We start from the raw sequence: 72,089 nt of genomic DNA, 5'->3' as shown, positions 1-72,089 counted from the left end.
GCCTATAAAACAAAACTAATAGCAGAATTCAAAGCTTTAGAGCATTTTTAGGTGGCTTGATGGGAAAGCATTGAAATAAATACAAACATTTAGGTAAAACAACCATTTTAATAGTATTAACTCTGCCAATTAATGATAATGGAAGAGCCATCCAGTTAGCTAAATCACTAATAGTTTTATTAAGCAGAGGTTGGTAATTTAAAGCAAACAAGTTCTTTCTAATTTTATTCACTTGCACACCAAGATATTTAAAGGATAACAGGGGATCCAATAAAGAGTATTGCTCAAGAAGAGCTATATTTAAATCTCCTAATGGCTATAGCATAGAGTTACCCCAATTAGTCAGAAAACCCAAGCAGTCAGTAAATTCTTTCAAGGCTCCGTAATTTGGGGTAAAAAGAAATGAGATACAACAAAGTTGCTGCTTGTAATCATTAGCATTATTATTGTGGCATATTTGGAAGATAGAGAGGCGCTGAGACAGTCAGGGGTGTAAATTTAACTCATCGAATCCTGCAATTATGAGTGTTCTGTACCCATACTCTGCTTCACGCTGCAACATTCTTGAGGGGCTTTTCATGGAGGTCACTGCTAACACCTGCTTTCAGGGCAGCAGGTCAGGGGGAAGTTCCTGTACTCGATGACACGCCAAAGCTAGGATCCCTATCAAACCTCCATGGAGAATTCAGGCACGTAATTGGATAATTCAGGAAAATCCTCTCAGCACCAGAATGATGTTAGCATTTCTTACAACACCATTTTATTTTTCTCAAGAGAATAGTCTTTGAAAAACATCTGCATCGTCTGGATATGTGAACTTCATTAGTAGAGACTGGTCAGTTAAGGACAAATAGCAGATGATCAACTGAAAAGGGCCTTTGTAGTCTACCTTCTGCTTGAGTACAAGATTGCCCTTAAAAATTTCAGGATTAATGATGCTGTTTATCCCACATTCAGGTGCTGCCAACCAAGAATTGTGCTCAGATGGACACACTTTAAAGGAAAAAGAACAAAATGAAGAGCATCTCCAAAGCAGGCAGGAAATATTGTTTGTTTACAGTAACAACTACTGTTTATTGAGCCACTTATTATGAGCCAAGAACTGTGTTAATATCTTTATATTCATTATTTCATCAAGCTGCCCGTCAATAAAGGGGGTGCTATCTCTTTTGTATAGATGAGTTTACCGAGGCTTACAAGTTGAAGTAGATTGCACACAGCTATTAGTTTTAGAGCCAGGATTCAGACTTCGGGCTCTCTAACTGCAAAGACCTTGCTCTTTACTGGATCGTTTATCGCCATCCCCGTCTGGAGGCTGGCACGTTGTCAGTGCTTAGTGTATATTGCAGGAGGATGATGGTCTCCATGTGCTCCAGTGGTATGACAAACAAATACCCTGCAGATAGCCCTGTGGGGTAAATACAGAATGAACCAGACCCAGCTGGCCATTTGCATCAAAGTACCTCACCGGAGTTCCCAGCCGCTCTGGCAGAGTGCCCAGGTGCTACCCCGGAGTCCAAACGGAATGCTCTTTGAGATGCCTCTGGTTTTCATTTTCCAAGCCTTGCCACACGCAACAAGTGGGCCTGGGGCTGGCCGCAGAGTCCCAAACCTGCCTCCCGTCTAGTGAGGAGTGGGAGGTTGTGGAAACAAAAGAAACTGGTGATAGCAGTATCTTGGTATCAAGAACTAACTTTTCTCTAAACTCTAAAAAGGCTCATCAAATCCATCCGTAGAACAAAGTCTCGACCAGTTATCATTAGATAAAAGGTTGTCTGTGATATGAGCTCCCTGGAACTTGTGTTTACCAAGAAGTAAGAGCAAAGACTAGCTGAAAGATCTAAAGGTAGCTCAGTTTTAGGGCTGAGGGCAGGATGGGCTGAAAGAACACTTACTAACCCAGCAGGTAGGCCAGCCTGAACCGTGTTTGATCAGTATTAGGGAGCAGTCTTAATTTCTCTCCTTTTACATTCTCTACTGTTCCTTTTAGGTCACATTAAATATGTCCCTCTCTTAGGGGGGCAACTTTGGAGATGGAGCTTTATCTGACCATCGGTTCAGATATTGGCTCTGCCACTTGGTAGCTCTGAGAGCACGGACTGGTCACGAACCACTCTCAAGCCCAGATCTTGTGGTAAAAAAGGGATCTTGCAGATTGCAGATACTCAATGAGCAGTTTTTTCCTTTCTAATTCTACTATTCTTTTTAAAAAAAAAAAAAACATTTTATTATAGAAAACAATAAAAACAATAAAATATAAACAAAAATAGCAGTATAATGAACTCTTCTGTATCCATCATCCAGGTTCAACTCATAATTCTACGATTCTTTACTACTTGCAGAACAGTATAAGTGATAAGTGGAACTGGTCCTCAGCAGAACTGGTATTTTAGTTTGAGAAAGAATAGAAAAGAAGCAACTGAAAAATATTGATACTAGGAGCAATCTAGGTGTGGCCTGTGGTCCCAGAGATTTTCACGGGAAATTGTACCTGGCGTCAGCCGCGTATGGGGCTGAAACCCTGGGCCAGTAGTCGGGATCCTTGGGCTTTTTCCCACTTTGGCCACTATTTTATGTCAGGTTTCCTGAGAAACAGACTCCAATATGGAGATTGCTGCACAGGAGGTTTACCGGGGCATGTTTTCGGCAACACCTGTGAGGGGTTGAGGGATGCAGGATTAGCCAAGAGAAGATGAAGTGTGATCTAGCTGTGACAAAGGCCTCAGTAGATCCCACAGGGAGCTCTGAGGTTGGGGTGGGTCTTTCAGAACTGCCCTGAATTGAGGCGAAGGGACTTTAAACTGTTGCATCCACCAGTCAGTGCGTATAGGCTGCCCGCAGAGGGGAGGTCATGTTCCCAGGCGAGGGCAGTGCCTGCAGAGGGACTGCTGGGAAGCATCAGCAGGCAGCGTTTCTCACGTCTGGGAAAAGGAGTGCCTTCAGGAGAAGGGAGGAGGATCTGCACAGGGCATCGCAGCATCCACTAGAGCTACTATGCGGGTGAGGCACTGTACTGCTTTGGTCCTCGCTATCCAACACTTGCAACCAGTATTTATGAACGCCTGCTTTGTGTATTGTTTCCTTTGCATGGAATGTCTTCCGCTCACTTAGAGATACCTGATGAATTAACACATCAAGATTCTGATAAAATGTCAATTCCTCTAAGGAACAACTTTTAAAGATCATGCACAATTATATACTATCTTTTCTCTTTCTGTGCCATCAAAGCGTTTCATATATACCTTTCCCAGGGCACATTTCACTGTATTAAGATTACTGTGGGGCTTCCCTGGTGGCTCAGTGGTTGAGAATCTGCCTGCCAATGCAGGGGGCACGGGTTCGAGCCCTGGTCTGGGAAGATCCCACATGCCGCGGAGCAACTAAGCCCGTGAGCCACAACTACTGAGCCTGCGTGTCTGGAGCTTGTGCTCCTCAACGAGAGAGGCCGCGATAGTGAGAGGCCCGCGCACCGCGATGAAGAATGGCCCCCGCTCGCCGCAACTAGGGAAAGCCCTCGCACAGAAACGAAGACCCAACACAGCTAAAAATAGATAAATAAATAAATTTATTAAAAAAAAGATTACTGTGGTCGGGGAATCTTATTTATATTTGTATCTTTTTCTTTTTTTTTCCCCAATACAAAACTTAAGTGAGTAAGTCATTTTTTAAAGTTTATTTGTCTAATATTAGCATAGTTATACCTTCTTTATTTTGGTGAGTATTTGCATGGTTTATTCTTTTAATTCTTTCACTTTAAATTTTTCTGTATTATTATATTTTAGATACATCTCCTGTAAATGACATTTAATTCAGATTAATTTTGTTTTTATCCAGCATGACAATCTTTGTACTTTAACCGAAACATTTAGGACATTTATGCCTATGTAATCACTAATGTATTTAGGTTAAAATCAACCATCTTATTTTGTGCTTTTTAATTGATCCACCATATCTATGTCTTTTTTTCTCACCTTTCTTGACTTCTTCTGGATTGAATTTTTTCTTTACTATCCATTTTTTTCCTCTCTGTGGATTTGGGAATCATTTACTTTTTTCTATTCTTTTAGTGGTTACCTTAGAATTTACAACATTCACCCTTCACTTATCAAAGTCTAATGTTAATCAACATGTTTACTCTCTTCTGGAATATATACGAGGACTTCAGAATAATTTAACTCAAGTTTCCCTTTGTCCCCAACTTATAGTTGACAACATATGGTTATCATGAATTTCAATATTTTAAAACCCTGTAAGACATTAATATTACAGCTTTAAAGTCAATGTTTATGTTTACTCACATGTTTATCACTTTTTTAGTTCTTTAATCCTTTCTACATCACTGATCCTTTAGCTCAGTTTACTGGTTGTGAATTCTTTCAGATTTTGTTCATCTGAAAATTTCTGTATTTCACTTACATGCTTGAAGGATATTTTGCTGGGTATAAAATTCTATTGTTGTTTTTATTTTCTATAAGAACATTGAAAATATATTCCCATTTTCCTTTGGTTTTCATTTTTGCCCTTGAGATATTTAACTATAGCTCCTTGGAAGGTAACTGTCTTTTTTCTCTAGCTGCTGTAAACATTTTTCATTTTTTCTTTAGTTTTCTGTAGTTTCACAATGATACATCTTGATATATATTTCTTTTGTCTTTATTCTGCTTAGGGTTCTTAGATTTTGTTAATCTGTTCTGGAAAATTCTGCCATTTCAGCCATAGTGTTTTAAATATTGTTTTTGCCCCATTTCTCTCTCTTGATTTTATTTCTAAACCTACAGTTATATATGTTAGATCTTTTCACTATATCCTCTGTCTCTTATCCTCTCTTCTATATTTTCTATTTTTTGTCTCTTTGTGCTATATTGTAGAAAGTCTATTCTGACCTGTTTTCCTGTTCAATAATTCTCTCTTCAGATATGTTGAATCTGCCATTAAACTCATTCAACCAGTTCTTAATTTGCTATTATATCTTTCCTTTTCAAAACTATGTCACTTTTTCCCAGTTTCTCCCTGAAATTTTCAGGCTTGGCTTTTCTTTTTTTCTTTGACTTGGTAGGTATAATTGTTTTTATAGTTTTTATCAGATATTTCCAATATCCAGCATCTTTGTTAGTTTGTTTCTATTGTCTTGTTATTTTGACTGGTTCTCATTCATGGTGTCTTGTTTTCTGTGTACCTTATTTCCTTTCATTGTATGCTGTGCCATGTATTTGATAAATTACTTTTATGAATACTTTGAGACATAAGATTGGTATGTAGTTTATATGAGTCCTAAACTTTGGTAGACCCTGAGCTTTAACTCTTGTTCCCTCTCCTACAAAGACCTTCAAAGGAAATACAGTGTTCCAGTTATTTCTTTCAGATAGTCAAGTGTCTTTCGGGAAAAAAATATTTGAATATAGGACTTTTATTTTCTTCTGGATTTTGACTGGGCAATTTCTCATTCTTTGGTTAACTGTTTGGTGCTGTCGGAAGGTGTGGGTTTTTAAAAAATATTTTCTCCAACTTTATTTTACTTTTTTTCAGAAGAAGGGTTAATCTGAGAAAGACTAGTCTACTATTGTAGGAAGTAGAATTCTACTTTTGGATTTTAGTTTTTAGCACAGGTCTGGTCACTCAATATTTGCTGAATAATGACTATGTGAATGGTGTGAATGGTCATGGGCATTGGAATCAAGTTGTACTAGCTATAGTTTACTATCTTCAAGGAATTTATCAGTTATTAGGCATGGAAATAAAACACACACAAAAAACTTTAAATAATGACCACTCTATGATATACAGTTAATGTTAGGCTTTCATACTTTCTTAGTGGAATTGTAAATTAATATACTTCTTTGGAGGTAAATTTAATAATACTCATCAAAATTAAATACGTACATAGTCTTTGGCTAAATAATTCCACATCTAAGAATTTATCTGATATATACTCTGTATATACTTGCCTAAGTGCTCAAAGATATAGATATATATAGATATAGTATAGATATATATAGATATAGATATATATACTCATATATATATGAGAATATTCATTGGTAACAGCATGTTTATAATAAAAAGACTGGAAACATCTAAATATCAATCGGAGATTGGTTAAATAAATTATGATATATCATACAATGGAATACTATGCAGCCATTAAAAAGAATGTGAGGTTTATACGTTTTGATGTGGAATAATATCTGTGACATGGTTAAGTGAAAACAAAGAAATAAACAAGAAGCTTGAGAGTATATATAATATGCCACACACACACACATACTTAGAAATTTATAGCTTGTCTCTGAAAGGCTCTACATGGGACTGCTAATAGTGGTTATATCTGAGGAGAAGAACAGGGGCTTGGAGTCAGGGATAAGAAGGAAAGTTTTTACTGGGTACTTTTGTGTTCATTCTATTCTATTCTGTTATTTATTTTTACCATGTGCATGTTTTTAACCACTACATTAAAAAAAAACCAAAAAGTGCTAAGAAAGTAGTGCATTAGAAGGTACACCATACTGGTGATCAGTTGCCCCCCACTGTATTTTGGTTTTGTTCTGACCAAGTCTCATGACCTTTTCAGAAACTCAGTGTCTTCTGTGAAATGAGGACATTGACCTAGATAATCTCTAAGGCCTCTTTCAACTTTGACACTCCCCAATTTTATCTACTAACTTGGAGATACTTTTATTGCAGAAGTACTTCAGTCAGGCAGTATCTCTGAAGATAATTTGGCAGATGAAAGTATTAGTATTAGATGATAGTACTGGTTGCTGAGAGTGCTAACCTTTTTCTTGGTTCTCCTTCAAGTATGACACTGTGCTTTCCTTAAGATGATACACTAAAATAATTGATTTGTTTGGATTCACAGTTTGAAACTGTGATTTTTAATATAACTTTACATTTGAAATGTTTTAGGCCCGTTTTTCTTTAAGATTGAGTAGACTTAAGTCTCTCACAGACTGACCAAATCTTATTACTCTCTATTTACTGTACAATGGAAGCTTATTTTGTGTTTCCACATTTTATGCTCACATAGATCTAAGTGGCCAAAACATTTAATTAAATGGACTATTCATAAAATCTCATTTCCTGGCTGGTCATCTGTATCAATGATAACAGTAGCATCCACCCCATGGCTATAACTCTGATTCTTAAAAAAAAGAGAACAATTATTTAAATCAAAAGTATGCTCAGACTAATAATTTAAAATCTATTTAAATTATAAAAGTAATTCAAGTTTATTTTCAAAAGTTCAAACAATAGAGAAATAAGAATTGAAAGTTTCCTCTCCTCTGCTTCAGTCCCACTCCTCAGAGGTAAAAACACTGTTAGTATGGCATGTATCTTTGCACACACACCCACCCCACAGAGTTTGTTTTTACAATAATGGGATTATACTGAAAATATTGTTTTTGTACACAGCGAAATATTGTACTTGGGGTACATGTAGCTCTATTTCATCCTTTAAAGAGCTGTACCTTATTCAATCACACACATGTAACATGATTTATTTACATATTGTCTTAGTAATGGGTATCTAGAGTTAGTTTACATTTATATGCTGTGAGAAGCAGTGTTGCATGTTAGATGTTTGGCTAGAATTTTTATAGAATATTTTTCTAGAATTGAGGTGTTAGATTACAAAGAGCTTCCTACATGCCAGGCACCACTGTAAGCCCTTTAAAATATCAAATTTTTTCATTCCCATAATAGCATAGATACTATTATTATCTCCGTTTTGCAGAAGATAAACTTAGGCTCGGAGAGGTTAAGTAACTTGCTTGAAGTCTCACAGCTCTAAGTGGTAGAGCCAGGATTGGAATGTAGGCTCTCTGAATCCAGAGTCTATGCTTAACTCCTACACTCTGCTCTTTCATGGGATAGGTGTATCTGGAATTTTGATAGACACTGCCAACTTGTCCTCCAGAAAGATTGTTTCACTTTATACTTCCACCAACTGAATGTGAGAGTTCACCCATTTCCTCATTTCCTTACAAAATACTACGTTCTTTAAAAATTTTTTGCCAATTTATGGTTGAAAAAATAGTTCATATTATTGTTTTAATTTACAATTAATGCAATATTAACATTCATAAATCTTAACTTTTATGAGACTTTTACTACAATAAATTACATAAAAGAATTATTCATCATTTCCAGATTATTATCCAAGAGCAGTGAAGCCCACATACATCTTCTTCAGAAAATGCTGACAGCATGGTGTGCACATGGCTTCCACGTTTGCAGTGGTTCAAAGTTTGCTTTTGAGGTTACTTCCTTTTTTCTTTTGGATAAACTTCTCCCAAAGGAGCTGGGTGAGCAGAAGCCTTTTTGAAAGTATAGCTCGAACTATTTCTTGAGCAATCCAAGAACTCATTTACAATGTGATCCTTATATTCACAACACATAGTTTGTGAGAGGGTGTGCCCAGAGCAGTTAGGAAAAACAAAACAGCATTTTAACAGTGAGGGACTTAGCAGGAAGATCTGACCCAACAAGTAGAAAGTCTTTTAAAGGTTCAATCAAGTTTATTCCCATCACATTCCTCTGGAATGCCCAAGAGGCACATGCTTTGTCAATGAAAATTATTTTCGATCTCATTGATGTTTCATTTGGCAAGAATCATTTCTTTGAACAATTTCTTACTAATCATCTATGATATTTCATTTCTGACAATGTTATCATCAGCTGCATATTTATAAAAGAGCCAAACTTCAACCTGTATTCAATCTGTTTGTTTACTGAGAACGTAATTTGAAAAAAAATGCCCATCTATTTACAACCAAATTTCAGATCTTCAACATTACAAAGGGTAAGAAATGTGAACACAGCGGAATTCTTCTATCATCCTTGTTTTGTGAGAGCAAACATCATATACCCACCTTACCAGTCATGTCTTTTAGCTTTCTCCCCCTCTTTGTGGTGTGTAGTTTTCTGTTTCTGGGCACATGGTCTGCCTGTGGTAATCCAAATATGAATGACAACACCAAGTGTCTTAATGGGGTCCTGCCTCCCAGACAAACAACTCACTGTGGTTCTAAGATTGTGTCTTCCCATAGGTGCTAACTGAAATTGTTTTGGTCAAACCACCTTCTATACATGCGTATTAAAAATTCATTCAGGAGTAGGTGAAGGAGTTTGGCATGTATTATTTTTACATGCTGGGGGCAATGTTGGGCAATGCAGCCGCTGGCTGTGAGCAGCCTGTGGGTCCCCAGGGAACATTTCACCAGGCTTCAGCTTAAATGTTGTTTATACGCGGCCATTGATTTCCTTTACCAAGAGCTGCCAATCCAATGGAATCAGCTCCGCCCTTCAAGCAACTCCACCCTCTCCTCCACCAGGTGGCCAGCACAGAAGCTGGGCTAGCAGTGGGAGGAATGGCCATACTGGCAATCTAGTGCAGCGTCAGCGTTACCTGGAAACTTGTTAGAAATGCAAATCCTTTGCCCCACCCTATGTCTCCTGGGGATTTGGGTGCAGGCCGAAAAGTTTGAGAATCACTGCTCTTGCTTAATATGTCAGAATCTTCCACTTTATTTCTTGTTTTTAACCCCATATTTTTATATCCCTTTCTACCCCTGTAATATTTTCTCAATCATGGATTCACTTTCTAAATGTCTTTGAACTGTCCTGTGGCCGGGGCTCACCCTGATGAGTGGTGTGCTGGCCAAGGCTTAAAAATGGGCTCAAAGGAGGGGGGCTTGACGTGTAGCCTTTCACAATTTCCATGGTGTAAATACTCCTACCATGGCTGATTGCAAACTACTCACATGATCTTACTGAACACGGAGTTAAGAAGAGATGTGCATAATTGCTCTCCAGAGTGGGTGTGAGCGGCTTTAACACCCTACAGGGCGGTACCAATAATCCTGTAGGTGTTGGCTTGAATTTATCTCAATGGGGATTTAGAATTGGGATTACACATGAAACTGGAGTCATTATTTGCAGGCCATTTGTTGAATCATTGAATACTTGTGATCATTAAGGTGACTGAAATATTCAGTTGATATCCTTTAAAATCACTGGAAATATTCAAAATCAGCTTACAACTGGCATCTTGGAGATGGCACACACGTAATAGATTCAAAACCATGCCTATATTTGATGCCTTCCTTGCATGCCCTGTCAAATAACTTATTTGGTAGACTGTAAGCCCTAAAAAAAACATGGACTTTGTTTTGTTCACCATTCTGTCATTATTACTTACACTCAGAACTGCCCAAAAAATGTTTGTTGAATTAATAAATTAGTAACTATAGTAGTTTACTAAGGCTGTGATAACAAAATACCACAGAGTGGGCAGCTTAAACAACAGATATTGTTTTCTCACAGTTCTGCAGGCTGGAAGTCCAAGATCAAGGTGTTGGCAGGTTTTGTTTCTTCCGAGGCCTCTCTCCTTAGCTGGCAGATGGCCACCTTCTTGCTGTGTCCTCTAGTGATTGTTCCTCTGGTGTCTCTCTGTGTGTCCAAATCTCCTCTTCTATAAGGACACCTGTCTTATTGGATTAAGGCCTATTGTAACAACTTCATTTAACTTTACTTCTTTGAAGACCTTATCCCCAAATACAGTTACATTCTGAGGTACTAGGGGTTAGGTCTTCAACATGTGAATTTGGGGGGATACAATTTAGTCCATAACAATAACTATCATAGCTTCTGTATCTCAAGGCTCTACCAGCACAATTAAAAGAAAAACTCAAAACCAAAAAAAAAAACACACAGAAAACCCACATCAGTTGTGCAGATTTGGAGTCTATCAGATATATGCCTCTATACTTGCCTTGATATGAAACTTGTATTGATTATGAAGTGGATACAATCTCACCTAAGAAATGACAAACTAATCTTACAAGTTGCAAAAATATCCCTCCCACCCCTACCTGTGTCTCATACTTATTCTTGGCACATGAGGTTTTGTTTCTGCTGAATGAGTTAGAAGAACAGTAGAGATGGAAATGTAATTAGCTTGCATATATAGACAAATAAGATATCGGAACTTTATAATGCATACATGTATATGTTTATGTGTGTGTGTAGATTGATAGATAGATAGATGCACTATAAAAATAAGGCGTGAGAATTTTATCCTACCACATACTTTCACCTGAGGGAAGACACCACTGGGGAGGTTCGACTGCAAAAAAAAGTCTCAGCTCTCACATTTCTGAGATTATTTTTTGATTCGGTGACTATCAGAACTGCAGGAAAGGAGTTCAGAGTGTGGCCAGTCTAAAAAGCCTTTGGCATGTCTCTTTGCTGGGGAAGGGCAGGCTCTAAAGAGCTGAAACTCTCTTGGTTGAGAAATAGCTCCACTTTGGTCAGAACTCTGGCCAACTATGAGAGTAACATGTCACTCTGAAGTCCAGCTTCTGTTTTTTTTCCTTATTGGCATTCGGTCATCTTAAGTCCTGTGGTGATGGGAGTGAATCATAACACTGTGTTTTAATTTTATACTATAGGTTTTGATAGGTTAGGTCTAACTTTTCTGTTACTTTTTGGGATCGTGATCAGACTCTTAAAATGTATTTATTTTGTTGTTTTGTTTATTAAGTTGAGGTTCTCTTTTGATCAGTAAACTTTATTTTTTTTTAGAAATCCTCAAAATAATTTCAACATGCCTTGAGGCCGTATGTTCTTGTAATAAAATGGCATGACTAGGTGGTTCTTGGCGACCAGCCTAGCACGGTAAGGCACGCTGTTATTACACGGTTACACGCATCCTGGTGTATGTCTTATTATGTAATTGTTCTTCTCATTCAGAGATGCTGCTGAAAGCAATTACGTAAGTCCTGTTCATTTCATGGGGAACCTAAAGTGTGGAAGTAAAGAAGAGCCAAACTCATAGGCACTGAGGGCAACTGTTCCTTAGACCACATGTCACATCTCTTGATAGGATATTGAGCTACACTCTCAGGAGATTGAATCGGCACATTTTGGCCTTCTTATCCGATTGCCTCTTTTTCCCCCAGCCAGCAAGTAACAATAGCAGCATCTGTAATTTGTGTATTTAGTTTTATTTTTAAAGTTTTTCTTACAGTAAAATTGAGTGATATAGTGGTGACATTCTCTGCCTCATGACTTCAAAACCCTATTCTGTGTGTCCAGGAGTGTGATACATCTTAAGTAAAGAAAATAAAGGCCACTGACCCCAAAAAGAGACATAGGGGAGAGGGCAAGGTGAATTGCTTCTGTTATGTAAGGCAGCTCTCAAAGTCAGAGCTAACAAGGAGAGCTGGTTATACAAATGGGTTTGCCTAGGGTCAGACTGTCCTGAAGATTGTCTTCTGACGAAGGGTTTTGGGTCTGGTATGTAATGCTGTGGAGGGAGAATCCTGAAAGCTCTGCTAAGCAAAGTGGGAATTTTCAACCTGCCCCGAGGAGACTCTCCAGGTGAGGATGTGGGGCTTCTCCTGAGATGTGTCAGGCAGCTGTATAATAGGAGTCACGATGCATTTTTTTTGGATGGATGACTTTTTAATGAGAAGGCAACCTGCTTCCTCTTTCCTCTTATTCCAATAGCTCCTCAAAACCCAAGGGAGCTTCGAATATCACTGAGTTACTTGGCAGCTTCGTATCAGGTCAAAATGACTAGAATTTGGTTTGGAAAGAGCAAGCTGTCTTCCTGGATGATAAGGAGTCCCTAGACACCAGTGCCTTCTCTTGAGAATGCATCTGACATCACGCCCACCGATATGCTTCTACCAGAGTGTGTCCTGAGTCATTGAAAAGAGAAAGCAAAGCATGGAACCAGATGTTGATTCTGTTGGGTCCTGTAATTTTGTTGTGAAATCTTGGTAGCAGTGAGATGGTGGACCATAAGATCCCTAGGACAAGGATTGTGTCACTAATTTTGCATTGCCAGGGTCAAACCCAGGACTTGATATATAGGAGATGCTTAAGATATGATGTTGTTCATGCCTGTTATGGTTAATTTTAGGGGCAACTTGGTTAGGCCACCGTACCCAGATACTTGGTCAGATATGTCTGGATGTTGCTGTGAAGGCATTTTTAAAATGAGATGAACATTTATGACAGTAAACTTTGAGTAAAGCAGATTACTCCCTGTGATGGTTAATTTTATGTGCCATAGTGTGAGTGGGTCTCATCCAATCAGTTGAAGGCCTTCAGAGAAAGACTGACCTCCCTTGAGAAAGAGAGAATTCTGCCAGGAGATGGCCTTCAGACTTGAACTGCAATACCAACTCCTCCCTGGGTCTCCAGCCTGCTGGCTGATCCTGCAGAATTTGAACTTGCCAGTCTCCATGATGGCATGAGCCAATTCTGAATGAATGAATGGATGTCTCCAGCAACTTTGCTTGACTCTGGGGCTCTGTTGTCCCTCCAGTTCCAGTGAAATGGGGGCAGACTACTTTGCCATGTTAAAATGTTGAATTTTTGCCCTAAAATCACAGTCTCCCCTCTAAATAGAGAGTGAGAGCCCTGATGCAGACAAGGATACCAAGACAAGGAAAAGATGATTTGGGGATATGAGGTGGTGGGACAAGAGAAGAATTGAACAACCCTTCTCAGAATCCTTGATTTTGTATTTACTGCCAATGCCCAATGTAAAAATCGTTGGCTTGATTTAAGTGCCTTTGCTGGGCTCCAAGCCCCATCACCACCACCAGGAGCACTCACCCCGCTGTGGCCTGGAGATGCTGAAGACCACTTCTCAGCCTGATGTGACTTCTAACAGCTGAGATATTAAAACCCTGAAAAACGGGGTTTATAATGGAAATGCTGACAGACTATTAACTATAGCAGCACTGCTCTAATACGTGGAATGGCCTGTCATAATCTCTAGTTCATAAATATGCAAATACAAGACTGGGGATTTGCTCCAAAGGATGTCTCTATAAGTTTAACTGACCTTTACTGATACCAGCTGAGCCTCTTGCTTCTGTTTCCGTACATTGGACATAAAGTACAGGAAATCCAGCCGCCTGTCGGCCTAAAGTATATAAAGTTGAAACTGCCAGCTACTAAACTCTGGGCTCTGATTCCGTTTCTCTTCACATTCACGCTCTTTATTGACATTTTCATTTTTTTTTCCCCAGGGGGTGGAAGCGGAGCGGGGGCAAAATCAAACATTGTTCCTCCCCCATTCCCCCTGCCCCACATTATTTCCACATGTCACAATGCCTGCACGGCCAAAATTCATGGATTGCCTCAAGGACAAACAGGCCATCTACGCTGAATTATAAATTTGAGTTTTATCCAGTTTTCCGCTTTTTGGACCAAATGGGCAGCAGATCCAGTGACTTCATATTTAATAACCTAGATGTCATTTGTCCTGTGTCTTTCAGCACAGAGTAAAGAGTTGGATGGCTGGCAGTTTTGCAGATTTTTTTCCCCCAATTATTTTAAGCTCTTCAGCCTAGTATCCGAACTATTGATGCCGAGCCAAATTGCCAGCAGGGGAGAGATCTGTCCAATCCAGGAGCTAAATGAGTCACTGAGAGTCAATCTGTTTTTCCCTTGCTGCTGGGGTTTCCTCAGGCCCTGGCCTCTGCTGCAGTCTCACACAGAGCAGCAGTCCCAGCCTCCTAGGCCTCCTCGATTCCGGCTCCCACCCCGCTTGCAGCAGCTGGGGATGCTTCTGACCGGTTGGCCTCGGAAATCCAGGGTCTCCATCACACCGTAGTTGAGGCCTTGCTTTGGCAGAAAATGAAGACATCTTGGCCTTGTTGTGTTCGCCACTCCAGTAGCATGTCAGGTGTCCAGAAAGGAAAGGAAGACCCAGGAACAGAAGGTGTTAGGGGGATGACCCGCTGGGTCACTGCTTCCCGTGGCCCAGTTCCCCCAGAGCACTATTCTCCTTCCTAAATGTCCAAATGGAGTCCTGTGACACAGAATGCTTCAATAGGTGCCAGAAAAAAAAAAAAGGTGGGATGGAAGGGGCGTGTGGTTCTTCTGTGGGTCGTGGTGGGGTGGAAAGGCACTAGACTAAGCCAAAGGCTGCAGGAGAGGTAGAACTTTAAGTGTTGGGGAGAAAACTCAGCGCCTTCATAACGTTACTGTTTTGTTTTCAATTGAGACATTTCATTTCTAACAATATTAACTAAAAAGCAAAATCCTTGAATTCTTCGTGGTAGGGTCAGTGTTCAATTACACAAAAATATGCAGCCGACTTAAGACTGCACATAAGATTAAGATAACTGGTATTTCATGGTCAATGATTAAATTAGTTGACAAAGTTCTATCCTGAACTTTGCCATCAGGACCGACCTTTTTGTGCAGTGTGTGTTGAGGACTGTGGGTTATCTAAACTGGGATGAGCCTTTTCTCTTGGAAACTCGACGCCATCAAGGAGCCATGTTCTCTGCAAATGTAGAGAGGAGTTCATGTGGAATTCAGAAAACAACCACGGAACCTTCTATCGTAGTAAGCTGAACTGCCCTAGGAGTGTTCAGGAATTAGAGAACTCAGGAGTCCCTGAGAAATAAGGGAAGAGACGGGGAGTGAAGAAAAAGCTTGCTTAATTGATTTACTGTAATTTTCAGATAGAAATATCAGAGCTCAAAACCCCAGAATGGGCAAGTTGGTTTTTTTTGTTTTGTTTTGTTTCTATTTTTGTTTTCATCGTAAAGTCTCAGAGGAGGGACAGCTTTGTTCCTTATGGGGCATTCAGTTCTATTTCTGTAGTTCCAACAAAACTCACCTTTTTACATATTCATGTTGCTTTTTGGTCTCCCTTTTCTCAGCCAGCAAGGTGACAAGGGCAGTTAGAGAAAAGAGTCAGATTTCTGAAACACAGAATGATTTCTCATTGAAATCAGGCATGTATTAGTGAATCGCTTTTCTTTTTTTTTCCTGTGATGGGGTCAACGGCTTCATTTAGGTTTTGTAGTGGGTTTCTGGATTCCAGGGATCCAGGAAGTTCTGGGAAGCGCTCCCACCACCATCTTAGTCAGAACTAATTAACTAAAAAATAAAGGCCCCTCTTTCTCTTCACATTTTGAACCACCGATCGACTAATACCAAGCACGAAACACCAGTTTTCAGATCATTAGTACAAAGCATCTTCCGCAGGAGGCAATAAAATGTTGCTTTATATAACTCAGCTACAGTTACACTGCTTTCAGAAAGCAGGAGTCTCCCTGAAAAGAAATTTACATGAAAACAGTCCCATTGTTTGAGAACTTATGCAAATAATGTGCAAAGGGGTTTGACAGTGATTTAAAAAAATTAAATCTTTATCACTGCCTGAGAAACTTGGTTACCTATAAAGAACTCCATTGCACTTATTTTTTTAATGTGTACAATATAGAGTTGTTTTAAATTTTTTTTTTTTCTTTAAGCTCCGAACTTCCTCCTAAGCTTCAAAGTCTTCTATAATGAATGCCCTACAGAGAGTCCAGTGCTTTTCGGCTTAACATTTACGAGCATCCCTCATTACTAGTTAAGAAAATTGAAGATAACAACCACAAAAACTGACATAGCTCCAAGTATTTTGAACAACATAAATGTTTCCACCGTGGGTGTAGCTTTTGGGGACCACATAGGGATACACACCCCTCAGTGCTCAATCCGTAGAAGATGAAGCTCTAAGTGTCTCAGTTCCTGTTGATTGCCTCTCAGCTCCCTGGTGCTAGGAATCTGGATGTGTCCATTAATGCATGTTCAAACAATGGATCGCCCATGCCAGGAATCTGATTTCCGTAGAAGGACATGAAGAGGATGGGTGAGGAATAGGGTGTCGGACCAAATGTTGTGACATTTCCCTTTGATTTCTACTTCCTTTGAATTCTTTTGCATTTACTACCTAGCGTCTGTCTGGCTTTGGTTCCTTCAATTTCTTTTCGTCTTCTTTTCCTTCTGCTTCACTGTGGAAGATGATCAAAGTATGGAGTTTCTTCTATCCCAGAGGTTGGCATTTCTGCAGACACAAATGAGACTGGTTTGCAAGCACCAGTGTTTGAACACCAGGAATTCCTTTAATGATCATGCCAGACTACATAGACTTTGGAATCAGACACTGGTTCCAGCTCTGCCATTTACCATCTTTGACATTTTGGACAAGTCATTTTTATGTCTTTCAGCCTTGGTTTCCTCTTTTGTAAACAGAATCATCATTATCATCATCCTATCTTGTCAGTTAAAAACAAACAAAAAAACAAACAAAAAAACTGAGCAAATGGCCATTCATGTATTTTCAACATATATATGTGTGAGTATATATTTCTTTTTTATACAGGTACCATTGTACTATATATTATGTAAATTATAAAATACACAAAATTGGAAATTAAATAATGAAATTACAAAATAAACAGAAATAAATATTTTAATATTTTCTTCTTGTCCTGCACAACTTGTGGGGTACATGACCCCACTTTTTTGGAAAAGCATAATAAATGTAACATGCTTAGTGAAGCTGAGTCCCCCTAAAACCACGTTTCCCTGCCGGGATTATGATTATCCTCTCTATCCAAAACTTTATCCCCTTTCCTGTCCCTCCTCTGTTTCCCTCAGTGTTGAGGAGTATCAAAGAAAAGAGGGGACTGAACCAAGCAGGAAACTTCAGGGCCCTCCCAGATTCAAAAGCCCCTCCATAGCCCCCATTCTTTGTTTGTTGAAAAGGTTTAGTCTCCTAGGCTTTCCCTGAGTTCCAAAGAGAACACTCAAGCAGTTACTAATTAGGGAAGTGAGAGAATGCTGAAACAAAGGAAAAGCAGTTAAACAAGATGGGTTGAACAATAGTTCAGCAATAAAATAGAGCCCTATTTCCTCCTCAAGGGATATACACAACAATCTGATGCATATCTTTCCGCATCATAACGATCTGATTCATATCTTTCCTCATCATAACGATCTGATGCATACCTTTCCACAGAAGCGAAACCCCCACCCAGGTGGAAGATGGTGACTACATGCTGAGCACAAGCATGTAGACCCTAGACTGGTTGGAACCAGGAAGTTGATGATTAAGTTTCCCGAAACACCCAAAACACCCTGTCACCTCACTGCCAAATGATCAGAAGAAAGTCATGTACCTTGCAACCCTCACCCCCAAATTTGCCTTTAAAAATCCTTCCCTGAAAGCCACTGGGGAGTTTGGGTCTTTTGAGCATGAGCTGCCTGTTCTCCTTGCTTTGTGCCTTGCAAATAAATGCTGTACTTTCCTTCACCACAACGCAGTGTCAGTAGATTGGCTTAGCTGTGTGACAGGTGAGTGGACCCAAGTTTGGTTTGGTAACACTAGCACACTCTCTGACAGGAAGCAAAACTCACTGCATGCTATGTATTATTTATTTTTATGCCCAAAGAAAAGTCCAATTGAAATGAAGAACATGCAAACTCATACTGGCTTCTTTTGACATGACTTTGTTCTTATATAAGTAGCAGAAAATGGCTGAGTTATAAGTCAGGCTCTTCCAATAGAAAAGAATCTTGTTGCATAATCCTGGCCAGCATTGTCTTCTACTGAGAGAAGAATTACACAATTATTTTCCACAGCACCTTATTTCCAAGAAAGATTGGTGGCTTCTCCCCTTCAGGCGGACACTGAAGACAGCACAATTGCTTCCCCTGGTGTGAGGCTGGAGTGATATTGCCTCCTTGATAAATGAAAACTATATCTTAAGAATCTGTGCAAATGGGGAAGAGAATGGGGGAAGACAGATTCAAAATTGGAGGAAAACAGAAAAGTCTCTGTCCTTTTCCTAATTATCCTTTTACTGCAATCAGTACTGCCCTTGACATTACTTATCGTATACAATAGGTAAGACACACTGATTATGAATTTTATTGTTGTGACATTGAGTATAAGTCTAGAAATTTGTATAAATACTCTTGGTATAGAGGCTTCTAATTTCACACTTGTTCATTTGTTATTCCTAAGCATTGTTACATATACTAAGCAACCACTGTATGTCGGGCACTGTGCCAGGCACTATTTTGGGTATGAATTTGTCTTTTGAACAAAGAGAAGCAAGCCATAGGAACTGATGGAAATAAATAAAGAGCCCAAACTCCCACTCAGGAACTTGGGATTTGCTAGGGAATTTGATATGAACCAAGTGGTAATTGACCTCACACTTTTAAACTAGTGAGCATCAATCTTTCTCCTTGGAAATTGTTTTATTACCTACAATGTAAAACTTTAACAAAAAAAAAAAATCTTACAACAAAGTATTGAAAAAAATCAAGGAACTAAAAGCAGAACAGGAATTTGGATTCATCTTGATCAAAGCACACAGTAAGTATTTTAATTCTGTTTTGGTTATTCTGGATTCACTGGGTGTCCAGGCTTAGAGATTTCTTTGTGTTCAGCCTGTTTTGTTGGCTTCACTCTTCTTGAGGCATAAACTCTCAGTGTAGACAGTGGTGATGTGTGTGTGTGTGTGTGTGTGTTCTTGTGTTAGACATTTCTGGTTTCACCAATATCTGGTTCTCCTCTTATTTTTGCACACAGAGAAGACCACATTTCCTGGAACTTAGGGGAACCTGTGACAAGTTCTAGCTAATGGATTGTAAACTGAAGTGGGATGATGTCAGTTCTGAGTCAAGGCAAAGAAGGGTGCCGATGAGATACCCCTTGTCTCTTCTTCCTTCTGCTGTGGAGACGTGACCAGCTGGTTTAATATCCTTCAATCTGGTCCCTGAGTAACTGTATGAGCAGAGCTTCTCACTAACTTGTGATGAATATGAACTGGAACAAAAAAAATAAATAAACCTTTGTCTTGATAACTCACTGGGATTTCAGGGCTAATTTGCTATCTCCACATAACCCATTCTATCCTGACAGTTACAGGGTTTTTATATTTTTGTTTTTGTCCTGGAAGAAGAGTGGATATCTAGATCTTTCTCCAAAGATGTTCTACTCTGAGAAATTGTAAGCAAAGTACCAAGATTTGAAGACAACAGGGGACTGGAGTGAGAGCAACTTATGAAAACATCAAGGAAAAGGACTCAAATATCTAGAATAAAAATAAATGTCTTGCTGGCCAAGTTTGCATCATCAGAACCAGATGGTGGTTCTTCAAGGGATTCATCTATGGAATCTGAACTGTGACAAAACTTTTCCTTTATTAAAGAATGGGGAAGGTGTCTATTCAAGCTTTTAAATGTGAGGAATAAAGGGTGATTTTTCCATATGAGGCTTTTAAGATCTTACAAAATGAAGAGTTTGTACCATGAAAATCTCTGGAAATGATGACCACTTAGGTCTCTGAGAAAGATGTCCAGAAGAGGGAACCATAAATGGAAGCAAACAGAACGTGTCACAAGGAAGTCCTAAGGGAAAAATAACATTTGGGGCAAAAGTCCTCATTAAGAGTACATTGAAAACCTCCTAGTATAACATTTTTCTTCATAGAGCTAATATGCCATTACACAAGATGAAATAATCATCTTCAACTGCTAACTAAGAGACCTCATGCGATAAAACCCCTATGAGTAGAGGCTGTAATAAATATTCTGAGTTTGAAAGATAGTGACATTTCTGAGTCCCCTAAAGGCCTGGGAGCAGCAGTAGTGTGGCAGAATCTAAGGCTGACTTGTTGATCTGTGAGGCTCTTTCAAATGTACTTTTAAGGCTGCTTTCTTCCTAATCTTAAACACTTGACCTTTCAGTCTGATATTCTTCAGTATTATTAGATTAGATGATTAGTTATTAAATATACTGTCTCCAGTAAATAGGTAATTGTATAATGCAATGGCCTTCAGCTTTTCCAGGCCATGTTCCCATGACATTTACAGTTAGAACACTAAGTCCTTTTGTAGTGGGAATGTTTAACCCTTTCTGTGGGCAGAAGAATGTACAGGGATTTCCCTGGATCTCACATTCCAGTGGACCAAATGAAGGGCATTCAAAGATGTAGAGCATCACATGTTTTTGAGAGCTGTAGGACCCAAAGATCACAGAATTCTTGTTACATTTATGTCCACATAACAACAGTAAAAAAAAAATACATAAACCAACATTTTCCCTGTGACAAGCTGGGTGTGATGAACACAATGTAGGTACTCACCAGGGGTTAGGTGGATGCTTGAGAAAAGTTTATAGCTCTGTTCTGCAACCAAAAGCACACAGGAGGAGAAGTTTTAAACGTCTCTGTTGGTTTTTGCCAAATTTTGCCTGGTGTGAAAGAGTGGGGATGGAGAGAGGAGGAAGAATAGTGGGAAGGACAGGATCTAACATGTTTTGGTTGCTTACTATGTGCCAAGCACTGTGCCAGGCATTTTACTTACACAGACTCATTTAATCATCCCTGAAACAGAAACAAAGTATGTATTATTAGTCCTCATTTTGCAATTTAGGAACCTGAGGCTCAGAAAGTTTAAGCTAGCTCAAGATCAAACAGAGTAGTTGAATTGGGATTTGAACTTGGATCTGTTTGACTTCAAAGCCTTTGTTCTTTACTATATCTCACACTGTCTTCCTTTTATTAAGTGCCTACTATGTGTAGATGTGATGTTACTCCTGTTATGAAAGCAGGGGGGGGGGGAATGGTTAGGAAAATCTAAGTATCAATAATCCATCAGATGTCTTTTTAATTGAGTGTTTACTGTGTTCCTGGCAGCACACTGTGAAGAAGACAAGAGATGTGTGGAGACACAATTATAGACCCTCCAATTAGAGGTCAAACTTGAGTTGAGAAGGCAAAGCAACACAAATAAAACAATTCCTAAATTGGGTCCTATGAATGGCAAGTCTAAAAGTTCACCAAGGTGGAGGTAAGTATGGTCTGGTAATGGTTACTGGAATCCGAGGGACTATAATCTTGTAATGCAGCCAAGATTTGGATAGAAAGGGCACTTCAGGTACGAGGTGTGGGTGATGTGAGCCAAGGCCTGGTGTTAGTGTTGCAGAGGGGACACGAGCCTGGAGGGGGAGGAGGAGATGACCATCTGATTGCCTTCCCCTCCCTCTCTGGACCTCCAGAGTATCCTGGGCTCCTCTTTATTGCTTGTACCACACTGAGGCAATTAACCGCATGCACTGCATACATGTCCACCTTTCCAAGTGAGCTCCTTGAGAATAGAGACTGATCCTATTCATCTTCTTGTTCCCAATGCTTCAAGCAGTGCAGGGTCCCCACAGGTGTTCAATAAATACTTGTGAAATGGATGGATGGAACAATGGTTGCTGGTGAAAGGTTGAATAATAGGGGGTAAAGACTAAAGCCAGACTGACACAGAGGCAAGAAAAAGTTTGGACCAGAAATGACAGTAAGGAAGGTCTTGCTTGAGTAGGTTAACAAGATAAGCACAGTACTTACAAATGGATTAGAATGGTGAGAAACAAGGAAAACTGAGGTAATCAGAGCCTGGAGCAGTAAAATTGAGAATGTGGAAAAGGAAGAATGAGAAGTCAGAGAGCAGTGATCAACAACGGGCTTTGGTCAGAAGGCTGACGTAAGAGAGAAGGGAAGGCAGGAATCCTACAGGGAGGAATGTTGGATGCAGGGAAAGGATCTTGTTTTAGGGAATTATGGGCTACTTTTAGACAAGTTGCAGATTTTAAAAATAAACACATAACTCCGTTTTTTTTAGGGTGATTTTAGGTATTTGGAAATATCTATGAAGAGAGGCTGGGAGTATGGATGAGGATAGCTGCATAGATTCAAGCTTCTACCTGTTGGAGGCACAGTCCAGATATGTCTGGGGGGGGAATGATTGCCTCATAAACTCCCAGAGATGATGGTTTCTGCCTGGGAGCCTCAGGCAGGATTTGAGGAATGAAACGATCCACTTGATTTAGTTCACCATGAGATCTCCTAAGGCCTTGATGTGTGATTTCAATCTCTGATTAATCGAATTAAATTCATTTTTGAAGCCTCTTGAACTGATGGTTAGTGATACGCAGACATTCTGACTGGCTCTCAGTGCATCAGATTCCTACCCCGGTTGACTGCACCCTGCACCTGCTTCCCCTGCAACAGTGGGGTTGGGGCAGAGGAAGGTACACACACACACACACACACACACACGATGTTCGTACATCACCAGAGGATTCTGTGCATTCAACACGCAGCCAAAACAATGGTTCGGGTTGGTATCACACCACACCACACCTGCTTACAGGCAAGGAACACAAACCACATGACACTTCACTCTACTGACATCAGGAGCTAAGCACAAACCATGACTCAGAACTTGAGACATCAGTTTTTTCTCCTAGCCATGAAGGCATTCCTTTCTCTCTTTTTTGAGGGATAATTGACATATAATATTATATTAGTTTCAGGTATACAACATAATGATTTGACATTTGTATATACTGTGAAATGATCACCACAATAAGTGTAGTTAATGTCTGTCACCATACTTGGTTATAAACATTTTTTTTTCTTCTGATAAGTTTTAAGATCTACTCTATTTGAAAGCAACTTTCAAATATTCAATAGAGTATTATGACCTATAGTCAGCATGCTGTACTTTACATCCCCCAGGGCAGCCCTTCTTTGAACTTGAAACAAACCCATAAATAAAGAACTCCATCCCCACCAGCACTCCCAAACAACTTGGTGGACAGAGAACTCTGTATTTCATAAGAGATGCCTGCAGAGATTGCAGTAAGTTTCCAAAAATAAAAGTACAAACAGTTCCCCTCACACTTTTTTGTTACGATAGCTACAGGACCAAGAAGAAATGCGTACCATCCTGGGGGCACAGAATGCACAAGGACTAGATTTTGCCCATTTTCATAACCATCATGGAGTATAGTTGGCTCCAAATCCTACAGAGTCGTCCTGGCATGTTTACAGGGCTCAGACCCACACCCAAACCATCAGGATGGTTTAAGATTCGGGGAACAGGTTTCCATACTGCCAAATAGCATAATTAGGCATAACGTCTTAAGTGAACGTATTAGCTCGGGCTTTTAACAGTGTGCAAGCCTTGGCTTCCACAATAACCGCTTAATCTTGTGTGGAAGCCATCCCAGGCTTCACTAGAACACAGGCACTGTGCGTCCACCCGCAGATAAAGCAGATAAAGCTCGGAATGGGTTTATTTACATGGTCCTTGTTAGTCATGCAGCCTGTGTGCAAACAAAACAACATTATTCTTATCTCCTTGGAAAGTTTAATTCATTAGCCATTAAAAGCTAGTGCAGAAAGAGGGCCAGGCACAGGGAGAAGTTCATCCTAGCACAGTAGCCCTGGCCAAAGAGATTTGCGGGGGCAACTCTCACTGATAACAGCACCATGATGGCTGCCTAATTGTTTTTCATGAAGAGTTTCTCCAAGTAAGGTTGATCTCTCTGTAATTTAATAAGATAATGTTGCCAACGGTCTCTTCAAAATACTCTGTTGAAACTTGCTGTCCTCAGGCTCTTCCCAGAGCCCATTCCTGCCTCCTGCTTCCTGTCTGGCTTGTTTTTAGGGGCAGCAGCCTCTGGGCCAGGTTCATGTTGTTGAAGAGCTCAGCTCAGGATGGGATGGTTGGTCCCAGCAGCTGATGGAAGCCACCGGAGTGAGTGAGTTCTTTTGGGAACAGGGATGGGTCTGACCACATTCTTCGCCACCTTAAGGTCGGGGAACTTCAGAACCGCAAACCTGGACCACTCTACTGAAAAGTCATGCTCAAGGCCAGGTGTCATATGGGGGAAACTGTGGAGATGGGGGTGGGGTAGGGGAGGGGTAGATGGGAACTGTCTGTACTTTCTGCTCAGTTTTTCCGTAAACCTAAAATAGCTCTAAGAAATAAAGCCTACTATTAAAAACAAAGAGTCACGCTCACCCACGGTTCTGGGTTTTGAGAGGCCAAGATTGATTTGAAAAGGCTTTTTCTTCCTCTCCATAGGAGACAGAACAGGGGGAAGCCCAGAGATTTGGAGGGCTACACCCAGGACAGAGAATTATTAGAAATAAAAATGCTCCCTCCTCTGAGCTTTGGCGGCCTCAGTTGGTAGGGTGGAAAGTGAAACTTTACCCCGCTGAGAGGTGCCACTGGGCTTAGCACCCCTTGAGCTCTTCCTGACCTTGTAGCAAACAATACATACGTTTGTCTGTTTGGTATTGCACGGGTGGATTTGTTACTTGATTAAATGTTTTACTTTTCAACTGCTTAGCTTTATGTTGGTCAGCCTTCGTGCTGGAGAAAGAATTTGTACTAAAAACAATAAACAGCTTTGGAAATAGGTTGGATCTAAAATAAATAAGGTTAATATTGCAATAATATGTCTTAGGCTAAAGGGAACTTTAGTCATCATCTGGTGCAAACCTTGTCCACTCCTAAGTGGGCACGAAAGAGTTAAATAATAAAGCCCCAGTCCGGAGGGTAGTGGAAGTTTTAATCCCAGCTGCTGCCCCTGGGGGTGAGAGGAAGAGATATTTGATAGTCCAAAGCAGAAAGTAAATATGGAGTAAATTACTTCCATGTAATTGGGGAGATTATTTCAAGTAGATTGCAACTTGGAAATGGACTGCTTCTTTTTGAAACCTGGGGTGACCTGTACATCTCCCACGGTGGCTTCAAGGTGGCACCGAGGGAAGGCACAATTCCTGGCTTTCAAGGGCAGCTATAGCTAGCATATTTTATAAAGTCAAAACTACACATCTTTGATCCTCGCATTGCTCAGATCTGTGCAGTAGTTAATAGGAACAGAAATATAGATAGACTTAGAAATGTGACCAACAGTAACCTACCACCTTAAAAATCTGAACTGTGAGTTCTTATAGACAGAAAACAGAAAACTGTTTGCAATTAATATAATTGCCCTCATTCAAGGAAATGGTCAATTTGATCTGAAATGGTGTGGAAAAGCATGGGAGGGGATCTGGGTGAGACACCTAGAAGAACTATTATAAATTTTTTCATATAATGAGCCAGTTTTTCCAGTAGCTTCCATTCTTTTGTTCCAGTGCTCTTTCTTGAAGCCAGTATGAATAGGCTCCAATTCTGTGTCCACATCATAGTCTTTCCAATATTTGTCTCCTTTTCTTAAGTGTGTAGACTCTAGAATCAGAGAAGCCTTGTTGAGGTTCAAAGCTGCCTTTGCCTATCACCTCTCTGACTTTGGGCAAATTGCCTGGCCTCTCTCAGCCTTTATTTTCTTATTTGTTAAATGGGATAATAATAGTACTTGCTTCGCAGGCAAAATGTTGCGAGGACCTAATGAGAAAATGCATGTAAAGCACTTGTCACTTAGTTCTTTTTATGACTATGATGATAATCCCACATAATATAATAAATTATTTCTCATATGACATGATATTTAGCCTACTCACCATTCAATTTTTCCTTAAGTTATTTCAGTGTGTAGCATTCATAATTGAACAAAATGCTCCGTATGGGCTGGTAGTACAAAGTAGACTATCACCTCCTTCATTCTAGGTTCTATACTTCTATTGATACAACCAATTAGAGTATTAAATGTTTTTGTTTATGTTTTATCTTTTTTGTGGGGGGAGGAGATGGCTACTCCAATCAAACTGCTCAGAAAACTCTCTCCTTCTCTTGTACTTTGGTAGTTTTAGACCCTGGTGCAGGACCTAACATTTATCTCATTACATGTGATCTATTAAATGTTAGTTCCTCTTTCAAATCTATGCAATCCATTTGTTTATTCATTCATCCATTATAGAAACTTTCAAAAATATATTTTTCATGGACCAGGCTCAGTGCCAGTTTTTTGCCATATTCTGAGATTTTAAAATTCACTGGAGTTTCAGTAGAGCATACTTTTTACATCTTTGTGCAAATTGTTGTGTAACATGTTGCTAAAACAGGGCTAAGGGCACAGGCCTAAGGAATGTCTTTAGAAACTCTCCGCAAGGCTGACCAGCACCATTTGGGCACTGTAGTTTAATCATTATGAATTCATCTTATTGTGGTATCATTTGGTACCAATTATTTTTCAACATGACCAGCAGGAACTCTTGAGACCCTCTCAGAATTCTTGTTCAAGTCAAGATTCACTAGATCTATCTAGTAGCTAATTCAATATTCTCATCAAAATAAGACTATTAATCTGATGTGATTTCTTTTCTAAGTGAAATTAGTCTGGCTTGTTTTCTAAAGGGCTCAGAGGACATATTTTCATAACCCATTCTAACATTTTGAAGAATTTAAATAACAGCAGAACATAGTGCCTAAAACATGACAGCTATCTGTTTCAGATGCTCCTCCCTGCCAGCATAAAATGTCAAGGACGTTAGTGAAAGAGTTGAAAAGATTAGCTAGGTGAAAAAGTCTACCCTCAGGTACTGCCTTTACCTTGATTGTGGAGCATTTGCTTTATATTTACTTAGCTTTTTATATGTATTTCTCCCCTCCTGAGCTCCCTGTGGTCAGGGACATGCTTTTACTTTTCTCTTGTAATTCCTAACACAGTGCATGACACATCATAGGTGATCCTTAATTGATTTTTAAATTGATATACTCAAGGTTTATTTGTAAACCTAATGCCTAACCTATTACAATTAAGGAGAAAGGATACTACCCCCTTTTAGTCCAGGATATGGCAAATAGAGAAGAGGTCTATAGGTCTAAGGGCATCCCTTAAAACTTTTAGGCTTTTGGGCTTAGGAGGCATGCCCCCTTACACTCTATGAAACTCTCAAATGATTAGTAACAAGAGTCCAATGAGTGAGAAGTAGTGAAATGCCTTTCTCAAAATATGGGGAAATTGGTGATCATTTTTTCTCCTTTGTCATTACTAGGATTTTGGAATTCTAGGGGGAAAATTGCATGTTAAAAAATCATTGTCCCATTCTGATCTTTGCAAAGACTTTCCCTTCCTTAAATTTGTTTAGGATAGGAGATTGCTTCTATGGACTTCTCAAAGGTAAGTATTAACTTTTTATATTTTTACTTCCAGTGTCCAACACACTGAAAGAGAGGAGGAACTCAATAAATGTTGGTTGGATGAATAGGTAGTATTTGTGAAAGTTCATTGTAGACTGTGAAACCTTGCACAAATGGAAAGATGATGAGGATGATGACTTACGAGGCTCAGAAATTGAAGTGGAACTCGTCTTAATGTACCACATACACACACACACACACACACACGCGCACACACACATTTTCCCTTTGAATAATGGCTACATTTTTTTCTTTCAATGGGAAAGGTATTGGGATACTGGGTACTTTTAAAAATTTAAATCAAAATGTGCTTGCCTATTTTTTATTACTGGCTGCTCCATTTGCTCTTCTGGCTCTTGTTGATAAACATATATTTGTATACTTAATATTGCCCTTAGTTATCCTCTTACTTTCGCATCTTACCCATCTTTAGTCTGCCATGCTGTCCTGACTTAGATTTTTCAACTGTCAGACTGTCAGGCTTTCAAGGATGCATTTAAAAAAATCAGTTTCTTTGAAAGCACTTGAACCAGAAGTCAAATGACATGATGTAAACCAATAGTTTTTCAATGAAGAAATGAAAAGTCTCAGTAATGATAAATAAGGAATCTAACCTATTGACACCAATTTGGTTACACTGTATTGATTTCTACAAATATATTATAAAAGAGAGTGCTACATATACTCTACTGATCAGATTGCAAATATACTTCTTAGCAAAGAGAGAAATAGTGTAGGATACAAGGGTTTGTCTTAAAGTGTCACCTGCTATTAGTTATCCCTCACTGATTCAAGCATTTTCCTGGATTTAGGTGGGTCAGGCTGTCAGGGGAGAACCCAGAGGCTGCATGTGGCCATGGCTACAGAATCGACTGGGCATGATCTGGAGAAGCAGCAGGTGAGTCGGTCATGTCAAGGGCAGGTGATAATGACCGGCAAAAACTGGTCCTGCTACTTCTCAGTGACAGTGATTAGCAGGGTGTAAGAACAGAATTCCAAAATTCCGAAGGTTCCCATAAATGTCTCAGTTTCTTACTCAGGGCTTCAGGGTCTTTAGAGATATATTTCAGAGTTGGTTTTTGGCTGTTTCACTTATTCTTGTGTAAACTGGTGGAAGTGGGTGGTGGGTTGGGTAAGATGGGTGAGTCTTCCCAGGCCCTTCATTCCATCTGAGCTACATGTGCCAGGAGGAGCCCCTGATAAGCCAAGACAGCTCTACATATGCCAGCCTCACACAGCTCAGCAGGGACTTGACACTGTCACACAAGTAGCTCTCATCTTTCTGGGCAGATGGCAAGCCCAAAATTTCTAGATACAGGGGTTTAAGGTGGCAATCTGGAAGGAGAGAAGGATTAGGGGCCTTGTCTTGAGGCTGCTTTGCCCAGCAAGCACAAAATCTTTACTTAGCTTGAATGCTTATTTTGACAAATTTTGGAGGTGGGCAGATGGAGATACTGGAGAGAGATGCTAAGGAAACCCCAGGTCACCCCTAGATACTGCGCATGGAACCCAGGTTTGGTAAATACTGCAAAGCCTCCATAGTGTTGGAAGAAGCATGAGATGTTTTTTTTGGAGAGTCTGAATTCACTCTCCAGGAAAGTGTTTATCAAAGTGTTGCCCTACTGAACTAGAATATCAGGGGTGATGGTAGTGGGGAGGATTTCCAGGAAGGGAGAGTCTGCATATTTGTTTGTTTGTTTGCTTGTTTGTTTTTCTAGCCACGCCACGCGGCATGTGGGATCTCAGTTCCCCGACCAGGGATTGAACCCGCGCCTCCTGCAGTGGAATTGTGGAGTCTTAACTACTGGACTGCCAGGGAAGTCCCTGCATTTTTAATAAGCATCTCAGATAGAACTTAATGGGGAGTAAAGTTTGGATTTATCATCTATGAAAAGAATCTCACGATCACTTGCCTGTCTGATGTATGGAATTTCTTCATTTTTGCACATTCTTGAGCTTTTGGTTTTGATTATCTCCTTATAGTCTCTTGGGATAGGAATGCCTCTCCTGGATTATTTTCTCCACTGCGTCTAGGAAGTCTGCATCTTTCCGAATGAGTTGTGCTGTCAAAGAGTGTCCCTAGAAACCTTTCATGTTCCATCTAAGAGGAAGATGACTTGCATTTATAGCACACAGTATAGGCAGTGACCTTGGGCAAGAAGAAAAGCAATAATATTAATACCATATATTTGAATAATTTTCTACAATTCACAGTTAAGTCGAATTAAATTGCATAGTTAAATTCATAAATTATATGATTACATCAATTCTCACAACTTACTGTGAGGATCGGTAATATTATTCCTATTTTACAGATTAAGAAATTGACGTTCAAAGAAGACAAGGCCTTACCATAGGTCAGTGGACTTATATATGGAAGAATGGGTCCTGGAGTCAGGGTCTTCCAACAACTGGCCTGCTGTTGCTGACACATGCCACCCAACGGCCTCCTGAATGGCTTTCGTGCACATATCTTGTAAGTTGATGCTTAGAGCAGAGTTGTTGTGTCAGATCACCTGGGTTCTGATCTTTGTGATTTCTGTGGGAAAATCTCCATTTAAATTGCCATGGACATCCACATGCTGAATGATCATTTTCTCTTGGGAAAGACATTTCTGAGTTGCTCTAGCCTTCCCCGCGTTACCTGAGGCCTCACTATTTTGAAAGGGCTCACACTCTTACCTTATTTGCGTTATATTACCCCAGGGAAAGCATGAATCTAAGAGTTCCAAAAAACCTTTCTCCTCATATCTGATTATGTTATGTTTACAGACACATCTAGGCATAGGCTTTTTGGATTTTCTACTGCTTTATTTTGATCCTCTTGATTTAATCTGTGTGAGCTCATTTTCCTCATTAAAGTCATCAAATTAAAGAAGGAAAAGGGACCTTATAGGCTCCTGCTAGATTTTCCTGAGCAATAGGGGTCCATCCAGTCTCTGCCATGCCCTTCTGGTGGTGGGGACACACTGTCAGGGGCTGCAGCCCCTAATAACTAGATTCCTTTCATTGTCACATAATTCTTTCATTATGTTGGGCTGAGACTTTCAACCTTTATCTTCCACACGTTGGTCCTTGTTTTGATCTCTTAAGCAATACGGAGGTCTTGTCCCTTGTTTTCATGTGAGAGATTTTCAAACACACGAGCCAGTCATCATGTAGGTCTAAAGTGAGATGATTCAGAGCTGTTATGGGCTGAATTCTATGTCCCCAAAGTTCACGTGTTTAAGTCCTAACCCCTAACTTCAGAATGTGATTGTGTTTGTAGATAGTGTCTTGAAAGAGGCAATAAATTAAAATGAGGTTATTGGGGTAAGCCCTATTCCAATATGGCTGGTGTCTTAATAATAAGAAGAAATTAAGACACAGAGACACACAGAAAGAAGACCATGTGAAGGCCCAGGGAGAAGATGGCCGTCTACAAGCCAAGGAGACAGGCCCCAGAAGAAACCAACCCTGACAACATCTTGTCTCAGACTTCTAGCCTCCAGAACTGTGAGAATATAAATGTCTGTTGTTTAAGCCACCCAGTTTGTGGTACCTTGTTATGGCAGCCTGAGCAGACTAATACATGAATCAAATATATATGGGGCTGGAGTCAAGGAGATAGGGGAGATAAACTAAGCAAATGTGCAGGGGGAGAGGGTAAAAGGGCCATGGGATAAAAGCCTTACAGAGTAAGTACTGAGAGAGGGCCTGGGAGCCATACTGAGAGAAAAATCGAGAGAGCACAGTGAAAGAAGACAAGGGAAGAAAGAGTTCTTTGCTCCTTTTATACTGGGTTCTAAATTCCTTAACCTTGTGTTCACTTTTGTCAACATTGTCTTTAGTGCTTAAACACTCTCTCCTTTCCTTGTCCGCATGCACCAAATTAAGAAGGTGTGGGTTTTAAATCTGAAAATTGGTCATCACAGCATTCAAAGGTAAGGTTAAAGTGTTAATATTAGTGTTGTTGAATTAGGGGGTCAGTCTCAGAAGTTACTTGGGGAATCTTTCTAAGTATACATTTCTTTGACACAGATTATGAAATTCAATTTCAGTGTAGATTTATGGTGGGGTACTGAAATACATTATGAAGACAAACAAACAAGCAAATAAATAAACAAAAACCCCAAACCCCACATAATTCCCAGGTGCTTCTGATGTGCCCACTGTTTGAGATACACTAATTCAGATGAAAATAAAAATGAATTTCTTCTATATGCTTGGAAATGATGCCAGACCATTGTAGATTTCAAACTTCATGAAAAATTAAAAATTTCCCCCTTTTGAGGGGAGTATTTTATGAATCCAGTAAACATAGCCTAAATTTCCTATTCTTATTACCTTATTACTTTTCATAATAATGTTGACAATGGTGGTAATCCTGGTAGCCTTTTGGGATGTTTCTGCTCCTTTTCCCAGCAATGGCTTCCCTTGGCCAGCCGGCAGTGTTCTTTTCCCATATTTCAGGATCTCAGTGTGAAACAAGCTATGAAAGCTTACAACAGTCAATCATACTGACCATCAGATTATTCTTTGTGACTTAGGCGAATACCCCTGCTTCCTCAAGTGCTCTATCTGCTGAGAATTAGGAACCATTTCTATGTAATAAAGAACTATCGCTCACCAGGAAGTATACTGTTCCTTCTTGTGGAGGAAAACTTATGACATTGAACTTGATAAGAGCCATTATTTTCACAAGCTCAAATAAAACAAGTCTTCTTTGTCTCCCCTCCCACCTCTACAGGTTCAAGTATGTGGAGGAGACCAAACTGAAAAGAAAGCATCATAGGTTTTAGACTGAAACAAATCAGGGCTAACCAGGTAATCAAATTCTGTATAAAAACAATGAATTGTGCTACTCTAACTTAGATGTTTCAGAGAAACTCCAATGCCTTCTTTATCCATTTCTGGAATTTTTAAAACCACTGTTCCATAGGGCCTTGAGAATAACCGGAATAACTAGACTCTGTTAATTTAGTTCAGTTATTTAGGAATCAGGTATAAGATTAATTAGAACTAATTAGTATTAAGTTCTGAGTAGGTAGGTAGAGCTTACTATACACTATGCTTAAAACATCACAGTGGGAATGTGGTGGGTAGTCTGCGTCTTGAAATTTACCAGGTCTGCCTGATGGGTACTGACTTGACTGGTTCCTCCACTTTAGGGATGCTGAGAGTATACTACTCTGCCCCAAGTTATATTTTATCCAAGCGTCATGTCTCTGACATTCTACCTCCAAAGAGTCATTCCTTTGGCTTTCTTTGCTTCCCTTAAAATGAAAATTCTATTGGTTTGTGCAAAACAAAAAATTACCTTATACAGGCAAATACATTAAGGTAGTTATTAGCTTTGTTTTCCAGTGACTGAAAGGAACTAGTTGAGCTAGAAGGAACTTGGAAGTTCATCAGTGGGAATGAAAGGAAGGTTTGCTAAGTAGGTGAGGGGAAAGCACAGACAAAGGAGGGAGGGGCCAAGTGACACACATTTTGCCCCCTTGGGAATTTTGAATGGGACTGACTCCGCCCACTCAGTACTGCTTAAAAACAAAACAAAACAAACAACATATCTTTGAGAGTGCTTTAATATATTGCACTATTTCAGTAGCTGTGCTGGCCAGGACTTAACAAGGCTAGAGTAAGGAAGGACGGTTAATATTTCAACTACAGTGTGAATTGTAAATCATGACATTGATTTGGGCACAGAGGCTAGATCAGGAATTTTTTTTTTTTTTTTTTTTTTTTTTTTATGGCTGTGTTGGGTCTTCGTTTCTGCGCGAGGGCTTTCTCTAGTTGCGGCGAGCGGGGGCCACTCTTCATCGCGGTGCGCGGGCCTCTCACTATCGCGGCCTCTCTTGTTGCGGAGCACAGGCTCCAGACGCGCAGGCTCAGTAGTTGTGGCTCACGGGCCTAGTCGCTCCGCGGCATGTGGGATCTTCCCAGACCAGGGCCCGAACCGGCGTCCCCCGCATCGGCAGGCGGATTCTCAACCGCTGCGCCACCAGGGAAGCCCGGGATCAGGGGTGTTTGAGGAGCATCCTTCAAAGCTCAAATGCAGAGGGCGGAAGATAGCGCTGGTCTTTAGTATCATGTCCCCCTTTTTGAGTAAGTCGGAGCTTGAGTTAGGAAGCATCCAAAGATCATTTTGTTCCCGCGTTCAATTTTCTTCTTTTCACTTAGAAAAAACCTTTGAGGCCAAAGACCACTTGAGGTGGCCCTGGTTCCTCCACGTTTCACTCACTGGCTCCTTGTATCTGCTGGACCTGCATTTCCATGCACCGTGTCTCAGGAGGAAAATGATTCTAGTGACCTCGCTGTAGGGAGACGGGAGCCTCAGTCTTCTTATCAAACTTCCAGGCTGTTCTACATAAGCAGGGCTCTCGGCTCTGGCCTAGGAAAGCAATGCCATCGTCGGCTGACACTCAAGCATCCTGGCGAGCTTGCTAAGTGTGTGGGGAGCCCTAACCGCTGTTGTTGGCGGGAAGACCAAGCTGTCACTTGCACCTCACCTTCAGAATTCGGCCCTGTTTAAGTTAAGCTCTGCAGGTGGAGCCCTGGATTGTGAGAAGGATACAAAGCCTGCGGACATGTTGGCGTTTATTCCTCGTGCTGCTTCTGAGGACACACAAGAGGGTGTTCTGGCCAAATTAGCCAGTTATTGGTTCCTCGAGTAACTTTGGTTTTGGACCCCTGGCTTGACTCTGTGAGAGAGCAGGAGGTTGTTTTCCCTGAGTGCGTTTGCCTCTTGGCTTTCCTGTCACTACATGAACATTCAGCCCACAGATTTCTGTTATCTAATCAGGTGCATCGGTGGAGATGAGAGGGGAGGAACACCCCTCCGACTCAGATTTTGCACAAACAAAACTCAGCCTTGTTAACAAAGGCAGGGAGGAGCGCCCACGCCGCTCAGATCACATCTGCCCCGACAGTCTGCCGGGCAGTGCAGATGGGTGGGCTTTTACGGCAAGATAAGCAACTGGAGGGCTCCACTTTGGTATGCTAAATAAAATTAAAATGTCAATATTTACACATGACCTTCAAGGCTCTTACACTCTTGCTTTCTTAGGATTCAGTACAGACTGCGTTTTCTTTAGCCCGTTACCAACAGCTTGGAAATTCAGTTAGAGGACATAACCCAAATGTTCTCCAAATGTTCCTTCCAAATGGTCATCTCGAAAAGTGCTGTTTTAAGGCGTGCAACCTTTCTGCACCAAGAGAGGGCTGTCGCGCTGCCTACCCAACTGCAGGGGAATTATCCGGAGATGAAAACCACGGATGATAAAGATAGTGCCGCCAAGCTGCTTTAATTTGTTGATAACTAAAGCACAAGAGGCCTCTTACAGGCTTCTTGAAGCCTCACTATTGTGTATGGCACATTCAACCCCTGCTTGTGTGCTGACACAAACAAATAAACGCGATCATAATGGTTGAAATGTAGTTAGAAACACAATTGAGAACATCTGTATTGTAAGCAGAAATAAATTAGAAATACTGAAGTGTTTTGTAGCTGTGAAAACGAAGGAATAAAAAAATAACCCACAGTACCTGGATTAAGCGGTTATAAATAATGTATAAGGCAAAAATCTCATTACCCCCTGTGTAAACTCCCACCACCCCCCCATGAAATATATTTTATGAATGTAGTAACACTGTAATAACCAAAGCATTTGTTTTTCCCCACAAACTTTCCATTTCATAACTGGGAGATTGTTTGGATTTACAAGTTCAGGACAAAACATCCCCGAGTTTACTGGTTTTGGTTTCTTCCTCGTGACCTTCAGCTTCAGGACTCTGCACAGCTCTGGACGCCACTATTTATTAGAATGCTGCTTTCCACACATGAAAGTTTCCCCCAAACACAACCCTATAAAAACAAACAGAGGCGAACACAAATCCCCTCAGCCCTGGAGGATAAAGGCCTTGAAACTTGCATTGCAGAAGCCACAGGGAAGATGGGAGAAGATCTCCCTGCCCAGGACCACGACACCTGTGTGACTCTTGGAGTCCGGGCTGCTGTCAATAGAACCAATCATTTTGCTTATGTCGCTATAAGTAAAGTGACAGCTGCCAGATTAGTGAGCTTTGTCCAACTGAGCTATGGGGCCGTTACAGGGGTGGCCAGAATTTTCCACCGGGCACCATCCTCAGCACAGCCAGGATCCAGGAGGAACTCCATTCTCTGGGCACCGACTCACCTCTGCAGCCCTTCCCTCTTCAGTTTCTTGGTGCTTTTTTTTCTATCATAAAGCCGTGGTCAGGCTCTGGAATATCATGGAACCCAGCAGCATGCTCAAGGATTAAGCATGACTCTGGAGTCCTGTTGTTTATGAAACCCAGTTCTCCCGGGTCATGCAGGGGGAACCCCCATATCTTTAAGAGATACTAGGGCAGGAGGTAAAGCGGAGGGAGCTGACTCAATACAACCTTTTATGTAATAGGAGCCACCCCAAGCCTGATCGCTCCTACCTCAAATACCTCATGATTCTTTCTGAGCTTTTAATTAGTGAATTAACGTACATCCTATCTGGCTTTCCTGGAGTCCTTGGAATGGTTCCTAAGTGGACCACAGATATCTATAGAGATAACTGCCAGATTCCTAGCCTGACCCCTCATCAGGTGCTGCTCCTGCTAGCATGGCTTGTGACCATGTTCTATTTCTGCTTGCCCCACTGGAATAGCCGTGTGGCTAAGCGGCTAAGCAGAATGACCCCCTTAGATCCCCTTCTAGGAGGAAGTCACTCATGGACTCATTTTTGGAGTCACGGTTAGAAACGTGTAATTTCTCCTCGTTTGGGTACGCAGCTATGGCAGAAGGGGGGAAAATTACTGCGTTATGAGTCGGAAGATTGTTCAGGTGTCTTCTTAAATCTACCTGAGTGACTTTGGATTAGTCCACCTCTGAGCCTCAGTTATCATTGAAAATGTGGGTAATATTACCTCACACTTTTTCCTTTAGTGGGACTTAAATAAGGTCACGCACATAAAGGAGCTTTATATGGTTTAAAGTGTTATTGAATGGTATGGTGTTATTTGTCTTTGTTCAGGCTGCTATAACAAAATACCACAGACTGGGTAGCTTGTAAGCAACAGAAATTCACTTCTTTAAGTTCTGGAGGCTGGAAGTCTGAGATCTGGGAACCAGCATGGTTGGGTGAAGGCTGTCTTCTGGGTTATAGAGTTCTCAGCTTATGACTGTGTCCATGCATGGTGGAAGGGAAGGGAGGATCTTTCAGGAGCCTCTTTTATAAAGGCACTAATCTTGTTCACAAGACCTCTACCCTCATGACCTAATCGCCTCCCAAGGCCAGCTCCCTGATACCATCAGCTTAGGGGTTAGGATTTCAGCATATGGATTTTGGGGGGACACCAAACATTCAGACCATAACATCTTTATTAAAAGGAAATTTCTATTCTACCTATGTGACCATGTGGTTTGAGGATCAAATTAAATAAAATATGTGAAAAGGGCTTTGAAAAGTATAAAGCAATGCAAAGCACATCACTGTATTGTGAATGGAGTGACAGAGCCCTGTCAGCTGGATTTCCCGTGGTCAGTAGGTCCATGTACACATGTGCCAGAGCAGCACAGTTTTCTAGACAAAAAGAGGGTGCAGAGGCTGGAGACTTTAAATCTGGTGTTATCGTTATCATTATGTTTCTTATTGTGAGCACCTCAATTAACTGTTTTGAGATCTTTGTCTCATTTCTTTTACTTCTAATATGAAGGAACAACAGTCATCTCCTAATATGGTTGTTGGGAAAACATAATTGAAATGAATTCCAAAAATAGCTTTTAAGGACAAAGTTATGTGAAGGACAGAAATTGCGTGTGAATTCTCTCAGCAATGAATAGGCATATCTCCATATACCCCTAGGATCTCAAGCTGATAATGTAACGACAAGAACCTATTCAATCAGAACAAGGGGATGGTTCTGCTCGTGTGACAATCTAGGTCTCAGAGTCTGGTATGCGGGAGGGGTGGAAAGAGCAGATTGCATTTTCAGGAGAAAGGTTAAGCTTGAATGTTTTGGACAGGAGGTGGTTAGATGCATTTTTAAAAAGTCCTTGAATTTACCTGATGAGTTTTGTGTCCTTGTGATGGTTGTAGCCCATTCCAGGTTAGGAGTAAATTTAGCAACACAAAAGAGGTCATTTAAAAATCTCTCCCTCACATGCTCCATTTCGTCTGGTGCCCCTTCTAGTTTTCTCCTCTTCACTAATTTGCAACCTGTGAGACTGCCCTTCTGATCATTGTGAGTTTAAGATTAGTGGTATGTGGTTTCTGAACTGTTTTGAAACTTTTATAGGAGAGTTGTGAAAAGGTGGAGGTCTCCAGAAAACCCTTAATAGAAGTTCAGAGATCCATTTATTTATTTATTTGGGCTTTAAAACATTTTAGTTTAGACTAATTTTAGACTTAGAAAATGTTGAAAAAATACTATAAAGTGTTTCTTTATATACCTCCCTCTGCTTCTACTTATGTTAACATTTCTCATCGCCATTATAATTATCAAGACTAGGAGATTAAAATGAACACAATAATATTTACTAAACTACAGGCTTCATTAGAAATTCACAAATTTTTCTACAAATATCCTTTTCTGGTTCCTGGATCCTCTCCAGGACCTCACACTGCATTTCGCCTCCAATCTGTCACAGTTCCTCAGTCCTTCCTTGTCCTTTATGACTGGCTCTTTTTGAAGACCAGTGATCAGTAATTTTGTAAAATATTCTTCAATTTAGCTTTGTTTAATGTTTTCTCATGATTGGGGTAAGATTATGCAGTTTTTGCAAGAATGCCACAGAAATGATATTGTGTCCCGTTTCAGCACATCATATCAAGGGATTCATGATACTGATATATCTTATTATTGGTGATATTTACCTTGATCACTTGGTTAAGGTGGCTCCTGCTGGTTTCACCACAATAAAGTTACTATCTTTCCCTTTGTATTGGTAAGTATTTTGAAGCAGGTACTTTGAGTTTATTCAAATTCTCTTTATCCTTCTTGAATTTCTTTTGCATGAAATAGCAGACACCTAAGAAAAGGAGATATACTCTTTGAGGATTTGCTTCTTTTCACTTACTATATGTTGTAGGAAGCACCCCACATCAGTTTTAGATGTTTTGCTCATTCTTTTATACAGTTGCATAGTACTCCATTGTATGGCTATACCAGTTTATTCAAGCACTCTTCCACATATGGGCAGTTAAACTGTTTCCAGTGTTTCGCAATTACAAACAAGGAGGCAATGAATAAATTCGTACATATGTGCTTTTGCATTGTTGGAGATACATCCCCTAGAAGTGGGGTTGCTAGGTCAGAAAGAAAATGCATATGCAGTTTTGTTAGACATTGCCAAATGTTCCTCCAGAAGGGCTGTACCAATTTGCATTCCTACCAGGAATGTTTGGAAGTGCCTGTTTCCCCATACCTCCACCAATAAGCTTAACTAATAGAAAGTATTCCCATATTTTAAATTTTTCGCCAATCTGTTAGGTGAGAGACATGGATTTGTTTAAGTATGAGTGAGTTTGAGCAGTTTTTCACATGTTCAAAGGCCATTTTAATCTGTGTGTGTGTGTGTGTGTGTGTGTATGTGAATTTCTCCTCATTCTTCTATCAGGATTTTTGTCTTTTGTCCCTTAATAATTAAGATTTCTTTATATGTAAGGAATATTAGCCTTTTTTTCTAGTATGTGTTACAAATATTTTCTTGCAGTTTGTCAGTTGTCCTGTGACTTTGTTTATGGTGCTTTTTGTCAGGCAAAATTTTTTAATTTGTATGCAGTCAAATTTATCAATTTTTTTCTTTGGTCTCTGATTTTAAACCATAGTTAGAAAACCTTTTTCTTCCCAAGATTAAAGAACAGAATAATTTAACTGTGTTTTCCTTTATACTGTCCTGTTTCAGTTTTTCTATTTAGGTCCCTAATCCACTTGGAGTTTATCTACTATAAGATGTGAGATATAGATCTATTTTAACTTTTCCAAATGACTACCTACTTGTTTCAGACTATTTATTAAAAAGTTCATCTCTACCCCAGTGATTTGAGATGCCACTTTTGTCATATACTAAATTTCCATATGTATTGGGGGCTATTTCTGAACTGTTTTATTCTAGTCTATTTGTCTATTCACTTTCCACACCATTTTAATTATCAAGGCTTTATAGAATGTTTTAATTTCTGGTAAGACTAGTCACCATACACAGATTTTTGTTTTGTTTTGTTTTGTTTTTAGTGTTTTTTAACCTACTTTTGCATTTTTTTTCTTTTTTCCATTTGAACTTTAGTATCAAATTGTCTAACTAACTCCAGAAAATAGCTTGCAGGTGTATTTTACTGGAATTGTAATAAATTTATAAATTAACTTAGGGAGAACTGATATTTTTATAATGCTATAATCCTATTTAAGAACAGGGGATGTCTTTCCATTTGTTCCAGGCTTTATTAGTGTAATTCAGGTGTGTTTACAAATTTTTCCTTTTGTCGGTTTGCACACTTGTTAAATTTACTCATAAGTACATACTGCACTTTGATGCTGTTGTAAATGGGTTTTCTTTACCATTATTTCTCCTATTTATTGTTCGTATGAAGGGTATTGATTTTTATATGTTAATTTTATATCCCACTACTTCAATAAATTCTTTCATTGTTTGGATTAGTTTTATTATTGAGTCTCTGGAGTTTTCCAGGTATAGTATCATATCACCTGCAAATATAGTTTTCCTTCTTCTTTAATCATTCTTATGCCTCTATTTGATTTCTCTGGTCTAATTGCATTGGCTAATAGTGCAAATAGTAGTAGAGATCATAGGTATTTGTGTTCCTGATCATAGTGGAAATGGCTAGTGTTTCTTCATTAAATATGATACTGACTTTAGAACTATTCATCATTTCAAGAAGTATCTGTCAATTCTTATATACTGGAGTAGTTTTATCATGAATGTGTGTTGAACTTAGTCAAATGCTTTCTCAGCATCTGTGGAAATAGTCATATCATTTTTCCCCTTTAGACATTATTATGTGTAGTAGCCTGAATAATGGCCATCAGGTACTAATCCCTGGAATGTGTAAATGCTACTTTATATGATCAAGTTGTTACAGATATGGTTAAATTAAGGATCTTCAGATGAGGAAATTATCCTGCATTATCCAAGCGGGCCCTAAATGCCATCACAAATGTGCTTATAAGAGAGAGGTAGAGTGAGATTAGACACTTATGTAGTGGAGGAGGTGATGTGAAGACAGAGGCAGAGATTAGAGTGATGTGGTCACAGGCTAAGGCATGCTGGTGGCTACCAGAAGCTGGAATAGGCAAGGAACACATTTTCCCAGAAACTGTGGAGGCCACATGGCCCTCCCAACACTGTAATTTCAGACTTCTCACTTCCAGAACTATGAGAAAATAAATTCCTGTTTTTGCCAGCCACCACATTTGTGGTCATTTGTTATAGTGACCATAGAAAATTGATGCAGATTTTGGTACTGGGAAGCGATTTGCTGTTGTACCAAATACCTAAAAATGTAGAAGTGGCTTTGAAATGTTAGTGAGTGTTGTTGCTCTGTAGTTTTATTTCTTTGTATTGTCTTTATCTGTTTAGGTATAAGTATTATATTTGCATGCTAAAAAGGATTAAAAAGTTTTCTTTGATTTTCAATGTTGTGTAGCAATTTACAGAGCATTAGGACTACCTAGTGTTTAAAGGTTTGGTAGAATTTCCCTGGAAAACTAACTGTGCTAGTTGATTTCTTTTGTGGGGGAGTTCCTTAATACATTTCTCTATTTCTTATATGGAAATTCGTATATTTAAACTTTCTAACTCTAATGAGGTCAATATGTATTTCTCTAGAAGTTATCCATTTTGTTTGGGTTTTTCAATTTATTTGCATAGAGGTCTGCAACTTAGTCTCTTATGATTAATTTTTTTATTTCAATGGTTATTTTGTTCTTTTCATTTCTTTTTTTTTTTTTGTATATTTGTATATTTTCCCTAGCTAGTGGTTTACTTATTTTGTTAAATTTTCCCCCAAATCAGGATTTTGATTCTTTAAAATTCACTTAATGCCCACATGGCAATGTAAGCATATCTACTTCTCTTTCCCTTCTCCTATTTTTTATTGCATTATTTCTACTTTGTGAAATAGTAGAAATAGTGCAATAAGAGCACTATTTTCAACAGCTGTTGGTCTTTCACCCTCATTCCAACCTTTGTATTAGTGTTATATATACATTTATACATTTTAAAATGTTCCCTATCAGTCCTTTTGTTGAAGGACTGATATGATTTTGTTGGATGCAGCTCATTCTTTTGTAGATTCTTTAAGAACAACCTATGGGTACAGAATTCCATAAGTTCTTGTATACTGAGAATTGTTATTTGATATTTGAAGGACAGCTTGGCTGTATATAAAATCCTTTGTTCACAATTTCTTTCCTTAAACTTAAAAAAAATAGTACTCCACTGTTGCCTTCTTTGTATGTTGGTTTTGATGCCAGTTGAACTCTCTTGACATTATTAATTTTGCAAAAAAAAGTTTTGAAAACAGTATTTGTTCTTTTTGTCCAGAGGTCTTGAAGATCTTATCTTTGTCTTTGAAATCTAACAGTTTTATAGGCATATGTCTCAGTTTTAATCATTCTTGGTTAATTTTCTCAGATACCTACTAAGCCTTTTCAACCAAGATTCATGCCTTTTTCTCTTTCTGGAAAAATTTTTTGGATTATAATTTTAAAGACTAGTTGCATTTCATTTGTTTTCTTTTTCTTTTTTATGATTCCAGTAATACAAATATTATTCCTTCTTTACCTGTCTTCTATTTCCACTATTTTTCTCTGATCCTCTTTATGTCTTCCTCTGTGTCATTTCATTCTCTTGGTTGTTTTCCTGCCTTTCTTCAACGTCCCTTATTAAATTTTCATTTGAGTCTATTTACTCTTGGGCACTGTCATTTCCTCTTTATTTCTGAGATAATATCATGATTTTTTCTTCCACTTCTTTCCTGAGTTCAATCAACTATTTTTTCATTCCTACCTTTTTTGTCCATTTCTGTTCTCAGTGTTTGAATTTTATAATTTAAAGTGTTTTTTTCTTATCCTTAAATCCTTGTTATGATATATTTAATTTGATTTGGAATGTAAACGTAAAGTTTCCTTCTGCTTCATGTTTTATTTTTGTTTTGTTTTTTGTCTTTTTTTTTTTTTTTTTGGAAGAGGGTGGTTGGATTTTTCTCAGTTGATTTGTGTGTAAATTCATTCTGCAATAGTCCTTTTTGGATTTTATTGTCCTGATTTTACTTTTTGTGATACTGGAATGCTTTACATGGTCCTGGTTAAAAGGCACTCTTCACTGTTGATCTATTAAAATTCAAATACTTTAGCAGGTTTTGTTTGTTTTGGTGGTGGAGGAGGACTGTGAGTCCCCTAATTTTGTTGATCTATTTTTTCTTGCAGGCCCCTACATTTTTCTTCATTTCTGCTTTACTACCTAATTGCTAAAGGACTCTTTTTCCTTCTGTTTTTTTTTTTCCTCTTTTTTTTTCTCTTCCAGAAGCTATGTGTTTGAAAGACTGTTCTTTTAATGCGTACTTGCTCATTTAAACTGTGTCTACAACTTTAAATTGTGTGTCTGGTTCTAAAGGAGCTGCCTACCCTTTCAAAGGCACAAACTTTGAAATCTCCTTTAGGATGTTCAGCTCTGTTTAATCTTCCTAGTGTCCTCTCCAACTTTCCTTAAGGTCCCCTTGCCTGTGTCCTTCTTCTGTATTCCTAGAAGTTTTTATTGGTCTGCCTTTGCTTGCAGCAAAGCTCTGTGGTAGGAGTTGGGAGGGGCAGAAGGGCATAGAATTTGTTTCTTTTTCTCTTTTTACTCACTATGTATACATATATATATATATATATATATATATATATATATATATATATATATATTAGCATTCTTGGCATTGTCTTAAGGTAATATTGAGAATATGGTTTTGCACAGAGATTTCATAGTTCTGCAGTTATTGTGTACTGTTCCATGGAGGAATGGGGTATGGGAAGTTACTTACTATACACCTGTCATTGTCTTTAGCCACATAGAAGTCCTCAAAGGATGCATGTTTGCATGGTAAAAGAGCAATCTCATCCCTGCCAGTGGTTTTACTAACCACCTGTACAGCTGATGGCTCCCATATTTAGATTTTGAATCCAGACTTTTTCTAAGCTTTGGATCCACATATCCAACTATAATCACACAACCTCAAGTTCATCAAGGTCAAAACTCAACAATCTCCTTCCCCAGGAAGCATGATCTCCTCCCTCCCTTCACACACATTCTGTTTCTTGTTGAAAGGTAGCATTCTCCACTGGGAGACTCAGGCTAGAAAATTGAGAGTCATCTAGAGACATCTATCTCCCTTGCCCACACCTCCAACTGATACTTAATAAATGGCTATTGAATGAAAGTCCTCAAACTTTCTAGAAGAAGATGAAAAAGAAACAAAATTTTTGTCCTTTGACAACACCTGGCATAGGTCTGGATAGTTGTTCTTTGCTACTCAAGGGTAGATCTTGCTAGTGGTGGGAATAACAGTACAGAACACTTATAATTTAATAAGGAGTTTATAGGAGTGATAAACTTCTTATTGGAGTCCCAGATCTTGGAGGCAGGGACAATGTCTTTTCATTTGATAATCTTTCACAGTAGTTGACAGAAAGCTTAACAAAGGTCATTAGGGATATTTTAAATAAATGAATAATAAAATGAATAAATGACTATGATACCACCTGTGATTAAGCACATACCTCCTAATATAAAGAAAAATTCTTCAAAAATATCCCTAAACTTAAGCAAGTCAACTCAAATTCCTACAAGCATTAGGAATGTTACAAAAATGAATGACATGGCCACTTTGACACTGGCAAACTGGGGCTCTAAGTCAGGCTTCTTACCCATATTTTTGTGTGTGCCATGAACCCTTTTGGAATCTGGTGAAACTTATGGACCCTTCTCAGAATAATGTTTTAAAACACATAACATAAAATGCATAGAATTACAAAGGAAACCAATTACACAGAAATATAATTATCAAAGTATTAAAAAACACACAAATGTATGAGATAGTAATATATGTGCTTCTTTATTAATGCATTAAATAACAAGTTCTAGCGGCCAAACTAATAACTACCGTATTTTCAAGTAGTGGTAAATATAAGCAATTTTTCAAGATATCTACAGCAACTGTGATGTGATATGAAAACACCCATGATTTCTGTTGGTGACGCAGTGAAGGCATGCTTGCCAATACCACAGTAGTTTCTTGCCTGTATTCATAATTGAATAAAATGCTAAATTTCAGTTAGAAATTAATAAAAATAAAGATACAATTTTTTTCCCATCCAAGTTCATGGCCATCTGAATTCTACTATGCACACAGCTGTATCCATGAACTCCAGGTTAAGAACCCCTGGTTTAGAAGGTGCCACTGCTATCAGATTACTTGACTATAGCCAGGCAGAACAGTGGCCTTAGGGGCCTCAGGTTTTTGTGACCTCTGACCTAAACCCTTATGCAAATGTGGATCCATCATTTTACAGTCCCTCTATAAGAGTTGCCGTTATGGAAAAAAATCAGATTGGAATATGACAGCTGAGTTGTCTCTTGACAGGCAGAAAAGTCTGTTTTGCCCAAGACAAAATGGACTCATATTTTACAAGGTTAAGATGTTATCCATTAGCCATTCTCTGCAGACCCCAATCTAAAGGCCCTCTCAGAAGCCAGGGTCATGACAGAGGAGGGTGTGGAAGGTGATAGAAGAGGGCTGGAACCTGGAAAACAAATTCTACAACTTGTAGATAATTAACAAAAAGGGTAGGAACTTCCCACTAGCTGCTAGAAAGAAAATGTCACAAACATGAAAACATAATAAAGCTGGCTTTGAGTCCTTGGTGCCTTCCCTTCATGATTAATGATTGGTCTCAAATAGCATGGGTAAGGGAAAGTGAAGTTCCTCTTGAAGTAGCTTTAAAAATGCCACAGCTTAAAAAAATTATTGTAACATCAATTTAAGGAAAAAAAAAAAACTCTGCTAAAATGTAAAGGTCAAGAAAGATTTGGGTGTTTTTAAATGCTGTCTAGAAGAAATTCGTATAAAGGTTACGATGTCATGTAGTTTCAGAGTTATAGGCATAGAAGGGGGGTCCTGGACAAAAGTAGTGCTACCTGGGGGCCTTCAGTGACTGTGACCCGTGCCCACAGTGGGCAGCATGCAGCTGTTGGATCACAGTGTGTCACTGTGTCCGTGGGGAAAGCCAGGCACTGCTCTCTCAGAGCCTTTAAAGCCGTGGGAACATTTCACTTCCAAAGCTCTCTTTTGACTACAGGCAGGCCTTAGGATGATCTGCCCCTGTCCTCCCAACAGCATCACTCAAAGCAGCACTTAAAGTCCCCCAGGGGAGGGAACTCTGAGCTCCTGCTGCCCCTCTTGCCTTCTTTCACTCTGCGTGGAACTACTCAGTCCTTCAGAGGAAGTTTCCACAGACAGAACCAGGCCTGGTCTGTAGGTTTAAGGCATATGGGGGAATCTCCTGACCTCCACGAAGAAGGTGCCCTGTGAGCATGGTGGAGGTTTCCATAACCTCACGCCTCAGTGGTCTGGGAATAGGTGTCCATTTGGTCTCAGGTGTTGTAGTCACAGGCTACCAGACCCTTAAGGGACCTCTCCTGGCCACGGCGATCCTCCCCGGGATGCAGCCCGGAGCGCCTGCACAACAGTGCATCCGAACAGGACTACCCCTCAGGGACTCGGGGGTCCCCTGGTCGCGGAGGAGCAGTGGTTCTCCACCAGTCCCCACAAACATGACCCCCAAACCACCTGAATGGGATCCAATTGCTCCTCTCAATGTGGCCTCTGGAGAGGCAGCATTGTATCACCCGGGAGCCTGTCAGAAACACAGAATCTCAGGCCTCACCTCAGACTTATTGAACCAGACTTTGCATGTTAATGAAATGTCCCCGTGACATGTATTCCCATGAAAGTCTAAGATGCTCTGCTTGCTCAAGACCTATGTCTGCATGAGTAAGCGTGTGCACATGAGCGGGCACACACAGAGGCCAACTCTCCCCTGGGGAACCTCTGTTGAGTGATAAGGGTCGGGCTTAGCCCTCAGAAACAAAGGATGGAAATGACCATTGTAGAGAGTTCAAATCTGTCTTGCCAACACCTATTAAAGGATCAAGAGGTAGACACTGTGCACTTGCTGTGCGTATTTATCTTAGTGAGCTTTACTTGGATGACGTGGGCCCTTGGAAGAGCAAGTTAAGTCATTTGACCCTTCACACCACCTCACCCTGAAAGGTTCTGTGTGACATTAGCTGATCTTTTGTGGCAGGGCCGGACTTCCAGATAGGGAGCTAGACCTTTGTAAAACATAACTTGCAGGGCATCAGGAAGCGACTCTCAAAATGCAATCCGACTGTCTTGTTAATTGAGTCTGGAATCCACCATCAAAGAGCCAATCACTTGAGTTAACTGAGAGTTTCTTGTTAAATATATAAGCCTCACCGTTGCTGCTCAGGCCACTTCCCCTGGAGTGGGCAAAATACTTCTCCTCTAGTGTCTGTCTCAAACTCTCTCCCAAAACTACCTTAATTTCCCTGACACTTCTACTTATTACTGCTGCTTCTTATTTCTGATTTTACTAATTTTATATTCCATTCATTTAGCACTGAAAATGTACTCTTTTGCTGTTTCATATAGCTTCTCTTTCCAACTAGATTTTTAAGCCCATCAAGAACACATATGTATCCTATTTCTTGTAGGCCAGCCCCAGCCTGGGCACTATATCCAGGAGGGGGTCTAATAAACTTTAAAAAGTTAAAGTATCATCATCAGCTATTAATGCTTCTGGATGCCAATGCTTTCCAGATGCCGGACATTCACACACGTCAGCTCACATGATCCTTACAATTACCCCTGGGATCCCCATGCTAAGAGGAAGAGACTGAGGCTCAGAGGCCACAGGGGACTTTGCAAAGTCACATGGCTAGTGCAGGGCCAGGCCAGATCTGAACTCAGATTTATCTGCAACGTGTGTCCCCTCTTCATTAATCCTGTTGTGGGAACGAGGTTGCCTTTTGCTGCCTGCTGAGAGCCAATCATATAAGAGCTCTGGGATGTGAAGACCGGCTGGTTAGAGAGATGCAAGACGAGGTCCCCATGAGCAGTCGTTGTATTCAATATGATCCTGGGAAAGTTGTTTCTTTTTCTGTATCCAAGAGTCTCCTTCTCTAGCATAGGGGTGTTTATCTTAACTCAGTGGGTCACTGAAAAGTTCAACAGTCAGTAAGTGTCAAGGAAGGGAAAGGGCAGTGGATGCGAGAGCCGGCCTCAGGGACAGTCCCTGGGAGTTGGGGCCCTTCGACACTCTTGAGGAGCGTGGTTCTGTGTACAGCCACCCCAGTTGCAGAGTCTTGCTTTTCCTCCCACTCCTTGCGTCCGATTTCTTAAAGGAGTGACAGCAGATCTTCTCGAGAGTGGCCTTCATACTGTGAACGAGGCTGCAAAGGTCCATCTCCCACCTTATGACATCAGAAAGAGCAGATCTATTCTTCACACTCAGGGCGTGGAAGCCAGAAATTGCCCATTTATGAACCTACTCACAGGGAAACAATTCCTGCTGAAGGGGCTTGGGTTACTTTGTTGATATTTACCACAAACACCTTTGCTTTTGCACACATCCGAAAAACAAAACAAAACCAAAACCAGAACCAAATCCTCACAATACCCTGGATTCAGGAAGAAGTGGACATAATGTGATTCTTCCCAGTCAAGAGTCAATGAGGGATTTTAATTCCTGAACACAATTATGATGATGGCTATGACCTCCATGGCGTCACTGCCTTTTGCTACTCTTCCAGGGAGCTGGATTTACATATTTAGAAAGGAAAGGACATGATATAAGGAATCTTGTGTAGCTACAGAAAATTCTTTCCTAAATATGTAGTGCTTTTCTAAGAAGCCTTTCCAACTAAATGATTCAGCCTTGTATCAGAACATTCTACCATATGATCTAGCAGCCCACTCCTGGGCATATATCTGGAGAAAACCATAATTTGAAAAGATACATGCACCCCAATGTTCATTACAGCTATTTACAATAGCCAAGACATGGAAGCAACCTAAATGTCCATTGACAGAGGAATGGATAAAGAAGATGTGGTACATATACACAATGGAATATTACTTAGCCATAAAGAGAATGAAATAATCCCATGTGCAGAAACATGGATGGACCTAGAGATTATCATACTAAGTGAAATAAGTCAGAGAGACAATGACAAATATCATATGATATCACTTACATGTGGAATCTAAAAAAAAAATGATACAAATGAACTTATTTACAAGACAGAAACAGATACAGATTTTAAGAAAAAACTTGTGGTTACCAAAGGGGAAAGACTGGGGGGAGGGATAAATTAGGAGTTTGGGATTAACATATACATACTGCTGTATACAAAATAGATAAGCAAGAAGGACCTACTGTATAGCACAGGGAACTATACTCAATATTCTGTAATAACCTATATAGGAAAAGAATCTGAAAAAGAGTGGATATATGTGTATATATTACTGAATCACTTTGCTGTACACCTGAAACTAACACAACATTGTAAATCAACTATACTCCAATATAAAATAAAAAATTAAATTTAATTAGAAAAGAAGTTTTACAGATACATAATTCACCAGCCCAGTTAAGACAAATGTTAAGTAAAAGGGAACAAAGTTAAGGTGTCCAAGGTTTCTATCAGAGCAGCTCCTGCTACACGTGTCCTTTTTGAGCTGCCATCATGACTAAGATTCTCACATTTGAACAGTTCTTACCATTAGACCAATTTATTTGGGTTAAGCCATTGTCTCTGGCTGGAAGGAACCTATTAAAAGTACAGGTTACTTGGGCCTAGTAACACAATTCCCACAATAATCGTTATTCTAGCTGCGTGAATTACTTTATCGGATTAATTAGCTGTCACCTATCAGACAATATGGCTCTGAGGAAATAAGGCATATTTTAACGGACATCATTGTCTGAAATATGAAACATTATATGGAGCCCTATGGTGGGGGTCTGGGAGGGTAGAAGACAGAGAAGGACACTGATTAAGAAGGGGCAGCAGAGGAGAGATAAGTCAGGAGAAGAACAAAATCACACTTCTACCCCCTTTGCAGTTTGGCCTCTGATTCATGCAGTTTTGTTTTCTGATGAAATGTTTCTAATGTAAAGTGACTAATATAATCTCTTCTTTGTACATGCCTCCAAAAAATAAGTCCTACTTGTATCAAAATTAAAAGTGAAATGATTCTCCTGATCCTTTCTGGCAATGTTAACGCATATCTGCTTCTCCCCTCCTTCCTGGGCACCAGCTAAGCAGCATTTCCCAGCCCTGTGTGTCTAGATGGGGGTCACGTGACTAAGGGCTAGAGACCAGGATGTGGGTGACCATAGAACATGTCACATGGACTTCTAGCCTCTCTGCCTCCTCCCTTAAGTGGCTGAAAACCAACAACTGGAAGTCACAAGAGAGATGGAGGAAGCCCCTTGGCAGTAGACGGCTGGGTCCCCGAGTCACCACCTGAAGAAGGACAACCCAGGAGTGTGTCTGACCAGGAAACCCCACTTTGGACTCGCCATTGGTGAGAAGCAAAACTTGATTGTGCTAAGACATTGAGATCTGGGTGTCCTTTTATTATGTCACAGTGTATCAAGTGTATCATTTACCCCAACTGCTATAACTTAACCATCTTTATTAGTGTTTGTCGTCACTAGATTGCAGGATACTTAATAGACTGAGCAAAACAGGACTTTTAAAATGATTAAAAAAAAAGAATATTGCATATATTAGTAGCTCTAGTTTGCTAAAGACTTTCTATCAGTCATGTTAAGTGCTTTGGATTCTTATTTAATTCGACAACAATCTTTTGAGGCAGATTTATTATCCCCATTTTACAGATGGGGAAACGGACTTAGAAAGTCTATTAAAGAACTTGCTTTAGGTCAGAACACTAACGAGTGGCAGTGTTGTGATGGTGATACAAGTCATTCAGTGTTTGCACTGAGCTCTTTACCAATATGTGCTTATATTCTTAGAGTTACTGGTGGAAACTGGATCAGACCACGGAACGACACAGCAAGGTCACACCACGAATTGAGGAGACGTCCTGGCCTTAAAGAGGAAAACAATTATCATATCTCTCTGCCCACAAAACAGTTGAGACAACATTTCCTTTATCTCCATTCCACACCTCAAAAATACTGAACTGATTTTCTGTGATTTCCCTTTTCTGCCCTCCATTGAAAGCCTTGATTATGTCCCAGTTTTCTGCAAAGAGAACATTCTTGCTGCTGAGTTATAAATTCTGCAGGTTCTAACTAGGTTTCAATCGTGAGACTTTTATTCCTCCATTAGTACGGGCGTGTCACTCCCATCAGGGGAACGCTTTTCTTAGAGGAAACAACATTCTGTTTCTATAGAGGCAAAACGAAAAAGAGGGATACGATGTGTGATAGAAGCCTGTACCCTGACGGGAGAGGAAAAAAAAGAACGATGCTAAGTAGATGTCACTTATTGGCTGTTCTTGTGGATAGGGAATGTTGAATTTCAAGTTTTCTATTTTAAGCAGAGAAAGCAGACTTGTGCCTGACTGATCCCTATCGTGATTGTTACCATTCGAATTCAATAAGAGAATGCATGTGGAAGGGGCTGTGTAAATGTATGGGGCACCACACATGGAAGACATTAAGGTTGCAGCCTTTATTAATAGAAGATCTGCATATGTGCTATTGTAGATGGTCCCCCAGGACTCCACAGCCTAATCAGATGGTGGAAGGCAGAAGTACATGGTGGTTTAAAACACAAACTATGCAGATTCTTGGGTTAAATCTGCCAGTGCTGCCCTGTCTAGCTGTACAATGGTTTGGTCAGTTACTTAACTTTCCAAGTTCCAGATCCCTCCTGTTTAAAATGGGGATAATGCTATTGCCCTCATTGCGTCTGGAGAGTGGCACAGGATAATACACTCAGTAATTGTCACTTGTTTTGAAGAGGATGATAATCATGTTGACTCCTAAAAAAGACAAAAGAGAGAGAAGCTGGTCAATAACAAGAGCATAATTACTTATCTACTTTTCCTATGTAAGTTAGCATCCATTTCATGGATTGGAAGGATAAAAACAAAATCAGACTAAAAGAAATCCTAGAGAGATTTGGCCAGGCAATGACATAGACAGCTGGTAGATACGGCTCCCTGCAGGAGTTGGGACTTGAATGGTGGGATGGTAGAAGGAAGCCACAAGTGAATCCACTAATTTTTCCATGAGACTCATTGTAATTTAAGATCTGGTCCAGGTCTCAGTAAGCACTTGCTCATTAGAGAGGGAGTGAGATCTCCACAGAACACAACTGGAAGCAGAAGTGGGCTTATAGGGGAAGACAGGGCTCTGTATAGGCAGAGAGAAAGACCGACAGCTCTGAGAATAGCCTTGTAAGATCAGCTGTGGATTTAGGGAGGGGCTGGACCACCCTTGGCTTGTCCTATAGGCCAATCCTTCATGTTTCAGTCACTCCCATAGTACATCCTATGGGAGGGACCGTTCAGAGTTATTAGAGGTCAGAAAACAAAGTTTCCAGGTTGTTTATTCTGGAATTAGTCTTATCCTTTCAATATTCTACAAGTTTCCCACCAGCCTTCTAAAGAATATCACTCCTCTGAGGAATAACATGCTCTGCTCTGAACTCAAAGTAAGATGTTTGTTTTGGAAGCAACATAGATTCAAATAGCAATAACAATTCTTTGCGGAAAAGAAAAGCATCTTTATATTTATTTGAGTAAACAGAAAAATAGCACAATTGAAATGATTTTCCACCTGCCAAACAAAACAGTTTCCTTTTGTGAGCCGTGTTCCATATAGAAGGGAGGTAGAAGCACAACACTGCACAGGGGGAACGGTGATGGATTCAGCTATTGCGGCCGCTGTGCCCGTCGTTGGGGGTTCACCTGGATCCATTATATCTCACCTCGGTCGAAGACAGTCATCCTGCATGTACCGGACTGAAGGTTCTGCTCTTTTGCAAAAGGTGTCAGTTCTCTTCTCCAACGGCTGTGTTTTCCCTGGGAGTTAATTTGTGGGGATTCATGCCTGTTGAATTGGGCCTCAAGTTGAAGCAAAACTTCAGAGAAGCTGTCATGTAGCCCAGGTTGAACCAGACATACTTACTGCGCTTCCTTCTGCAGTCAGAGAGTTCTTATCCCAGCCAGGGGGTTGGGATTTTCCACTGCCAGGTGTGCTTCTACCTGGGAAGGCTGGTAGCAAGGACAGGCAGACTTATTTTTCTTCTCTGGTTCTCTATAGAGATCTGGCTAAGCTGACCCACCGGTGTCCCCCAGGATCAAGGAGGCAGAACTCGGAGGGACATGAAGATTGCCTTTGACACCCTCACGGTTGTACTATTTTCACTCTTCTGAATTCTTATGGCTTCTCTTCTCAGACCTACCCAGGGGCTTCTGGCTCTCTCCTGGCTCCCTGAACCCTCTGCTGTGACAGTAAGCTTTTAGGTCCACCTTAATTTAAAAAAAAAAGTAGCAATAATGACAATCACAGCAACTGACATTGGCTCTTTCTCATGTGCCTGATGCTATGCTAAGTATCATATTCACATTATCCTCTGTGACTTTCCTCAGCAGCTGTAGGGAGCGGCTCTGTGTGTGACAGACACCGTTGGTGCCCATCTCCATCTCCTTGCTCCACCCCAGGAAGCCTCCTGCGGGCAGTCTGGTCTCCTGCGTGATGGCGGTGTCTCTCTGCCTCACGTGTGCTCTGGCCTCATGGGAAGATCCTCAGCCTAGTCAGGGGCTAAGGGGGAAGTACCCATGAATCCTTTGCCCAGGAACAACCCTCAACCTTGGAAGAATGGGAATTCCTGTATAAATCCCCCCAGCTTCCTTTCCCTTTGCTGGGACAATTCTGAAGCACGTTCCCACAGTGTCCCAAAGGGTCCTCACAGGGGTTGAAAGCAGTGACCACAGTGGGACCCCCTCACTGAAGCCACTTGGACTGATTTTCCCCTCGTCCCATCTCACTTCTCCAGTGGTCCCAGGGATTACCACCCAAACTTGCTCCCTATTCTTTTTCTTTTTTGGTGCTTTCAGTTTATAATAAAATATTGTGTGTTTTTTTTTTAATTAATTAATTAATTTATTTATTTTTGGCTGTGTTGGGTCTTCGTTTCTGTGCGAGGGCTTTCTCTAGTTGCGGCGAACGGGGGCCACTCTTCATCGCGGTGCATGGGCCTCTCACTGTCGCGGCCTCTCTTGTTGCGGAGCACAGGCTCCAGACGCGCAGGCTCAGTAGTTGTGGCTCACGGGCCCAGTTGCTCCGCGGCATGTGGGATCTTCCCAGACCAGGGCTCGAACCCTGCATTGGCAGGCGGATTCTCAACCACTGCGCCACCAGGGAAGCCCCGCTCCCCATTCTTGATTCAAGATTTGCCCTTGGGGGAATCCAAACTGAGATCACACATGATTGTTCTCACATAACACAGGAGAAGTGGAGGCTTAGCGAGGCTGACCTGCCTGCTGGTGTATAGCTGGTGGATGGCCAGGCAAGACTCGAACCAGGATTATTATTATTCTCTCCCTGCCTCATTCTGCTTCCATCAGAAATAGTCTGAACCAATTTTTCTAGTTAAATAATTGAATTAATTAATATATAGCTTCTTTGCAAAAAGGACTTGAGTTTGCAGAACATAGCTGATAACTCCTTCCTTCCATCAAAACGTATTTTGCCCGGCTCCTAGTTCCATTGAGACTCAGGATTCAGCTAACAATATAATTAAAGATAAATTTCATAAATTAATTACTGTTGCAATGCTATTGTCTGAGAGTGGCTAAACGTACTGTAATATGCCTCTAGAGATATTGACACTTTACAGGGGGGTTTTGAGATTGCAATGCAATAACATAAAGAAAAGGCTCTGTGGAATTTTCACCATCTACTGGTCAAGGAGACCTTTTCCCCACTCCCTGAGGTGGGATATTTCCTGAACCTCTTATTTCATACCTCTGTCCATTTGCTCACTCTGCTAACTGACACTGATGCTCTATCTAATCATCAAGATTCCTCCTGAACTGGAAGGCAGATTTTAGTCCTTCCTGTGTGCTAACCTGGTTCCTTCTGAGGGACAAAAACATGCAGCCGTCCCTTCTTTAACTCCCTGTCTCACCAGGGGACACAGAAGACCTGTTTACCTGCCTTGGTTTCCCAGCTTGTAAAAGGAAGACAACACCTGTTCCAGCTTGCTTTTCAGCAGGTGTTGTGAAGATAAATGTGAGGAATTCCACCAAGTCCTCAAATTCTTGGGATGAAAGAGGCCATGTAAATAGAACACAGTCTTATTATGATTAAACTTTAATGCAGCTGCTCTCAGGCCTATAAAGGGAGCACAGTCTGGCTGGAAGGTAGGACTGCAGGGCTGTCCCCTCTCATCATTGCCCCCGTGAATTCACTGTCCGGCAGCCCCATCTTAGAAGTGCCCATCCTTTCTGCTCATTCAATTTGGTTATTATTTTCAAGAGGTCAGTTATGCAGTTATGTTTTTGCCCTTCACATTCTTCAGATTTGGGGTCAGCTTTTAGAAAACACATATGTACAAGCTTACACGTATCATCTAATAGATGACCCAACTCCTGGAGGGCCTGGGGGCTAGATCGTAACTAGACATTTAGATATAAATTCTACTCTGAAAACAATATTCTAGACCCTCTGCGTGTTTGTCTGTGACCTGATACACACTCAAGCATCACTGGTTTTCAAAACAACAAACTATACAGTTTTCCTTATTGTGACAGAATTAGAACTGCTGGATTTCTCAGCAAAAGCAAAACAAAACAACCATAGAAAGCCACCACCTTTTCCTTCCCAAATTAATTCTTTCAGTTTATGCTCCTAACTCCATAAAAATGTGGTTTAGCTTTTGAAGTTTTTATTAATATTTATAATGCCCATTTGGTGCCCTTGAACCTCACAGAAGCAGAGCCCTGAAATAAATACCCAGCTTCTTGGTGGAAGGCTACCCAAGCCCAACCATAAACTTTAACATTTACGCATATATATTTGGCTTTGCTTTGTTTTTCCTGTCTCTTGATGTAGAAGATTTTTTTAAAAACCCACTTTTTAAAATACAAATTTTAATGGCTTATATTTTAATTTCAAGGGTAATACATGCTTATAAAAAAATACAGATGTGCATATAGAAATAAAGGAAAAGTCTCCCTTTCCTGATCCATTTCTAAAATCTCTGTGCCAAGAAGTAAACCATATACTTTAAATCCTTTTAAATTAGAGTTCTGTTGGTTTGAGAAATTGAAATTGTCTGAAGAAGCTAGTAAAGAGTCATATTTCTCTCTTTTATTTCTGACTAGGAATGTAATAAGAAACTGTAGAAAGTTTTGAAAATACAGTGAACTATAAGAAATTAAAATTTTAAAACTGTAGAAAGTTTTGAAAATACAGTGAACTATAAGAAATTAAAATTTTAAAACTGTAGAAAGTTTTGAAAATACAGTGAACTATAAGAAATTAAAATTTTAAAATTAAGTTCACTACCCCTCAAATAACCAATTTTTAACATTTTATTGTATTTCTTACAGAATTTTCCTGTGCAAATATGAATAAATAAGAGGACTCTGCTTCACCCTACCCCCTCAGCACTGTATTATGACAATTTTCCAATGCCCCCAAAACATACTTTTGAATGTCAGTAAAATATTCCATTGCAATTTCTTCATTTAAAATTGTTTCCAAGTAATAAGGTGGGGTGGGATGCGGAGTGCTTCTCCCTCTCGCCTCATGTTTCTATGATTGGAGGTGAGAAGGGCTTCCCCTCCGCTGACCAGGAAGGAGATATGTACGCGGAACACTGACTTATCACCTCTCTGGATCCCAAGGTGGAGCGAGTTCTTTGGCTGGTGACATGGGAGAAGGTAACAACTCAGTCATTCCCACCACGATCCTGTGAAGTCCCCAGACTTCTCGGTTCAGCCCCTTCATCTCCTTGGAGCGGCTGGTCTCCAGGATGCAGCCAGCTTCTCTGTTTCTCTTATTCTCCAAATAAGACTCACTTCTTTGGGCCACAGGCTGAGCTGCTTCTCTAATCTGGTTTAATCAACAATTAGGATTATGTATAGATGCTCATCAGTTAGATTCCTGTGTTTACCTCTCACCCAGTTCCTGACACAGATGGAGAGAGACAAGTGAGTCAAGAGCGAAAGTGTAATTTATTATACCCCATACTGCAACTAATACTCCTACAGTTAACATTTATTTAGTATTTACTCCCTTGCCAGGCTATGATTTCTCATAACTCTCCCAACAACACTGTGAGGTTTGGTGTTATTATTCTCATTTTAGGGATGATAAAACTGAGGCATGGTGACATCCCTAGCAAGAGCTGGAACTGGGATTTGCTCCTGTGCTCCTAATCACTTCTCTGTATCTCCTTTCATCTATTCTATATCATAAATAACACATGAACTTATTTTGTACATAAATTCCAGCTTGAACTTGTAAACTACCCAATGCTGTCTCCCATTATTGAATACATCTATCATTACTTTTGCAATATTTTATTGTCATTATAGAATGCCTTTTAATGCTGTTTATAGTGACTTTTTTTGCTATAAAGATTTCTATTTCTATTCAGTTAATCTATTCTTATTTTTCTTCATGACTTATTCCATCGTGACTTTTCTGCTTTTGTCCTTGCCCTCCCCAATAGATTTCACTAATCTTTTACTCTAGCTTCCTATGGTTTTATTTTAGAAATACAACTTTTACCATCCAGAAATTATTTTATATAAGAGAGACATAAGTTTTTGTTTGTTTGTTTGTTTGTTTTTTTAAGAAAAAAAATTAGTTGGCTCAGTACCATCCTTTCTCCACTGATTTATGATGTGTATACCTTTTTCTGGTCTCTGTTTTTCCCCACTCCACTATATGCTGATTTTTCTTTAATTTCACTCTGTTTTTGTTTGCTTGTTGAGTTGTTACTGTAGCTTTATGATATGTTTTAATATTTAGAAGGATAAGTCCCTTCTCATCACTCTTATTTTTAGAAACTTGTTTGTTATCATCATGTGATATTCTTCCATATACATTTAAAAATATTTTATCAAGTCTGATCCCCAAATTCTTACTGGGAATTTAATTTGAATATAGTTATATTTGCAGCTCAACTTGGAAATATTTAATAACTTTCAAAATTCCTTTTTCCACCTAGGATCATGTGATTTATTTTTTTTAAATACTTTCTTTTGAAAGCCTCAGAAGTGCTGAATTTATCTTTGTATAGGTGACATTCTTTCTTGTTCAGTTTATTTCTATTTTTTAAAAAATTTTGAGGCTAGCAGGAATGGAATCTTATGTAACTAGTTATTATGGTTTAACATTGTTTAAAATAACTCATTATTGCTGGCACTGGACATTTTTTAAAATGTTTATTTTGTTGTGGCTTCTTTATTGAACTCATTATTTTTAAAGTTTTTCCTTAGCTCTTCTTGCTTTGTCTATGTATAACTGTGTCACTTAAAATAATGATGATTTTTTTTTTTAATTAATTAATTAATTTATTTATTTTTGGCTGTGTTGGGTCTTTGTTTCTGTGCGAGGGCTTTCTCTAGTTGCGGCAAGCGGGGGCCACTCTTCATTGCGGTGCGCGGGCCTCTCACTGTCGCGGCCTCTCTTGTTGCGGAGCACAGGCTCCAGAAGCGCAGGCTCAGTAGTTGTGGCTCACGGGCCTAGCTGCTCCGCGGCATGTGGGATCTTCCCAGACCAGGGCTCGAACCCGTGTCCCCTGCATTGGCAGGCGGAGTCTCAACCACTGCGCCACCAGGGAAGCCCAATGATGATTTTTTGATACTTACACTTCTTACATATGTTTCATTTTCATTTCATTGACTGGAACTTCCAGAATAATGTTAGATAATAGCAGTTATAATGGCCATCCTTATTTTGTTTCCAATTTTAAGAGAATGCCTATAGGGTTTCACTGTAAATATGTTGCTTGTTGCTTTAGGATAAACATTTAATATATTTATGTTGATTTTAACAGATAGATTTCAATTAAAGAAATTGAAAATCACATTTAAAGAAATAATATTTCTATTTATAAAAAAATTTTTCTTTTTAACCACAAAGACTAGATGTTGAATTGTATTATATTGTTTTTTTTTTGCCTTATTTATATTTTAAAATATTAAACCATCCTTGAACTTTTAGAATAATATCTACTAATGATGTGTTGGGTGGCAAGTCTTCATGGGTCTCACACATTTCTGTGTATCTTGTAAGCAGAGGCACTGACTGCTCTTTGTTTCAGAATATCTTTTCAAGGATGGAGATAGTCTTTCCCTCCAGAGCAAAGGGCAGGTTTGCTTATAGCCTTGAAGATATAGTGTCTCCCTCTGGAGCAAACAGCAAGCATGCTTACTGTCCACTATAATAAAGATAATGTCTCTCTCTGGGGCAATGGGAGGATGCTTATTGCCCACTTTTAAAGATTCAAGTTTCCTAAGCTCAGGGTTCCTCTCCAGTAAAGCAACCCACTGAATGTGCAGGCATCTACCTGGGCCCATGTTGCATCACCACCCTGAGAATGGGGGGCACTGACATACATACTGATGCTCAGGCTGCTTCCTGTGCTATAAGTAATAAAATCCTTTGTCTCTGACCCCAAAGTCTCATTTCTTCTGCCACATGAAACTATGGCAGGCTAACTTGTCAGCTTGTAAGTAGGGTAAAAGCTCACAGTCTTCATTATTTAATTATGAGATCCCAATTTCAAGAAATTTACTTATGAATTTATATCTATACTCAGAAGTAGTATTGGTTTGTAATTTTTTCCCCATGTTATCTTTAGTAGGTTCTTATGGCTATGCTCACCGTGAAAGGAGTCTGAAAGTTTCCATCTTCTTCTGTGCTAAAATGGTATATGTGGTGGGCAGATTATTTCTTTTAAGACTTGCAAAGACTGGTAAAATAGTTTTGACTTAGAAATCTTACTGGAATTAATTAAAAATTTTTTCCACTGATAAAGGCCTATTCAATTTACTAGTTTTAATGAGTTGATTTTAGCCATTTCTATTTTCCCAGGACATTAGTGAATTTTGAAAGTTTAACACAATATTGTATTGTATAATTTTAAGAGTATCTCTCATATCTCTAGCTCTCTCATTTCTCATTATATGTAATTTTGTCTTAAGTTATTTATCTTTTCAACTTTTTTTCTGAACTTGCCAGAATATGCTTGACTATTACATTTTACGTGTTTGCTTTCATTACTCTTTGCTTTAATTTTTGTTATTTATTTCCTTCTGCTTTCAAAAAATATTTTTACCTTCTAACTTCTTAAATTTAATTAAGCTTAAGTCTTTTACTTGTATTAGTTCTGCTCTAATAAACCAAGTATAGAAATTTCCTATCTCCTCTGACTAGTTTTAAATCTATTGTTTAGATTTAATATGAAATGTTCTAATATTCAATTTTCTAACATTCATATAATTTGTAAACACAATTTTTATCTTTTCTTTGACCCAAGAGTTACTTATGTATGTTTTCTAATTTACAAATAAAGTTTCCTTTTTTAAAATTCTTGTTACTATTTTCTAGTTTATTTCATTAGTGTTGCAGAATGTAGACTGTATACTTGTCCTTTATAGAATTTGTCAAAGTTTAATTTTTGTTCTTTTACATGATTAACTTCTAAAAACATTCTACATATTTTTAAGTCTATGTACTCATGAAAGGGCATAAACTTTAAACTATAACAATCATATTATTTAAAAATTACTAGTTAAATATAATTTATATTAGGCCTACTGATTTATCAAGGAAGGAAAACAGTTTCAAGGTCTCAGTTGTGTATCTGCCTATTTCTCCCACTATATCTGAGAGCTGTGTGGTTTATACACTTTAATGCCAGTTACTAGGTACATAACAGCTCCTACCTATTATACCTTTGTTGTGAAGTCTATCTTTTTTTACTCTAAATTTACATTCTTTGTTTTATCTAGTTCCTTTTGTCTACTGTTTGTGCTATTAATCTTTTATTTACATAAACCTGGTAGATCTTTACCCATCTTTTTACTTTTAATTTACATGTATATTTTTTAATCCAGCATATAGTTGGATTTTGCTTCTTAACCCAATTTTAGTCTTAATCTTTTAATAAAGAACTTTAATTTATTTATATTTATTTTCATAACTACATTTTTGCTTTTATTTACCTTTTTCATCTTGATTTGTGCTTTCCTCTCTCCCTCTGCTTTTTTTGCTGCCTTTTCTTTCATTTGGTATATGGACTAGATTTCTTTGCTCTTTTTCCTCTTAAGATTGGAACCAATGTTTTCCTGTGTTTCCCTGAAGTTTTAGCTAACAGGTGTAATCCTATATTTCTACAGTTATGCCAAGAATGAAACAATCTATTGACCTCTTACTTTGTAGATGATGAAATTAGGATGCATCAACCATTTTCTTCTTACTGTGAAAAAAAAATTTTTCTGAGACCTTTGCTTAATTTCAGGAACTAGTCAGTGTTGCTAACATTATAGAAAATGTTGTTAGAGAATCTTAGATCTTCAATACTGTCTAGTCCAAATGCATTACTATAATAATGAAACCACTGGTGGTGTGATGAATTGGGAGATTGGGATTGACATATATACACTAATGACATATATACACTAATATGTATAAAAATGATAACTAATAAGAACCTGCTGTATAAAAAAATAAATAAAATTCAAAAATTCAAAAAAAAAATAATGAAACCACTAAAGTCTCAGAGAATTTAAACATTAACTCTAAATCCCCAAACTAGTTAGTGACAGTATTAGGCAATAATAGACCTAAGACTCAGGTCTCTTGATCCCCAACTAGTACACTTTCTAGAACATTATATACTTTACTATAAGCAGTTGAGACAAGCCTGAAGTTATTTAGGGTTGGGAAGAAGTGGGTAGAGAAAGAGAGCTCTGAAGCTTAGAGAAAGGAATGAAGATAGGAGGATAGGATAGGATAGGAAGATAGGAGTGATTGATTTAGAAAATATATTGCTTATGACTTAAAAGAAATATAAATCAAAAATACAAGCTGTTTCTGTCACCTCACTTAGGAGAGGACTTGAGCCTGTGGGTTACCTGGCTGCTCCTGTGTTCTGGATTTTTTTTTTTTTTTTCACTTTTACAGAGTTTTAGTAAGAAGCCACTTGGTGAAATATTTTAGACTTAGGTTGACATTTCACATTAAAACAGGCTTTATTTCTACCAAATAAAAATTTTAAAATAGCAGAGATATTAACAAAATTATAACCCAAACAGCATTTCATTTTAAGATTTCTTGCTTGACATGCGGTCGCCGGTCAATTTTCTTTTAGTCTAGAAATGTAACCTTTTGGAACATCAGTCCAGGAAAGCCCCGGTATGAGGAAATAGGTCAGTTTTTCTTCCCAATATCAAGGATTTCCAAATACATTCCAGTAGTCATAATGAAATGGACCCTCAGGCAGGTAGAGGAGAGTGAAGCCGGCAAAGACACCTACAACTTAAAGTTCAACTTCCATGAACTTGGCTGCACCCTTTGATCCTGAAGGTTTTTTTCCTCCTGACACCAAATATGTGGTGTCTTTTCTGACACCACTTCTCCATTTCTCAGACACAACTGGGTATCCAACAATTCAATTCAATTCTGATGCTACCTACCTAGAGTTAGCCTCAGATCCCACAAGTTAAAGGGTTCAGTCCCACAAGACTGCTCCCACCTCAGATGCTAATCACAAGTCCTGGGCTACCTGTACTTCTGACTGACTGGCTCTAAATTGGAAATTCCCATGAGCCACTCCTCAGGTTTGATAATTTGCTCACAGAATTTGGAAAGTCTCTTACTTACTCCGTGAAAGAGAGGCATAGGTCAAGGTATTGGGGAGGGGAGGAGGAGCAGAGAATGGACTTCCATGTCTTCCCAGACACATCACTCTGCCAGCACCTAGAGGTGTTGACCAGCCTGGAAGTTTTCTGAATTTCATTGTTCAGGAGTTTTTATAGAGCTGAATCTCCAGCCCTCCCTCTCCCCTTCCTGGAGGTTGGTGGGTGGGGCTGAAAGTTCCAACACTCTAATCACTTGGTCTTTCTGGTGACCAGCCCCATCCTGAGATTATTTAGGGACCCCACCCTAATTCATGTCACTAGGATAAACTCAGGAATAACAAAAGACACTCCTATCACTCAGGAAATAGCAAGGGTTTTAGGAGCTCTGTGCCAGGAACTGGGGGCAAAGACCAAATATATTTTTGTATTAGGCCACAGATCCCTATGTTTTTGTGTATCCTTCTGGGCAGAGCATTGAGGCCATCTACACAGGACTCACAGTTTATCAATGAAGAATTTCCTTCACTGATTATGAATGAACAATTTCCTTCATTGATTATGAATGAAAGATTTCATTCATAAATACCTTATGAAATATTGAGATTAGAAGATCTAGAAGACAGACATGGCCTGGTTCCTGTGATTTCTAAGCTTATAGTGGAAGGTGTCAGGGTGTTTTTGAAACAGGAGGGAAGGGGGCAGTGCACAACCTTTGAAAGAATGACATAGCCTGAGGACATGACATAAATTGATTAGAACCAAATGGTCCAAGATGGTGGACAAGTCAACTTCCACTAGACCCTGAGCCTCAGTGTGCACTCACTGTAACACATCAGCAAGCTAAATGACATACCCACAGGTGCCATGACAGTTCCAAGGCTGATCATAAGGATCAAAAAGTGGGCGGTGGCCCAATTCCTGGAAATCCCTGCCCCTTCCTGAAATAGCTGGAATACTCCTCCCACTCATTAGCGTATGAAATTACCCACCCCTTTAAAAACTGACAACCCCATACCCTGGTGCCTTTCTCACCTTCTGAGATGGCCCACACTCTGTCTGTGGAGTGTGTTTCTCTCTAAGTAAATCCACTTCTTACCTATCACTTTGACTCTCACTGAATTCTTTCTGCGATGGGACATCAAGAGCCTGAGCTTCATTAAATCCTGAAACCAGGTGTGTGATCTCAGTTGGAAGACTGCGGGTTTTGGCCGGGTTAAAGTCCCGGCCGTGTGGGTTCAAGTCTCAATCAGGGTTTTGGCCGGGTTCAAGTTCTAGCCATGTGGGTTCGAGTCCCAGTCTGAGTTTTGGCCAGGTTCGAGTCCCGACCGCGTGGGTTCAAGTCCCCATCTGAGGTGCACCATTTCATTTTTAAGGGCTATGTTGCTGTTATCCATTTCACCCATTTCTTCATACATCTCTTTCTGCCAAGGTGTTTAGTGTGCTTTGCAGGTTATAATTAAATAATTGTCAAACACTCTTAGGCAGTGTTATTAGCTCTATTTTGAATAGAGAATTACTTAAGACCACACACAAAATATCTCTTCAAATTGGTGAGAGATCTGTGTGCATTTACCTTCTGGCTTGCATGATCCTTGAGTTTTAGAAATAGTGACAATGGATATATGCCTACATAACCTTCAGCCTTTTACGTACAGTGTCACTAGTCCTTGGGTAAATATTTTTATTTACTATGATGGTCTGAGCAGTATTTATATTTTAAGAAAAGACCCATTTCTTTCTGGCTGGTGGCGTCCTTTCCAGCATGACTTCAGCTGGTCTTGACAATAGTAAATAGCTATAACTCATTTCTTGATATTGGGTGTCACTGTGTTTGTCTTTAGAATCTCTTCAATCTATTTTGTCCATTCATGTTCAATTTCATTAATTGTTTGGGTGTCATGTCATGATCCCAGCTCAGCAAACCTAGGTACTGGGGCACAGGTTTGGTGCTCATGTACTGACCATATCATTGGGCTTCATTGATTATACTTTTTCTTGATTTTGGGTGATTCTCAAGTTGAATGTGACACCACAACTATATGGGCCAATTCTATTGTTTTCTAGACCTTTACTTCAGTTTTAAAATGATGCCATAATAGCAGTATGACATTTTTTTCTACAGGAAAATCATTTGTAAATGTTTCTTCCCCCATCTATCCACCATGGGATAATACATGGCCAACAACATCAAATTTGGTGCATTACAGCTCTACCTCACCAGTGAACTTGCTCTTGTGGGCGGAGGCCTTGGTGCAGGCTTTGGTCATCCTTGTGTTCTCAGGGCATGGTGATTTTGCCGACCCTGCAAAGGAGTCTGAAGCAGTCATTCTGGAGCCTGATAGCTCACCTGAAAAAGCTGAGCAGTGTTAAAAAAAAAAAAAATACAGATTTGATCTCAAGCTTCAATAAGATCAACTGAATCAGAATCTCAAGGGTCCTAAAACCTGAGTTTTGAAACAGCTCTTTAAGCAATAGTAATGTTGCTGGATCCCTACTGAGAAGAACAACTGGTTTAGAGGCTCTTGACTGCTACATGCGTATATGTACATGCGCGTAAGAGGTACTAACTAGTAGCACCTTAGAATTAAAAGGAACCCTCTGAGCTTGTCTCTCATCTCTCATTTCATGGGGAGAATGTAGAGGTCCTGAAGTTACATGTCTAAGTGCACACAGCTTGTCAGTGGAGAGTTGTGAAGAGTAAATCAAAACAAAAACCAAGTGTCCTGATCCTTAGTCCAGACTCGTTTTCTCTAAATTAAGCTAACTTTGAATATTTTTATAAAGTGCTGCCATTTATAAGTTCAGTATTTTCCCCAGGAGAGATAAGTTAAATACGTTAGATATCTTCCTTCCCTGAGCATTAGAGTAAAAATAGAATTTGAAAAGCAATGGGTTAACTGAACAATGCAGTTTCACTACATTAGTAGCTGACAAAAGTTAACTGATTATTCAAAATGTCATTTTGGTGCAGGGTGATCTCAGCCTAGGCTGGTGCACTGAGAGAAGTTGAGGAACAGTATGTAACTAGCAAAGCTTTTGCAGTCTTATTGGCCTAGGATCAAATCCTGACTCAACTATGTGATTCTGGGCAATCTGAGGCTCAGTTTCTGAGTCTACAAAATAGATAAAATAACCTTCCTTTCATGGCTGCTGTTAGGTTGTTCATAATATATGAATGGTGCTTGGTACATAGGAACTAATAATAATTAGCCTCTCATTTATTGAGTGCCTATTAAATTCCAGTTACTGAATAGATTATTAAAACTCACACTAACCTTATGAGTATATTGTAATTTTGTCCATCTTAAAGATGTTCACTCACCTGCCTGGGGTCATGGAGGTGTTAAGAGGTTGAGATTGGGATTCTGCCTGTCTTAAAAGCCCCAGGTTTCGTGACTCTACTATATCATCTTTCAACAAATGATAGCTATCATCATTGCCCCCATCCTCACTCAGAAGCCAGTATAATCAGTGGTCAAGTACAGGGTTAAGGAATCAGACTCAGGTTTTAATCCAGTTCCTTTCCTTTCAATAAATGACAGCTATGTGATGTTGGATGAGCTCCCTAATCTTTCTATTCCTTGGTTTCCTCATTTGTAAAATGAGAATGATCATCTAGTCTATAAGGTTGTTGTGAGGGTACCCAGTAAGTAAGTCTCGATACTTCTTTTGTATTTTACACACTAGTCAGTCTAACGTGCTAAGTGAGAGTGAATGCTGGGTCTTGTCTTGGCCATGTTGTGGAAGATTGTATGAAAGGTTTTTTGGTTTTTTTTTTAGTACTTGCCCTGAATCTAAGGTGCTATTGCAGTAAAGGTGTTTGCTGAAGGGCAATGGAAACAAAGGTTGGTTATGCCGTCAATGTTCCTTCAGCCCAAGTTGGTCTTTCCTTTAACAGGGAGCAGACCGTCTCAAGTTCTACAGCTCCAGAAATCTCTGAAACGTCATAGGTTGAAGGGGAAGATGCACCAATATCTGAAGAGCACCTTACCAGGCACTTGTGATGTGTTTGACTAGCATGCTTAAGAAGAAGTGCTCAGTTTTATGGCATTCTGACTGCTCTGCAGAGAGGGGCCCAGCACTAAAGAGGGGTTGATAGTGGAATGTCATGTGGTGTGATAGCTGAGGGATTGGGCCATTCGTTGTGTATTGTTCATTCAAATGAAAGATTTTAGGGTGTAAAAGCAGACGCTGCTAGTGAAACTAATGGACAATTGTGTGTGTGTAGTATGTGTTTACATGCTTTTAGCTCTTTTTTTGATACTAAATCTAAGGAATGACCTTTTAAAGACCGTTTATATATATTTTAGCTTTCTGAGGGGGAAAAACTGTCATTAAAAGCAAGAAATATCACTTACTATATCTGAGTTCAGTAACCCAAAGTTTGACAAATTTCTCACAGTCTCAGCTTTCCTAACAGAAGCAATGCATGGATCTACTTCTAGGCCTTCAGAACACTTTGTTCTTTGTCATGGAAGAAAGTATTTGAATGCTCCTTTCCCTCTCTCCTTCATGCACACCGTGCCCCTCGTTAAGTGCCAAGATGAGGCAGAACCACAACCCAGGGGTAGAACTTCTATCTCAAGCTACTTATTACCTGCATCTCCCACCTCTCCCAAGAGTTGTATGTTTGATTGAATGAACTAATACCAGTTGTGCTTTACTTATCTGAGTTAAAATATGTCTGCTACAGGTCAACATTGTACTAAAATATATCTTTACATTTTTATGAGCAAGCATGGCTTTAATGCAGTACTGAATAAAGTCTACATTTATAGAACAGCAATTTTACATGCCTATAAATACCTGGGTATATAGAAAAATCAGGCCTGTGATGAGCTGAACTTACAAAATTGATAAAAACTGGATGATTATTTGAATTGCAAAGGAACCCTTCACTTTATTCAAATATGCCTTTAAAAAGTAATAATAATGTCCTACATTTACATAGTGGGAAAGGCTTTGCAGATGAGATATACATTATCTCATTTGCTTCTCTCAACATTCCGGTGAACTAAGTGAGATAGTGACTGTTATCTGCATGCTTTATGGATAAGAGAAATACAAATCATCCTTATCACATTTGAAATGTAGTTACCTTCACAAAAAGTCAACTCATCACCACTTCAGGGCGTATAATCTATTGTGAAAAATATGCCCGCATGTATTTACTTATTGTATGAATAGTTAGTGTTCTGGTTATCTCTTGCTATGTAACAAATTACCCCCAAACGCAGTGGCTTAGAACACTATGTTATTATATTTCACTATATTTTTGGTTAATAGTTTGAATAGGGCTCTGCTGGGTGTTCCCTCTGTTTCACTTGGAGTCAACTGAGATCACTTGGGATACTCAGCTGGCAGATGAGCTGGTCTGGAGATTCTAAGATGGCTTCATTCACAAATTTAGTGTCTAGGCTGGAAGCCTAATCTTGGCTGGGACTGTCAACTAGAGTGCTTACACATGGGTCTCTCCAACATGGCATCAGGGTAGTCGAGGGCTCAGGGCTCCCAGAGACAGTGTTCCAAGAGAATGTAAGTGGAGGTTGTCAGTATTTTAAGCCTGGGTCCAACAACTGGCACAGCATCACTTCTACCATATTCTGTTGATCAAAGCAAATCACGGAGCTCACTCAGATCCAAGGGGAGGGAATATACACTCTAGCTCTCCATGGAAGAGATATCAGAGAATTTGTGGCAATGTTTAATCCGTCACAGTATATTCTTTGATCACTGATTTTTCATATTCCTTCCCAATGCAAAAATACCTTCACTCTCTCGGAAGGACCCCAAACTTCTCATCTCATGACAATATCAGGACCCAGGCACCATCAAGACCAGGCTTAAGATCCAGGATCTTGTCATCCAAATCAAGTACAGGCATGAATAAGACTCTTCAGGTCTGTTTCTAGGAGTATGGGTCCTCTCAGTCTGAAACCCTGTGAATTAAAGGAACAGGTTATCTCCCCCAGCATACAATATTAAGACAGAGGTCAGACACAGGCAACAAGCATTCCTATTCAAAATTGGAGAGAATGGAAAGCACAGAGCACTCCCTAGTCTATAACACTTCTTAAATCTTACTGGCCACACACTGGCATTGGACTGATTAAGTCTCAGTCCTGCTTCCTAGGAATTATGCAGTAATACCATAAAATAATATAAATAATTATTTAATTATAATAATTAAACAGTTCTTATTTTTTTAACCTTACTGTTCTCTATCCATATCATATCACATGGCTAAAATAAATCATTTGGCATTCCTTCTGGAAATCCAAATCCAAGCCAGTTCAGTTCATTAGGTCTATTTTCTATTGTGTACATTGCCACAGGTAACAGCATTGCCAGACTTTCTGCTAGGGTCAACTTTTTCTCCAGCTTCCAATAGCAATCACTGTACTATCTTCTAAGTATTCACCAGCAGTCTCCTTCCGGTCCTCCCAGCTTTCACTAACAGTGTCCTCAAGGTCATTCCAGTTCTGCCCATCATCTGGTTCCCAAACCACTGCTACATGGTTTCGGTTATTGTTATGGCAGCAGATATCAAATTCTGTTCATTATCTGTTGCTGCATAATAGATTACCCCAAGACTCAGTAGCTAAACATAACGACCATTTTTATTATATCAGGATTTTTATTGCACAGGAATTCAGGCATGGCTCAGTTCAGTGATACTTCAGCTCCATGCTGAATTGGGTGAGGTTGCTCAGTGGTCTTCAGCAGGTGAATGGGCTTGTCTGGAGGGTTCAGGATGGCTTCATTCACAGGACTATCACCATAGCAGTTTTGCCTGGAAGGTGGGGCTCAGCTTGGGCTGTTGGCTGGAGTGTTGACTGCATTGTTTCTCTAGTATTGTGGCTTCAGGGCAGTAGAACTTCTTACATACTGATCCAGGGTTCCCAGAGACAGGGAGTGAGAGTTGCCAGTTTCTTAAGGTCTAGGCCTGGAATCCGGCCCAGCTTCACATCTGTATTCTATTGGCCAAACAGTCACAGATTCAAGGGCATGGAATATAGAGTCAATCTCTCCATGAGAGAAATGTCCAAATTTTTAGTAGTACAGAAAAATAATGTTTATTTTTTTTATTTTAAATTATTTGCTCATACTTATAGTGCAGACTGACTCAATGGACTAACTCAGGATTAGGAATTAAGTGTTCAAGGTTCTGCTTCCATCTCTCCCATTACTTAGCTATGTTTGAGCTGAGTTTCAGTTTCAGTTTCCATCAGACAAAATGGAGATGATGACAACTGTTGGCATCCACTAACTTAAAGAGATGTTGTGTCTGTTTAGAAAAAGAAATCAGTATGCAAAAAAGTACTCTGGGAAATAGAATAAGAAATTATTATAACTAATTGGACCCTTACAAATTCACCAAATTTTTTTTGATATCGTGTAGAACAGGGCCACAAAGGAACTCTGGTACACACACAACACTCACACTTTAAACGCATAATTCCATGCCATAGTGTATGTTTCTTCTGTCTTCCCCATGTGCCAGACAATGTACATTTTCCCATTGAATCTTTGTAATGCCCCTTTGAGGTAGATGCTATTATTAACATCTTAATCATGTTTTCTGAAACATTTGTGTTCTGGAGTTTAAACTCTAACACATCTTTTGCATACTTATACATAATACATCTTAAAAGAGTCTAATGAAAACTTTAGTAGAGTCTGTAGGGATTTTGTTTAAATTCTATGGAAATCTTCCCTTTTCGTTTTATACAAATATTCTTGCAAAATGAGATAAAAGCAGATTTATGATGATATCAAAGTGATATAACTAAGAGGAGAGAAAAAATAAAAGAGGCAGAAGAGTTAACAGAAGCTGTTTTTACTTACAGAAGCCAGAAGGAAGATGAGGTGGTTGGTATTGTAGGAGGAAAGTGGGTGGCCCAGCTATGCTATTAACTAGGAACTAGGTGTGTAATCTTGAAGGTTTCTTCCCTCTTCCATACCAAGTTTTCCATTTGTGTCAAATGAAAGGTGGAACGAGGTGAACTCTAAAATTCATCTCAACTTTGACATTCTCTTATCACTCTAAGAAAAGGGGATAAAACACTAAATACACATAAATACACCCATCTATCAAGGAAGTGAAGTTGCAGACTGGAAGATAGGTTTAGAAAAAGAAAAGAAACAAAGAAAAGACAGGATATGTGGAATTTTGACCTGGAAAATTACAAGTAGTAGAATGGCCCTAAATACCAAAACACAAATCAGCAGACAAGGAGGGAAGTCAGGACAAAAAAAAATAATATTGAACCCAGCCATCAAGAAGGTAATTTGAAAAAAATATTTTATTTACTCTTTCAACAAATGTTTTTTGAGCCTCCTATGTGCCAGGCCCTATCCTAGGTATTTAGAGTACAGTAGTTAAAAAATCCTTGCGCTCATGGAGCTTATGTTCTCTGTTGGGGGATACAGGCAGTAAACAAATTAAGTAAGTAAAATATTAGGTCTGTTAGATAATCATAAGTGCTTAGAAGAAGAATAAGTGGAGAGCCAGGGTTGATCACTCTGGATGGGGTTTGCAGCATCAGATAGGGTGGCCAGGGGAGACCTCACCCAGTAAAGTTCTGAAGGAAGTCAGCAGATGAGCTGTGGCGACTTTGCTTCCTATTTCACAGACACAATGAAAGTACTCAGAAGAGCATTCCAGGCAGAGGGAACAGCAAGTGCAGAGGTGCTGAGATGGAAGCATGTCTGCTATGTTCAAAGAATAGCAAGGACGCTGATACAGCTGGAATGGAGTTAAATGAAGAAGAGGGAAGTGAGAGGGGAGATCAGAAGAACCTCTGGGAAGATGTTAAGTAGAAAGTGCCATCTGGCATGTTTAAATGAAATACCTTTATTGCTATGTAAAGAACAGAGTAAAAAAAAGATCAAGACAGAAAAAGGAGGAACAGTTAAGAGGCTACTGCACTAATCCAGGCAAGAAATGATGGTGGCTCAGACTAGAATGGTGGTAGTAGAAGCTATGGGAAGTGGTGGGATTCTGGATATATTTTGAAGGTAGAATGAACAGGATTTACTGGATGGTTAGGATGTGGGTTATGAGAATATAGGAGTCAAGGAAAGTTCAAGGAGCTTTGACTTGAACTGAGTTGCCAATTGCTGAGATGGGAAAGATAGTGAGAGGAACAGTTTAGGTGGTGGTGGTGGGGCTATTAGGAGTTTTAAACATGTCAACTGTTAGTTCCCTAGTAGTTATGTCATGTGTCATGGATACATGAGTGTGGATTTCAGGGGACAGAGATAGGTTGGAAGTATAAGTGCTTAGATCCATGAGATTGGATCAGTTTTTCACTAGAGTAAGCACAAATAGAAAACAGACAGGGTCCAAGGACCAAGCCTGGGGACTCTGATGCAGAGAATGAGGAG

The 72,089-nt window shown here is 39.6% G+C and overlaps 1 protein-coding gene across 15 annotated transcripts; it reads left to right on the top strand.

Annotated features, from left to right (window-relative positions):
• Window positions 1–20,273: 20,273 nt before the first annotated feature.
• LOC309638069 (uncharacterized protein) lies at window positions 20,274–57,675 on the top strand. 15 transcript variants are annotated; one of them, XR_014250981.1, is made up of 8 exons: window positions 20,274–24,418; window positions 28,563–28,648; window positions 29,469–29,963; window positions 30,066–30,226; window positions 31,068–31,673; window positions 32,480–32,556; window positions 50,274–53,222; window positions 56,430–57,675. XR_014250981.1 is itself a non-coding variant. In XM_082413597.1 (8 exons), exons 1-4 carry the CDS (start codon window positions 24,375–24,377, stop codon window positions 29,607–29,609), a joined length of 303 nt encoding a protein of 100 aa, XP_082269723.1. In that variant the 5' UTR covers window positions 20,274–24,374; the 3' UTR covers window positions 29,610–29,963; window positions 30,066–30,226; window positions 31,068–31,673; window positions 32,480–32,556; window positions 56,430–57,675. The 15 variants fall into 15 exon arrangements, 2 of the variants coding, with proteins under 2 accessions (XP_082269723.1, XP_082269722.1); XR_014250983.1 differs by lacking the exons at window positions 50,274–53,222; window positions 56,430–57,675 and adding exons at window positions 27,699–27,730; window positions 33,913–35,276 and having other exon boundaries at window positions 20,274–24,414; XR_014250990.1 differs by lacking the exons at window positions 50,274–53,222; window positions 56,430–57,675 and adding an exon at window positions 33,913–35,276 and having other exon boundaries at window positions 31,068–31,245; window positions 31,630–31,673.
• The last annotated feature ends 14,414 nt before the right edge of the window (window positions 57,676–72,089 follow it).

The sequence above is a fragment of the Balaenoptera physalus genome (genome assembly GCF_965194825.1).
Source record: "Balaenoptera physalus genome assembly, chromosome: 1".
NCBI classification, from domain to species: domain Eukaryota; kingdom Metazoa; phylum Chordata; class Mammalia; order Artiodactyla; family Balaenopteridae; genus Balaenoptera; species Balaenoptera physalus.
This window is presented reverse-complemented; position numbering and strand designations above follow the sequence as displayed.

Bases quoted from the DNA above. Each gene is read 5' to 3' on its own strand.
- LOC309638069 (XM_082413597.1), top strand. From the start codon at position 24,375: ATGGGATGGTTGGTCCCAGCAGCTGATGGAAGCCACCGGAGTGA. The intron at 24,419-27,698 runs GTGAGTTCTTTT...AAATTTGTTTAG, and splicing joins GATGGAAGCCACCGGAGTGA to GATAGGAGATTGCTTCTATG. The intron at 28,649-29,468 runs GTGAGTCGGTCA...TTGTTTTTCTAG, and splicing joins ATGATCTGGAGAAGCAGCAG to CCACGCCACGCGGCATGTGG.